Genomic DNA, 58,490 nt, shown 5'->3' on the forward strand with positions numbered 1-58,490 from the left:
GTACTTTGAGCTCGAATCTCCAGTAAGTTTCTATCTGGGAGTGGAATCCAGAGAAACCTGACCTCAGTTGGCAGCTCCCCTGCACAGAGCTTCCTGCTTAAAATTGCAGAGACTGGCGTACGATGGGGACCCGGACCATGAAGCTGGGAGTGAGGGTCCTGTCAGCTGCTCAGGACGGTGGTTGGTTGGATTGGGTTGGGAGGCAGTGGGGCTGAACAGGCAGATTCTTAGGGCCAGACCCATACGTGGTTTAGATGCCTTAATCCTGGGTGTTTTAGGCAGATTACTTCATGAGACTTAGGTCGTCTTTACAAAGGGGGAGATGACCCCCACCTAATAGTTGCGTGGTGGGGACTCGGCAGTGGTGGGTGCGCAGCCCCGCCTTGGGCACGGCGGCCAGGAGGCACTCAGAAAGTGCCGGTCTGCGCCGCGGGGCGCGCAACCAGGTAGCGAGCTGGCCTCGTGGGTGGTGAGCTGTGGGATCGGACAGGGCTTCAGCTGGCCTAAGTGCTCTGAAGGTGCCATCTTGACATTTGAACACGGGGACCTGCTTTTACATTTTGCCCACAAATTATTATCCATGCCTGCCTCTACAGTTGTGCTTTTGTACTTGATTTGCTCATTTTAGTTTGTCATTTCCTTGTTATGTCTCAGTTGTGTGGAGTGGAAGACAGGAATCCTTGTACCAGGGAACTGAGAGAGGGGCAAAATTTAAAGAAGTAAAAGGAGAAGGGGGCAGGGGAGGATGTTGGCTTGAGTTACAGCAGATTGCAGTGCGTGCATGTGTGCATCATAAATTTTTTTTCTGTCTATCTTTTCATTTGCAATCAGCTGTTCATCCATACGTTCTGTGAAATTATATCTGCAAAATCAACTGTATTTCGTACCGTGTCACATGTGAAAACTAAAGTAGGTGTGAAACACGTGGATTCTGTTCTCTGGCCCCTCTTACTCTGGGAATTGTGTTGGGTAGCAAACAGATAATTCTAAAACTTATTTCTCCACGATGCCATCTATTATGTTGAATCAATCCTTGGAGGTTGTAGATGAGACAATAGAGAATCATAAATAGTCTGCACCTCATGGAAGGTTGACCTTGAGGCAGTGATGTGTGAGGATGGAACTGAGAGCTGTGGAGGGTCTTGGCTGAAGTAGGCGGGTGGTGAGAATTCCACAGAGAAGAAAGCGAATAGATGAAAGTCCGGGGTTGGGAGGTTGCTGGCTGCTGAGTGCCGCGTGGGCTCTGGCCGCCCTGGGATCTGGGCTGGGCTGGCTTCCCTGCGGCCCACGCCGCCTCATTCAGGCAGTGCAGGGCGGGGCACACGCGAGTAGTTGATGTTAGGTGGGGGATAACAGAGTCAGAGAGAACAGATTCACAGAACGTGACACACGGAATCCCACAGGAGAGGGAACCACTTCTCTCCGCAAGCACTCCTGCCTATCGAGGGCCAAACAGAGGCCAGGCGTCCTGACCGTGGTTCCAGCCAGAAGCGGGTCTGTCTGTGATCTGCAGTCATTGCAGAGAGGGTTGCAGCTCATGTTTGAATGAACCCCCACGTTTATATTGGTGATGTCCATCTGAGTTCAGATTCTCGGTTTCTGGTATGTTCAGGAGCCCTCATGGAACCAGTTTAAATTCTGCAATGCGTGTCGTCTGGTGTTGGACAAAGAGTGTGTTCAGAGGCCCAGTTTCTTACCTGGGCGGCGGCTCAGGCCGTGCTGATCAGGCAGGTGAGGTCCCGTTGTGTGGCAGACACGATGCCAGCGTGGGATGTGTTTGCTGGGACAGATCAACAGCACTTTGTTGTAAATGCGGTCACGAGTACGGGGTGGCAGCTATGACCAGCCTCCTTCAACCCCACCTCACTAAATTGTACGAAAATTAGGAGAGGCTGCAGAGCAACGAGCACCACGTACCAGTAATGAGGGGCAGACGTGAGTCTCCAAGTGAAGGTCAGGAGGGACGCTGCCAGGGCTGCGGCAGCCCCTGTGCCTTCCACCCGCACAGCGCGATCCGCCGCCTGATGCGCGACGGCCGCGGGGGTCAAGTGGGACTGCGCCTTCCTCTTGCTACAAACTGGAAGTTTGAGTACGTACTGTCTCCTGTCGAGCTTCCCGTACTAGAGTAACCCTGCACGCATACTCACAGGGTTCTTGTTTGTTTATTCCCCGCCACGCTGGGAGACTGATCTGTACGACGGCAGGAGTCTCACTTTGTGACTTTCCTGCCATGTGAAACTCCGCTGCATCGAGCGCCCGGCCGTCATGCTTGGCGAGACCGTTCTCTGTGACTCTGTTCAGTGTGCACGACCCCGTCACCGGTATTCCCGCGCGTGTGTATCACGGTCATGCACACGTTTCCTTCTAGGCTGTAAACCTGCAGGTCGGGGCTGTTAACTGATCCTTGTTACTTGCTCTCCAAATTGACCGGCCACTGTGTAGTTCTGCCCGCAAGCTGCTGTTGCTCAGAGCGCTCAGGGTTTTCTCCCGCGATTGGTATTTCCGCCGTTCCCTCTCTTGCCTCTCTTGTGGATGTGCTAGAATTTTGGCATCATGATTGCACTGACGCTGTGGTATAACTCTGACGTGGAAATGATCTTGGCCTTCAAGTAGCAGGAAACATCCACGCACAATGAGGTAACCAGGGAGGTGGGCGGCATCTGGGTCAGACACCCTTATTCAGGAAGAGCAACTCCATCCTTTACTTCCCAGCCGCCCCTTCAGGGAATTCACATGAGCACCTTGAGGCTGGCCGTGGAGACGGTATTTACACTACAGAGACAACTGCTACAAATCTGCACTTTTTAAAAAGTTGTATATTCTTGAAGCCTGTTTATCAGCACACCACCTGGCAGTCATTTCAAACACCAGGGTCTTCCTTCAGTCTGATGCTGCTTCTGGAGACCCTATCCCAGGTGTCATCTGGTGAGGAAAGAAGGACTGAAGGGTCCACAGAGGGTTTCAGGGAACAGTTCTGGATTTATGTGCCCCAACTGGACCCTACTATCATCCATTCATTCAGCTGCTTAAACCGTATTGTTTCTGAGCGATGGGATGGAGGTCAATAGCACACACCAGTGAATGTGGGCATTAAAAATAAAGCAAAATATATTACACGAAAGTGGACCAGGACCCGCAGGTGTGTAAGGTGCGGACACAGCCCTGCCGTGTGGCATGTGCCCCACGGCACAGGGGGCGAGGAGCTGGGGCAGTGAGGGAGAGTCACAGCGGCGGGGAGGGGAAGCACCGCGGTTTATGAGAGGAGGGTCCTCCCCAGGACTCCCCCGCCCCTCTCCTGCACCCACACCGCGTCTCTCCCTCCACGGTCTCGGCAGGCAGTTCACGCATCGTCCCTGCAGACTCTCTTCCAGGACCTCCTGGGCACGTGAGACCATTTCGAGGCTCTACCGCGCTGGACGGTGCGTCGTTCCCTCTGTGTTTACCTCCTGGCCGCGTTGGGCTCTTCCAAGGTCGTGTCGAGCCTGAAACAGCAGGATCCCGAGGCCCACCAGGATCAAGGCAGCCACACCCATGCGGATGAGATTCCCCACTGTGTAGTCCTGGGAGCGTGAGCCTAGGGATTGTGCACAAAGAAGCCACTGAGGTCAGAGCAGATCAGAATCACCCCACCATCCTGGATGTCCACCCAGGGCACCCGCCTCCCCTTGCCAGGACGTGACCCTCGGAGCCCAGCCCCGTAGCTGAGAATTTCTCTGCTCACCACTTGTGGGGTCTGACATGTTTTGTGATGGGTGGGTGGTGTCAGCTGCTCCTGAGAATCGCACAGTGGGGGTGAGTGAGGAGTCGGGGAGACACAGCCCTTGTCCTGGGGTCTGTGTTGTCGGTGCCCCCAGTTCTCACAGCACAACTTTCACACGGCCCTGTAACGCGCCCTGTCTCTGCCCGGCCAGGCTCCCTCTGTGCTCCTTTCATCCATTTATTCTTTTATTAAATTATTCTTCATGCAGTTAGATATATTAGAGTGAGACATACACACACTCTTGCAAATACCTATTTTCTACAAGTGGTGTAACAGCAACAGGTACTAAAAGGCTTATTCCTGCCTTCTCGGGGGGTGAAATACATGGGAGACCACAACCAACATGGCAACATACGAGATGGAAGATACAGAGTTTTGGACAAATATCTGTAAATGTTCAAGTGGAGGAATAAGTGTGGTGTTTATATATGAGGTATATACTTACCTGTAGATAAAAGATACATATTTACGTGCATTTTTATTAAAATGTGTTACGTTGTATATATTACATGCAACACATAAGTACACATGTATCCATGAAACACTGAAGTTACACGTCAACGTGTGCATCTGTATTAAGCTCTGGACCCACGTATAGACTACATACGTGTGTGTGTCTCTATATGGGCAGACACGCAGGTGAGACAGGGAGGAAACTAATGCGTATAGAGCTGGGCGGGTCAATTCCTTGAAATAAACAGGTGGTAAGGAGGCAGGTCTCCAGAAAGGTCTCAGTCTGCTCTTCAGTAAGGAACCAGGCCACGCCTGTGGGGTTTAGAGAGGGGGACAGAGGAGAAGGGGGCTGACATTCGGGACTGAGCGCATTTGAGACACAACAGCGTTTACAGGACAGAGGAGGGAGGCCCCCATCATCGTCTTTCTCTGTCTTTTTGCACAGATTTGTTTATTTATATCAGCAAGCATTGCCGAAAAGTTCTCAAAAGAGGAGAGAGCAGTAAAAGTGCGCGCACAGGAGCAGAGCAGACAGGAGCGCACACAGACGTGCTGTGCCGTCCCCCCCGCGTCCCCCCAGCGACCCTGCCCGGGCCCTGCTGAGTCTCCGAGCGCCAGGAGCGGAGCGGCAGGAAGGCCCCCGGGCGGGCGCAGGAGGGCCGTGCAGAGCAGAGCCCGCACACAGGACGCTTCTCTATAGGACAGTGTCCGGGGAGCTGGGACCACAGAGGCTCGGGGTCTGAGATGGAGTCGTGGGCAGAGGGGCTGTGTCCCCCTAGCCTCTGTGCTGGCCCCGTGGAGGCCGCTCACCTGGCCCAGGGCGGGGTCGGCCTGAGAGAGCCCAGCCTGGGGCTGCCTGGCAGGAAGCTGGGGGAGGGCCTGACCCCCGGCCGTGAACAAAGCGTATCTTTTGTAGCCAACATCAGAGCAACACTGGAGGGTCAGGCTCTGTCCAGAGGTCACTAGAGATCCCTGCGGGGTGAGGAGGGAGGGCTTCCCAGACACACCTGGGGGAAAGACCAGCCCTGGATTGTAGGGGCTGGTCCCTCCCATAAAGCCTCTCCTCCCTTCCTGGCCCCCAGGTCTCACTGTCTCTCACACTCTGTGTCTCTGGTCCAGTAGCCCCCACCGTCTCACGTGGGGCTTCATCTGAGCAGGGACCCCAATAACCAGTCTGAAGCCTCAAAAGAAATATGGGGCCAGGATGGGACTTCCTCACCTGAGACCAGGAGCTCCAGGGGGCCGCTGGGGGCCGAGCACACCTGGGGTTTGCTCCTGTAGCAGCCATAGCATCTGAACGTCCACCTGGGGCTGGGGGGCACGGGGCCCACAGGGAACGGGGCCTGGGTCTGCCCGCTGGGCTGTGGCTGTGCGTCCAGGGCCCCGGAGGGCTTGTCTTCCCCTTCCTTAGTCAGGATGAACCTGTCAAATCCCTGCCATGAGCCACACCGGAGGGTCACGTTCCCTCCTGAGGTCACCATGGGGCTCGGCAGGGCTGAGAGGCTGGGTTTGCTGTAGGCTCCTAGAGAGAAGGGGCCGCTTGTTCAGTGGGGCTCACGGCTCCCTCACCTCCCCCAGGGCTGGGCTGTGAGAGGGACACGGCCCTGGGAGCAGCCCCCCTTCCTGAGGGCAGAGCCTGAGGCTGGGACCCCTGAGTGTCCTCTCACCTGTCATCACCAGCTCCAGGGGGTCACTGTCCTGTGACCAGCCAGTGCTGCTGTAATGGTAACAGTGGTATCTCCCTGCGTACCCCTCTGTCACGTGTGGGATGGAGAACTTGGCCTTGTCCCCGGGCTCCAGTGGGGGCTGTCTCCCCCAGGGGCTTTGGCTTCCCTCTTTATCCAGACGGAACTCCCGGGCCCCCAGGGTCCCCTGACACCAGATGGTCACAGGGCTATTCCAGGGGATCACAGAGCCTGGCTCAGCCCAGATGGTAGGTTTGGGGCGGGTCCCTGGAAGGAAATCAAAGACCTGGGTCACAAGACATTCCCACCCCCATCCCCCACTCTCAGCCCCACAGCTCCCAGCCTCCCCTTCCTTCAGCCCAGAGCTGCTGTTCCCCATCCCCATTGCCCGGGGAGGGGCTGCCCCGTCCCCACAATGAGGAGGGGGGAGCGGGGACACCTGGGCACAGACTCACCTGCCTGCACCTGGGTCCTCACGCCCACACTCAGCCCTGGAAGAGAGGTCCCTGTGAGAGATTCACCCCTGAACCCTGAGCAGAACCTCCCCTCCCCTGAGCGTCCTGAGCCCCGGGGTCTCCTGACAGAGCAGGCCTGGCTCCCAGACCAGGACCGCCCTCCCCTCCTCAATCTCACCGAGACACAGCAGGGCCGTGAGGGTGGGGGTCATGGCGCCTCCTCACTGTGGTCCAGGCTGTGCAGATGGAGGAGATAAAGTGCCCTCAGCACACAGACCCACAGGGTGTGTCCGCTCAGAGGCTGGTCCTCCCCATCACGGGGCTGTCACGTCAGCAGCCCCACGGGAAGGGGAACTGCCCCTTCTTGAGAGCCTGGCTCTCGTTTCCGTGACAGATCAGCAAAGAGACCCGGTGTCTTCCTGAGGCGCCCCTTGCAGGTGAGGGTGCCCAGGCCACGCCCTTCCCTCTCAGAGCCTCCGTGTGGGGCCTCCTTCGTCCTCAGCCGTCCATCAGCACAGTCCTGCGGGGTCCTCACCATGGACTAGGCTCACCTTCACATCTTCAGGGCAGATGCAGGTTCCTGCTGGTCTGCAGAGTTCAGATCAGCAGAGACGCACGTCGAACGTCTAAGTACAGTTCAGTGGAGGTCAAGGGGGCAATGAGCACAGAGGAGAAGCACCGGGAAATAAGGGCAGGAACCACGACTCCTCTCCTGTCCCCGGAGTGTGGGTTCATTTCCGTCACAGTCCACATCACTACTTCTCTTTTTCTTGCAGCAGCGTCCACCCCACCTCCTGGGAACAAGTCACTGAGTCCTCCCTGCCTCCTCGGTGCCCCGTTTTCCTGAGACAGCCTCCTCATCCTGCCGTTTTATCCTAAAACTTGTGAAACGGTGATTTGAGTCGCAGCTCTGGCTTGTTGAAGAAAATTGATTTTTGTTTAAATATTTGTCTCCCACCTGTATGAATTGAGCAATAATATCATAATTAGATTTTCTCCCATTAAAAAAATTTGTTTTGCATCCAAGTTTATTTGGGAGACTGAAGTGTGATTTTTCCTCTCTTGAAATTCCTTGTCAGGTTGTCATGGTGGCCTGTGAAAATGTGTGGTAATGTGTTTGCTCTAGAAAATTCTCCGTAAGACAAGCTTTTGATCTTCTGTGTTTGGAAGAGCTCACCAGGGAAACCTGCCAGAGCCGGAAAGAGTTTTTTTTTAATACTTTCATTGTCCTTTAATGCATTTCTCCATCCAGACACAGACACACACAAAAAAATTACATGAAAATATTTTTTTTCTGTGTTTTGATTTCTTGCCAGAGCATTGATTGACTCTTGGTAGGTTGGGATTTCTGTTTTTTTTTTTTTTCAGCATTTTGAAAATTGAGTTATAGTAGTTTACAATGTTGTGTCAGTTTCTGGTGTACAGCACAAGTTTTCAGTCATACATGAACATACATACATTCATCCTCATACTCTTTTTCACTGTAAGTTACTACAAGATCTTGAATATAGTTCCCTGTGCTATACAGTATAAACTAGTTTATCTATTTTATATGCACCTATCAGTATGTACAAATCTTGAATTCCCAGTTTATCCCTTCCCACCCCCTTCCTCCTGGCAACGACAAGTTTGTATTCTATGTCTATGAGTCTGTTTCTGCTTTATATATAGGTTCATTTGTCTTCTTTTTTTTTTTTTTTTAAGATTCCTCATATGAGTGATGTCACATGGTATTTTTCTTTCTCTTTCTGGCTTACTTCACTTAGAATGACTTTCTCCAGGGACATCCATGTTGCTGCAAATAGAATTATGTTGTCATTTTATGGCTGAGTAGTATTCCATTGTATAAATATACCACATCTTCTTTACCCAGTCATCTGTCGATGGACATTTAGGCTGTTTCCATGTCTTGGCTGTTGTAAATAGGGCTGCTGTGAACATTGGGCTGCAGGTGTCTTTCTGAATTAGAGTTTCCTCTGGATATATGCCCAGGAGTGGGATTCCTGGGTCATATGGTAAGTCTATTCCTAGTCTTTTGAGGAATCTCCATACTGTTTTCCACAATGGCTGCACCAAACTGCTTTCTGTGGGATGATGTTAATATTCAGATGTAATTTATTTAATACGTCAAAGACAGTTCAGGTTTTCTGTTTATTCCTGAGCTTGTTTTGGAAAAAAATTTGGGTGGACATTAGTTGAGTTCATCGAAATTGGGTAACGTTCTTCATAAGGTCCACTTACATCTATTGTGACACGATTTCAGTCTAAAATGGTACCAGAGGGTATGAAATGGAGAATCTTATACATTCATTGTTCAGAAGCAAACTTACGGACCGAGAGACTGATTTCCTATAAGTGCCTGACTTACAGAAAGCTGAAGCTTGTCCCTGGACCGGGGAATGTCCGGGAAGAGTCTTTCCCCGTCCCCAGCCAAGGAACTTGCTGCTGGGGCTGTAGCTGAGCTAGCCTCCTTTGCATTCCTTCCCCATAAGCACACTCCCCCCGAGCCGTCTCGGGATGCACCTGTAGCTTGCTACAGTTTGCACGTTTTGAATTGCAATTTGTCTACTATTCCTGAATAAACTAATTTTTGTGGGATTTTGAGCTTGTCTCAGTTTACCTCTCGTGTTTTGGGTGACGCTGTAAAAGTCTGTGGGATCCCTAGTGAGGCCCCATTTTTCGTTATTGATTTGGGTTACCTGGGCCTCACCTATCCTTCTTCAGTGTTGTTGGGACTTTGTACATTTTAAGAATATTTAATAATAAATATTTTTGCTCTGTTGATGTTGTGTACTGAATGCGTGTGTCCCCCAAATTAGTACATTAAAGCCCTAACCCCAGTGTGTCTGTATTTGGAAGTGAGGCTTCTAAGAAAGAAATAGAGATTTTAAAAGGTTGTAAGCGCCATCCTTGCTCAATAAGACTGTGTCCTTCCAAGAGGAGGAGGCAGCGGACTCGCTGTCTGTCTCCCTCCGCGGTCTCACACTGAGGAAGGCGTGTGAGCGACACAGGAAGAAGGGCCCCCATGACCCGGGGGGCCCCCACCTGTGCCGACCCTACTGGCACCTTGTGTGGGACTTCCAGTCTCCAGAACTATGAGAAAGGGAATTCCTGGGGCTTAAACCGCCCAGCCTGTGATGTTTCGTCACAGACGCCTGAGCAGACCGACACAGATTTTAGTCCCAGGAAGTGTGGTGCTGCCGTAACAGCTACCTGACATGTGGGAGCAGCTTTGGAACTGGTAGTGGCGGGGGGGGCGGTTTGAGGTGGGTGCTGGAAACATGAGTGGACCGTGGGTAGTCATATGGTCCTGAAAAGTGATGCTGGTGGGAGCTCAGACAGACGAGGAGGTGGGGAGAAAGCCTCCATCTTCTGAGAGAACACGTGTTAACCATGAGCAGAATGTTGGTAGAAATAAGGACGGTCAAGTCCCTCTGGCAGAGCCTCAGACAGAAACGGAGAGCAAGTTGCACTGCACGTTGGAGATAAGTGATCTTGTTAGAAAGCGGCCGAGGGCTTGGCTGAACTGTGCTCTCACGTTTGGAGAAGGTAGAACTTCCGAGCCATGAAATTGCATATTTAGCTGAAGAGGTTCCTACACAGAATGTTCATGTGTGGCCCAGGTCGTCCTGTGCTGATAGGGTTCCAAAGGGGAGAGGTGAATGGAAGGATGGCCTGTTAAGCAGATGGACCCAGAACTGAAAGATGGGTTGCAGTTTTCTCTGTGCTGGAACAAACACCAAAGTGTGCTTGCAGGAGAACGCCAGGCTGTGGATCGACTGCTAGTTGGTAGAGATTAAGGGGTCACAGGAGCAGAAACACTGCCAGTTTGCCGTGAAGGGGTGGGAAGGGGACAAAATGAGTGAAAACCATCAGACCCTTTGCAAGAAAAGGGAATGATGACCCAAAGGCAATTCAGAGATCACCAGGGCTGCCTCCTTGGTTTCAGCAGGGCACATGGCCTCTGCTCAAAGCCTTGGGAGGGGGCCCTCACAGAGAGACAAAGGGGCTGATCTGCCACACACCCCTCCCCGCCATCGAGCCACGGAGGTGATGCTGCTGCCCCAGAGGACCTGATGGGCAAAGCATCCAAGCAAAGAGGATTGTTCTGGAGCCTTAAGGTCCAATGGAAGTTGACTTGATAGATGGTGTGCGTGCTTGGAACCCTCTCTCTCCCTGTGGGCATGGGACTCTGTCTCCTAGGCCTGCCCCAGCATTGCATTTTGGAAGCACACAGTTTGCCTGGATCACCGGTTCACAGCTGCAGACGAATTCTGCCTCAGAGTGAATCTTACCCTGAGTCTCACCCATGTCTGGTGTGGCTGACTTGGAGATGTGACTTGGGATTTTAGATTTGATCGTTGGTGCCTCAATGAATGGAGATTTGGGGGACAGTGAGGATGGAATGAATGTGTATTTCGCATGGGAGAAAGTCATGAATTCAGAGGGCTTAGGGGTGGAATATTGTGGACTGATTGTTGGAGCCCCTTAAAAATTCTACTGAAGCCTTAACCAGCCTCCAGTGTGGCTAAATTTGGAGATGGGGCCTCTAAGAAAGTAATGAAGGGTAAATGATATCATAAGGGTGGAGCCCTGGTCAGATAGGGTTAGTGGCCTTGTAAGAAGAGACACCAGAGCTCTCTCTCTTCCTGCACATGCACGCGCGCGCACACGTGCACACACTCACTCCAAGCTAGGGTCGCGTGCACACAGCGAGAAGTCAGGCGTCCACACCCAAGGAAAAAGGAGCCACACATGAGGCGCCCTAGACTTGGTCTTCCAGCCTCCAGACTGTGAGAAGAAAAATTTCTATGCTTTTTTATTTTGTTCTAGCAGCCTGAGCAGATTAATAGAATTGATATTTCCCTCTTTTTTAGTTCTTTCCATGTAAATACACACTTTTCTTATTAGTATAGCCTTTTGCCCGTTGTCATGGGGCGAATTTGCTGTTTCTTTTCCTGACTTCTGTATATCTAGATCACCGGTTTTCTGGCTTTCTTCGTTTTTTAAGGTAATATTGTTTAGGCACTTAGTTTTCCCGATTGATCTTGACATACACCATTGGCATTATCACTTAAGTAACAGTCTGTGTCGCTGTGTAAGATTTGCATTACCAGTGACGTGAAAAAAGTTCTATCTTCAATTGCGGTTTTCTTCTCTCACCTATCGGTTATTTAGAAGTGTATTGCTTTGTTTCTAAAAATACAGAGTTAATGTTTATCTTGGTTTTCAGCACGGGGTGACTTCTAAAGCCCCAGGGTATCCTGCTTGCTTATGAAAGATCCCTGGGCTCAGGGCATTAGATGGGTGTCCATGGGGCAGCCCCCCTGCCTCCCGGGGTCCCTGCGGTCTCCCTCCTGGGAGTGGGGAGTCGGTGTCCTGTCCTGGGCTAGTGGATGGCGAGTGTGGCGTACATGCTGGGCTCTGTGGGGGGCTCCCCCGCCTGGGAGGGAGGGGGTGCGGTCGTCTCCCGTCTGAGGGTCGAGTGGGTCAGCTGGGCATAGGTCACATCCTGGGGGGCTTCAGACATGGCAGCCTGGGGGAGCAGGGAGGTGAGAGTCAGGTATGTGATTGAGGTAGGGGAAAAGCCAGGGCACCTGGAACAGAAAAAACCCACCCGACTGTCCATCTGCCTCTCCTCCCCCATTTGTCTGTCCTTTGTGTCCAGCAATTGCTCTGAACACGGGGGAGGAAGGGTGTCCACCCCGTGCTGGCGTCTTGAGTGGTTGACCTGGGCGTATGTCGCTCCCTGGGGATCTCCACCACCAGGGCTCTGCGGCGGGGAGATCGTGAGCGGGTGGAACTCCTCTCCTTGCCTCCGCTTTTGTCCCTCTTCAGTTAGGTTTCTGCCCTGAAGCCAGAGAGTTGACTTTAAAACATAAATCCAACCATATGACTCCCTTTCTCAGACACATTTTCATTCATGTTTATGTCACCCAGGCTAAGGCAGAGCCTTGCCAAATACAGATCCCTAACAAACACTTGTTCACTGACTGAATAAATGAATGAGCTCGTGCAGGGGAAACTAGGCGTCTTGAAGGACATTTGTTTGGTTTTGATTCATTCACTTCATCCATATACATACATACATACACACTAAATACCTAAATGTCTGGGCGTTGACGTGGGGACAAGAGAAAGAAAGAACTGAGTAAATACTGGGTTTTTTTTGGAGGTGGTGAGCATTGAGGGGAAATGGGAGATGTTACACCCAAGGCACACTGTTGTGCAGTTCCACTGCGTCTAAATCCATGAGACTGGAAAAAAGAGCAAACAGAGAAAAAGAAGGGCAGGGGTCCCAGTACAGGGACAGGCCAGTCTACAGGGGCCTTGGTGCGAGTGAGAAAAGGCGCACCTCTCAGACCCCACCCTTAGGATCTCAAACCCTGAACTCTACTGTGCTGCACACACACTGTACAACTGTCCCTGGGCGCAATACCATAGGGGATATGGACACACTAACCGTTACAAGGACCCAAGTAGGGGGACCAAGAAGGAGGGACCCACGTGGTGTCAGGAGAGCCCCACTGAGAAGTGGGGTCCCAGCAGCCCGAGGGTGTCACCTTTCAAGAGGAAGGCTGAGGTCAGATGCTGCTGAGAGTTGAGTGACGGGAGGAAGAAGCATCCGAGGATTTAGCTTATTTGGAAGACTGTGTGGGGGCCCTGGACAGGGCAGGGGGCTCACCCGATTCTCCACCTGCTTGTCCTCCTCAGTCAGGGTCTCTCTCATGGCAGCGTCTGGAGGATAAAATTCTGTCTCATGCGAAGATTCTTGAACTCCTGCAGCCCTGCACACCCCTCTCACCCTCAGGTGGGGAGCCTGAGACCCAGCGAGGGCCAGGGAGGTGCCTGGGCTCACAGAGACAGAGAAGTGTTCACGCCTCCTCATCCCGAAGCCCAGAGCCCTTCCCGCCCAGGCCCCTTGCCCCATCTCCCACCAGGACCTCCATCCTCTCCAATTACCCTGATTCTTCTCTTGGACATGAGTCATGGAGCTGGGGCTGAGTGGGGAGAAACAAGAACCTTAGGTGGAAGAGCTACAGGTGGAGCTGGCCAGTTGGGGGAAGTTCTTTGGGGAGAAATTACCTTTCCTGGGGGGCTCTGGTCTTAGCTTCAAGATCTGAAGCACCTACACAAAGTTAGAAATTATCTTCTAAACTACCCCAGAACCCAGCCTCCAGGGCTGCATTAAGAGACTTATACACAGATCCAATCCAAAAATGGGCAGATCTAGACAAGCATTTCTCCAATGAAGACTACAAATGGCCAATAGTTACATGAAAAAATGCTCAATATCACTAATTATCAGAGAAATGCACATCAAAACTACAATGACGTATCAGCTCACACAAGTCAGAATGGCCATCACTTAAAAGTTTATGAAGATAAATGGAGAGGGTGTGGAGAAAAGGGAACCCTCTTACACTGCTGGTCAGAATGTAGTTTGGTGTAACCATTATGGAAATTCCTCAAAACACTAAAAATAGATTTACCCTATGATCCAGCAATCCCACTTCTTGGTATAAATCTAGAGGGAACTCCAATGCGAAAAAAATACCTGCACCCCAGTATTCATAGCACCACTGTATACAATAGCCAACACATGGAAGCAACCTAAATGAAGCAACAGATGACTGGATAAAGAAGTTGTGGTATATTTATTCAATGGAATACTACTCTGCCATAAAAAGGATAAAATAATGCCATTTGCAGCAACATGAATGAACCTATAAATCATCATTCTAAGTGAAGTAAGCCAGAAAGAGAAAGAAAAATACCATATAGTATCACTCATGTGCAATCTAAAAAAAAAAAAAAAAAGACACTATGAACTCATCTACAAAACAGAAACAGACTTGCAGACATAGTAAACAATCTTATGGTTACCAGGGAAAGGGTGTGGGAAGGGATAAATTTGGGAGTTTGATATTTACAAATGTTAGCCACTATGTATAAAAATCGATTTAAAAAAAGAGAGAGACTTATACACAGAAAACTATAAACTATTGATGAAGGAAATTAAAGAAGACTTTAAAAAATGGAAAGATATCCCATGCTCCAGGATTGGAAGAATCAATATTGTTAAAATGATCACACTGCCCAAGGCAATCTACAGATTTAATGCAATCCCTATCAAATTACCCAGGACATATTTCACAGAACTAGAACAAATCATAATAAAATTTATATGGAACCACAAAAGACCTAGAATTGCCAAAGCATTACTGAAAAAAAAAAAGAAAAAGGCTGGAGGAATAACTCTCCTAGACTTCAGACAATACTGTTCAGCTATAGTAATCAAGACAGCATGGTATTGGTATAAAAACAGACATATAGACCAATGGAACAGAATAGAGAGCCCAGAAATGAACCCACAAACTTTTGGTCAACTAATCTTCGACAAAGGAGGCAAGAATATACAATGGAATAAAGACAGTCTCTTCAACAAATGGTGCTGGGAAAACTGGACAGCAGCATGTAAAGCAATGAAGCTAGAACACTCCCTTACACCATATACAAAAATAAACTCAAAATGGATCAAAGTCTTAAACATAAGACAAGATACAATAAACCTCCTAGAGAAAAGATAGGCAAAACATTATCTCACATACATCTCAAAAATGTTCTCCTAGGGCAGTCTACTCAAGCAATAGAAATAAAAGCAAAAATAAACAAATGGGACCTAATGAAACTTACAAGCTTCTGCGCAGCAAAGGAAACCATAAGTAAAACAAAAAGACAACCTATGGAATGGGAGAAAATTTTTGCAAACAATGAAACTGACAAAGGCTTGATCTCCAGAATATATAAGCAGCTCATACGACATAATAAGAAAAAAACAAGCAACCCAATCCAAAAATGGGCAGAAGAACTAAACAAGCAATTCTCCAAGGAAGACATACAAATGATCAATAGGCACATGAAAAAATGCTCAATATCACTAATTATCAGAGAAATGCAAATCAAAACTACAATGAGGTATCACCTCATACCAGTCAGAATGACCGTCATTCAAAAGTCCACAAATGACAACTGCTGGAGAGGCTGTGGAGAAAAGGGAACCCTCCTACACTGCTGGTGGGAATGCAGTTTGGTACAGCCACTGTGGAAAACAGTATGGAGATTCCTCAAGAGACTAGAAATAGACTTACCATATGAGCCAGGAATCCTGCTCCTGGGCATATATCCAGAAGGAACCCTTGTTCAAAAAGACACCTGCACCCCAATGTTCATAGCAGCACTATATACAATAGCCAAGACATGGAAACAGCCTAAATGTCCATCAACAGATGACTGGATAAAGAAGAAGTGGTATATTTATACAATGGAATACTATTCAGCCATAAAAATGACAACATAACGCCATTTGCAGCAACATGGATGTTCCTGGAGAATGTCATTCTAAGTGAAGTAAGCCAGAAAGAGAAAGAAAAGTACCATATGAGATCGCTCATATGTGGAATCTAAAAGAAAGAGAGAAAGAGAGGAAGGAAGGAAAGAAGGAAGGAAGGAAGGAAGGAAGGAAGGAAGGAAGGAAGGAAGGAAGGAAGGAAGGAAGGACATAAATACAAAACAGAAACAGACTCAGACATAGAATACAAACTTGTGGTTACCATGGTGGCAGGGGGTGGGAAGGGACAGACTGATATTTCAAAATGTAGAACAGATAAACAAGATTGTACTGTATGGCACAGGGAAATATATACAAGATCTTGTGGTAGCTCACAGTGAAAAAAAATGTGACAATGAATATATGTATGTTCATGTATAACTGAAAAATTGTGCTCTACACTGGAATATGACACAACATTGTAAAATGACTATAACTCAATAAAAAAAAGTAAAAAAAAAATCTCAGGGGATCTGAGCCCTCACAAGATCATACACCCCTCGCCCCAGCCCTGTCCATTTGGAAATTCAAGGTAAACAGGAGTAAACTGGAACACACATAACTTGCATGGATGATTTAAATAAGATTTATGAATCCAAAAGAACATTTTTCAAAATTCTAAGGCTGTTCTTATTAACTCTCCACATTCTAAATGATTTTATGCTAATTTTATTATTTTACAGGAAAAGTTTTAGGAATTGTTTTTCCCCACATCATCTTGACCTATATTCCTGATTTAGTAATACTTTACCAAAGTGACATAGAGATAGACATAAAAGTAGGTGTAATGATGGAGATGGAGATGCAGGTGTAGAATGACATGAGTGGATGGGGGATGGGGAGAGAGAGAGATCTGTTATGTATGTATCTATATACATACACATGAATGTAGGCAGATAGGTGGATACATAGATATATAGATAAGTAGGTAGGTAGGTAGATAGATAGATAGATCGTTTTTCTGATATAATGCGTCATTACCCTGAATACATCAGTGTGTGCCTCCCATAGACACAAACACTTGTCTGTATGACCCTAAACTCCCTGTTCGGTGGTCTACACTGATGCAACACTTTCCCGAAATCCTCACTCCCAATTCATTTTTGACCAACTGCCTGAGAGCCTCTTTTTTTCCCTTTGGTCCAGAATTTTACCCAGAAATCTATGTTGCCTGTGGTTGTCCTGTTTATTACTCTCCCGGAATCTGGAAGTCTCCTCAGTTTCTCTCTGTCCCTTGTGGCCTTGACCGCCTTCAAGGATACGGGATTCATGTTGTCTAGGGGGAGCCCCAACCTGGTTCCCTCCAAGGTCCACTGCCGACCAGACTCGGGCCATGCATTCTTGGATGAGCATCCCAGAAATGAGGCTGTGGTGGTCTCCATCCGTATCAGGAGCCTAGGACGCTCACCCTTCCCAGCCCTGGTGATGTGCCCTCTGACCATCTGGCCAAGCGAGTACCTGCCAGGCGTCGCCTTCAGCTTTCCCTTAAAGCTTGATTGGTTTGGGGATAGATGTTTGTGTCTTCGTCAGATGCCGTGGAACTGTTTGTTGCTCCTTCTGCAGTGACTAGTCGGCATTCTACTCTAAAGCTTTCTCCTCTTCCCCGTTTATTTGCTCACTTACGCCTTCGCTCACTTGCGTGTATCTCTGTGGACTGAAGGACTTCTGTTTCATTCAGTGCACTGTAATCCAGTTTTCTCATTTACCCGGATGCTCAGCTTATTCTTGATTTTCCCAGAGGGAGTTCCTTTCAGCTGGCTCCTGTGTCATTTTGACTTGTCTCCATCATTCTTTGGGAATTTTTGCACTTTCTGGCATGACAAGATGCTCGGTACTCCCCCCGTCCCAACATGGAATATAAAAGTCCTTGATGGGCCCTAATACCCTGTAACAGGGGATGGTATTTAGAAACCAAAATGGAAGGTAGGTTTGCTCATGGCTACTGGGCTGTCGTTGTGTCTGGGTCCTACTGGTGGACATAGCTGGGATGGATGTGGTCACACGGGCGTGCCCAGACTTGATAACACTTACACCCATAACTACTGCTATGCCTGTACTTTAAAAATGAGTTTATACTGACATTTCTAAATCCTGTAGAACACCTCAGGGTTTATTCTTGCCGACTGCCTTTGCATATATATAAATCCCTTCACAAAGCTGGAGCATCTTGGCTCCCATTATCCCCAATATATGTACATATTTTCTCAAAGCAACTAACCTCCCAACTGCTTCCACATCTTCCTCCACCCCTCACCACTGTGCCGACTCCCCACGGCTCTGGGCTCCTGGTTGACAATAACACCTTCTTGTGACTCCCCCCCCCCCCCCCATCTCCAGCATGGTCCCTCAGGTCCTGGGTACCCCCACCCCTGCTACCTCCAGGCAGGACCCCTCCCCTCCCAATCACTCTTCCCGGGAGCCCCAGATCACTGTCCAAGATTATGGAGTGGAAGTTGGGCGGGAAAGAACTTCCTACAAATTTTGGACTTTTTAATTTTAGAATTTTCAAAACTGAGCGTTTGGCCATGTTTTTGGTGCCACATTTTGGATGGTTCCCTACGAAGCCAGTTGAAAGATCTTTGGAGTAAGGGCTCCCCTCCCAGGTAGACCAGACCCTGCATCTTCTACCCACCTGACTTGCTGCGTTTGCTCTGCTGCCTGTGTCGGATGAGGAGGATGAGGGGGAGGGAGAGCAGCAAGACGAAGGTCACAGAGACCCCAATCAAAACTTTCTGGTACTTTCCAAGACCTTGGGCACAAAGGATGCAATGAATGAACCGATGATGCCATTTGACTGAGCACCTACTGTTTGTAGGCACGTGCTGGGGTCTGTGCATTCATCTCTAACTCTCACAACAAACCTACAACATGTGAATGTCCCTCCCAACACCACCCATTGTGCAGACATTTACACTGAGGCTCAGAGAGGTAAATCGAGTGTCCCAGGTCACCCAGCCCGGAAGTGGCAAGGCTGGTACCAGACCCTGGGACTGCAGGTGCCCTTGTGCTGTTCTCATGCTGCATTCCAGGCTGTCAGCCAGCTTTGGATTTGGGGTCTCCTTATTGATTGGAGTGGCCTGTCCCCTGGTCCTCATGTGTCGCAGCCTCTCTTGAGCTGTCACTCCCATTCTCCAACCATCAGAGGCTTCGGGGGACCAAAACAAGAGTGCTCAGAAGCGGGTCTGCTTAGAATGGACCCTGTGCCGTCCCCAGTCCCCAGTCCTGCCAAGAGCTGTCCTCCTCCCTGCAGACCCCACACCTCCAGGCAGGGCCTGCCTGGACTTAAGGGTGAGCGTCTGGGTGGGCCCGTCCCATGCAGAGGGCTGTCACTTCCATGGTCTCACCTAAATCTCTTAGCGAACCTCTGAGGGCCCTGCCCAGGAGAGCCCCAGGTAAGAGACATACTTCACAGACAAGGAACTCAGACAGGGAGCTCAGACAGGGAACGGACTTGCCCGCGCCCGCGGCTGGGAAGCGGCAGGGCTCAGGTTGCATTGCAGCCCCACCTCCCAGCCCTTGCTTCTTGTTGTTTGATTCTGATTTTTGTCACGAGAACACCTCCATAAGGTCAGGCTGAGTACCACGGGGTTGATGGAAAAGCACTATGACATCAGGGTTCTCAGCGCTCTGTTCTTCCCTGGGCCCTTGACAACCCAACCCTGTCTGCCCACCTCCTGCACCTGAGACAGTCACCTGCAGGGTCAGAACTAAGATGCCCCTCGAGAGCTGAGCCAGAATTCTCCTCGATTGCAAATGGAGAAGCTGGGGCCCAGATGGTCAGGGAGCTGCCCCAAACCAGCTTCTCAGAGAGCGCTGGGCATCCCCTCAGTGGGTTCCATGCACACTAGGCCAGGACAGGAGGTGAGGGCGGGGGTGCTTCTGCCCACGGCAGCCGGGCTGCTGCTCTTCCAGGCTGAGCCCCAACACCTCCCCCTCCATGAACCCCCACCCTTCAGCCAGGCAGCTTCGGAACCCCAGAGCCCTGTGGTCAATCTGGCATCTCTGCCCCAACTCCCAGCCCCCCGGGGACACAAGCCTGTGCTTGAGTAATGAGGGGGCATTAGATCCTCAGACACACTCTCAACCTGCCCCAGCGAGGCCCTTGAGTCACAGCTGTGAGATGGGCCAATACAGGTGGGACTGGGTCCCCCAGAGGGTCCTGGGAAGGGGACCAGAAGAGGGCGAGGGACAGGAGCTCCCCACAGAGACCCCGTGTTTGATCACACTCTCCTCCTGTACCTGCTGTGTCCACCCCTAACCCCAGTGCGGCCTTCCCTACACACCCTTGGCGAGCTCTGGGGAAGGGCACGAGGAAGGGGAGAGCTGGGAGGCCCCCCCCGGGAGGGCCCCCCTCACACCTCTGAGGGGTGCGTCTCCCTCTGCATGATCCTCCCGGGACCTGCCCTTGGAGCCCCCTTACTTCCATACCAGACAGGGGCTCTCCTGGGCCAGGCCCTGAACTGATCATGAGGACACAGAGGGGCCGGGATGGGACTTCCTCACCTGAGACCAGGAGCTCCAGGGGGCCGCTGGGGGCCGAGCACACCTGGGGTTTGCTCCTGTAGCAGCCATAGCATCTGAACGTCCACCTGGGGCTGGGGGGCACGGGGCCCACAGGGAACAGGGCCTGGGTCTGCCCGCTGGGCTGTGGCTGTGCGTCCAGGGCCCCGGAGGGCTTGTCTTCCCCTTCCTTAGTCAGGATGAACCTGTCAAATCCCTGCCATGAGCCACACCGGAGGGTCACGTTCCCTCCTGAGGTCACCATGGGGCTCGGCAGGGCTGAGAGGCTGGGTTTGCTGTAGGCTCCTAGAGAGAAGGGGCCGCTTGTTCAGTGGGGCTCACGGCTCCCTCACCTCCCCCAGGGCTGGGCTGTGAGAGGGACACGGCCCTGGGAGCAGCCCCCCTTCCTGAGGGCAGAGCCCGAGGCTGGGACCCCTGAGTGTCCTCTCACCTGTCATCACCAGCTCCAGGGGGTCACTGCGCTCTGACCAGCCAGTGGGGCTTAAATAGTCACAGTGGTGTCTCCCTGTGTAGTGCTCTGTCACGTGTGGGATGGAGAACTTGGCCTTGTCCCCTTGCTCCAGTGGGGGCTGTCTGTCCCAAGGCTCTGTGGTTCCCTCTGAATACAGTTGGAACACCTGGACCCCCAGGGTCCCCTGACACCAGATGGTCACAGGGCTATTCCAGGGGATCACAGAGCCTGGCTCAGCCCAGATGGTGGGTTTGGGGCGGGTCCCTGGAAGGAAATCAGAGGCCTGGGTCACAAGACATTCCCACCCCCATCCCCCAGCTCTCAGCCCCACAGCCCCCAGCCTCCCCTTCCTTCAGCCCAGAGCTGCTGTTGTCCCTCCCCATTGCCCGGGGAGGGGCTGCCCCGTCCCCACAATGAGGAGGGGGGAGCGGGGACACCTGGGCACAGACTCACCTGCCTGCACCTGGGTCCTCACGCCCACACTCAGCCCTGGAAGAGAGGTCCCTGTGAGAGAGTCGCCCTGAACCCTGAGCAGAACCTCCGCTCCCCCAAGCGTCCTGAGCCCTGGGGTCTTCTGACAGAGCAGGCCTGGCTCCCAGACCAGGACCGCCCTCCCCTCCTCAATCTCACCGAGACACAGCAGGGCCGTGAGGGTGGGGGTCATGGCGCCTCCTCACTGTGGTCCAGGCTGTGCAGATGGAGGAGACACGGTGCCCTCAGCACAGAGACCCACAGGGTGTGTCCGCTCAGAGGCTGGTCCTCCCCATCACGGGGCTGTCACGTCAGCAGCCCCACGGGAAGGGGAACTGCCCCTTCTTGAGAGCCTGGCTCTCGTTTCCGTGACAGATCAGCAAAGAGACCCGGTGTCTTCCTGAGGCGCCCCTTGCAGGTGAGGGTGCCCAGGCCACGCCCTTCCCTCTCAGAGCCTCCGTGTGGGGCCTCCTTCGTCCTCAGCCGTCCATCAGCACAGTCCTGCGGGGTCCTCACCATGGACTAGGCTCACCTTCACATCTTCAGGGCAGATGCAGGTTCCTGCTGGTCTGCAGAGCTCAGATCAGCAGAGACGCACGTTGAACGTCTAACTACAGCTCGGTGGAGGCCAAGGGGGCAATGAGCACAGAGGAGAAGCACCGGGAAACAAGGGCAGGAACCACGACTCCTCTCCTGGCCCCGGAGTGTGGGTTCATTTCCGTCACTGCCCCCATCACAGACTTCTCTCTTCTTTCTTGCAACAGCGTCCGCAACAGCGTCCACCACAGCTTCCTGGGAACAAGCCCCTGAGTCATTCTTGCCTCTTCAGTGCCCCTTCTTATTTGAACAGATCTCTCTTCCGCATCCTCTGGTCCTGCCTATAAACTTCAGGGGACAGTGATTTCGGCTGGACCTCTGATTTTGAAGAAAAAGATGACCTTTAAATACCCATCTGTCCTTGTCTGTGTGATCTGGGACAGGAACCTCCGACTTCCTGGTCTGTACCCTTGGTGATGTCATGTTGTCATGACCTGCCCTCCTCTGGGCAGTTGTAGGGTAAACAGATCCCAGTGCGTGGAGGGGTCAGTCACTGTTAATTGTCACACCAGGTTAAGACATGATGGATTTGGGACATGAGGGGACCATGGTGTCCACACTCAAGGTGCATGCTTTGTGCGCGCACTCAAGAGCTCTCGCTTGCTCCAAATACCAGTAAGCGCTACTTATAATATTTCTGAAATACGTATGAATAGTCATATTCAGAAAAAGAGACGTGGAGTTTTCTGAAAGAGACATGGAACCATGAGACAGAAAAGAGGACACAGCTGAGTGCCTGGGACCCGCAGTGAGTCACAGGGAGGTGGTTCCCACCTGTGTGGGCAGAAAAGGGCCCTCAGGTCCTCCCAGGTGGGAGGGGTCAGGGCTCCAGGTGAAGGCTGAAGCTGTGGCCCCCCTTCCCCCTGTTTCTGGGTGGACCCTGGGCTATCTCTGCTTACTGACCCAAGCCCCTGGTCAGCACTGAGCAATGTCACCTGTGTTGCAAGATACAGACTTAATCCAGTGTCGTCAGCCATGGGCGTCTGCCCCACGTGTGGGAGTGAGGCTCCCACTGGACCATCCCTGATGGCGCAAAGCTGAGCAGATGCTAAGTCTGAGACAGTGCACCCTGCCGGGCAGGAGGGGCCGCACCTGCCTGACTCCCAGGACAGCCCTGGGAGAGACCTCTATGAGAGGTCAGGTGTGTGAGGGGGGAACCTGCAGCAGGAGTGGGCGGCGCAGAGTGACCCTGTTAATGGCGGACCTTGCGACGGACAGCCATCTACAGGTGTACTTGTTGTGGTTTGCAGATACTGCATTTTATTTCATTTTATTTTATTACAGCTTAAAGGTTTATGGCAACCATGTGTAGAGAAGGTCTCTTGGCCACTTTTCCAGCAGCATTTGCTCACTTTATGTCTCTGGGTCATGGTTTGGTAATCCTTGCATATATTTGAAGCTTTTTCATTATGATGATATTTAGTATGGTGATCTGTGACCAGTGACCTTTGATGCTACTATTGCAGTTCTTTTGACATTTTTAAAACTAAAGGATTTCAAAATTAAGGTATGTAAATTGGGGGTTCTTTTAGACATAATGCCGTTGCACACTGAATAGGCTACAGTACAGTGTAAACATAACTTTGATATGCGCTGGGAAGCCAGAAAGCTTGTAGCGGTCCCTTTATTGTGATATTTGCTTCACTGCGGTGTCCTGAACCAAACTGGAAATATCTCTGCGATGTGACTTCCTATGGTCCCTTTCAGACAAAGTCTAGTGATGTCCTGTAGAACGTGTTCGTGGTACAGAGCTCACCAATGGAGGGAAGAGGTCTACCTGGGCTTAAAATGCAGTCTTCTGCATGCAAGCAATTAAAGAATATATGCCTCTAAAATATTCAACATTAAACGTATGCTAATTAAAAACTCACATTGATACATTCCATTTCGTATACATTTAAGGGCCACTGGATGAGATATACATCTCGGCACCCACCAGAGGGGCTGGGGCTGTCCGTGACCCCATGTTGAAATCACCCTCACACTCTCTCTATTTCCACACAGATGAGAGGAAGAGTGGGGAGATGGTGGTTGCTTGTGGACTTGGACACCCGTGCACTTCCGGTCAAAGCTGGACCAGGTTGGTGAGCGCGTCGTTCCTGAACTAGGGGAGGCGTCCCAACTCCTGGGTTCTGACGTGGAACCTTTGAGTTTTCTTCGCAGCAGCATTTTGGTGAACTCACTAGCCAGACACAGTGCTCAGCTCCCACTGGAAGCCTTCCTAGTGGGACTTTGGGTGACGTATTTCTCAGCAGTTACAGTGAAGGTCAGGAGACAATATTATCTTAAAGGAGGGCAATATAAAAACAGGATAATAAGAAAGCTACAGAAGAAAGATTGGACAAAACCCTGAAATAGGAGTAGGAGGAGGACAGCCAGGTTTAAAGTGTGTCAGGCTGCTGTCTGAGACAGCAGGAGAGGGCTACGTCCAGGCGGGAGGGAGCACTCACACTGGAAGCTGCCTCGTAGAGACCAGGCCAGGGACAGACAAGACGGCCCACGACAAGTTTTCTAGTGACTTAACTCTGTCTGCTTCACACACTTCAGTTCCTTTTCCAAATGTCCCCATCAGATTAACTGATTAAACCAATTAAACATGAAAGACTAAAACATGAACTTTTTATCAAAGTATTAAACCTATTCTTCTTTAGTGTTTAAATGTGTAGGATTCCAAGCACAACTTAAAAACACTGTGATGGACCTGATGTAGAAATCTGGATTAACATTCACTTGAGGGAAAAGCCTCAGGTCTGCCGTTTTTACGTATTGTTGTTGTTTAAATTGAAGTATAGCTGATTTACAATTTTATATTAGTTTCAGGTGTTCAAAATAGTGATTCGACCATTTTACGTATTATAGTCCACTGAACGTTATTAGAAAAGAATGGCTGTATTTCCCCGGACTGTGCGATTTATCCTTGTTGTGCATCTATTTCATACATAATAGTTTGTATCTCTTAGTCCCATAACCCTATCTTGTCCCTCCCGCCTTCCACCTCCCTACTGGTAACAACTAGTTTGTTCTCTCTGTGAGTGTGTTTTGTTATCTTAATTCATTTATTTTATTTTTTAGACTCCACATATAAGTGAGAACATGAGCATATTTGTCTTTCTCTGACCTATCTCACTAAGCATACAACCCTCCAGGTCCATTTGTGTTGTTGCAAATAGCAGAATATCATTCTTTTTATGGCTGAGTAATATTCCAGACTGTGTATGTATAGATATGTATCACATCTTCTGTATCCATTCATCTGTTGATGGATACTTGGGTTGTTTCCAAATCTTAGCTATTATAAATAGTGCTGCTATAAACATTTGAATTTGTGTTTTTTTTTTCCAACATATATAGCTAGGAGTGGAATTGCTGGATCATACAGTAGTTCTGTTGTTAGTTTTTTGAGGAATCTCCGTATTGTTCTCCATAGTGGCTGCACCAATTTATCTTCCCACCAACAGTGTACAAGGGTTCCCATTTCTCCACATCCTCACCAACGTTTATTATTTGTAGACCTTTTTGATAAGATTCTGACAGGTGTGAGATGATATCCCATTATTGTTTTAATTTCAGCTTCCCTAATAATTAGCCACGTTGAGCATCGTTTCGTGTGCCTGTGAGCCGCCTGCGTGTCTTCTTTGGAAACATGTCTGCTCAGGTGTTCCACCCACTTTTTAACTGGGTTGTTTGTGGTTTTTCTTTTTTACAATGAGTACCATGAGCTGATTGTATATTTTGGATATTAGCCCCTTGTCAGTCCTATCACTTGTAAATATGGTCTTCTGTTCAGTAGCTGGTCTTTCCATTTTGGTAATGGTTTCTTTTGCTGTGCAACATCTTTTGAGTTCGGTTAGGTCCCATTTGTTTCGTTTTGCTTTTATTTCTTTTGCTTTAGGAGATAGATCCAAATAATGCTGCTAGGATTTGTCAGAGTGATCTGCCTATGTTCTCTTCTGAGAGTTTTATGGTTTCAGGTTTTCATTTAGGTCCTTAGTCCACTTTGAGTTTATTTTCATATGTGGTATGGAAATGTTGTAAACTTTGGCATGGAGCTGTCCAGTTTTCCAAGCACCACTGATTGAGGAGATCGTCCTTCTCCACTGTACAGACTTGTCTCCTTTGTCATCGATTCATTGGTCAGAGGTATGTGGGCTCATTTCTGGGCTCTCTGTCCTGTTGCATTGACGTGCGTGTCTATTTTCATGGCACTACCGTGCTGTTTTGTTTATTGTGGCTTTGTAGTATAGTCTTAAGTCAGGGAGCATGATACCGCCAGCTGTGTTTTTTATTTTTAAGATCACTTTGGCAATTTGGGGTCTTTTGTGGTTCCATATAAATCTGAGGATTATTTGTTAGTTTCTGTGGAAAATGTCATAGATATTTTGATACGGATCGTATTGAATCCGTAGATTGCTTTGGGTAGTATTGCCATTTTAACAATATGAATCCTTCCAATCCAAGAACACAAAATATCTTTCTATTTCATCTTTAATTTCCTTCATGAATGTTTTATCATTTTCAGAATGTCAATCTTTACCTCCTTGGTTAAGTCTATTCTTAAGTAATTTATTCTTTTGATATACTTTTTGATATGCAGTTCTGTGATTTTGGGCAAATTGTTTGGACCCAGGTTCTCATCTGGGCAGTGGCTCATTGTGTGGCTGGATTCAGGAGATGCTGATGCGACAGTGTTGATCAAGTTTTGAGGGAACCCCCAATGCCAAAATGGGATGTACTTGCTATGACAGACCAGGAGCAATGCTTTTTGTCTGAGGAAGATCCACTTCATCCAGTGCCCACTGCAGGCTATGGCTTTCTCCACCCTTCTTCATGCCGTCTCACTATATTGTATGGAAAATAGACAGAAGTTATGAATAGAAGCATGTCATTTACCAAAAGCAGCGAGTGGACTTATGAGTCCACAAGTGGGAGTCAGTGAGAACAGTGCCCGTGTTCCACAGACCCTGTGGTTTCCATCCTCAGCGAAATGCCCACCGTCTCCTTACACATTCCCACCATAGTGGGTACGAGAGAAACGTTTCCTTTCTCCTTATTTATAAAGCTAAAATTAGTGACGCCCCCTGAAGAATACGTGTTTTCTCCTCTTGAAAATTATGTGTGTGAAAGAATAATCTTAGACTCGTGCTTCTTACAATTTCCTTCATTTATTTAATCTCATGTTTGAAAAAAAATGATCTATATTCTTTTTGTAAATTCTACTTGTGCATCTTTACTCTCATAAAATATGTCACTGCATAGATGCATCACAAATATTAGTCGTTATGAGGGTGATGTCTGTCATATTGTCTAAAAAAAATGACACCTTTGTCAACATGCTCATGAAAGGACTGTCGCACACACACACATTTCCCTCTGGGGTGGCTAGCTGTGGGCCAGAGCTGGTGTCTCTTCCTTTTCACATGTGGTTCTGATCTGCTCCCCAGACTGACCGCAGCACTGTGTACTCCTACCAGGAACTGATGGGGCTTCTAGGCGTCGCCGTTTTCTTACAAAATTGATTTTGCCATTGTTTCCTCTCTTGCCTCTCTTGTGGAGGTGCTGGAATTTTGACATCACAACTGCACTGATGCTGTGGCAAGACATTGGGGTGGAAATTGCCATGACCTCCAAGGAGAGGAAGCTGTGCACATCATACTCATCAGGTGTGCTCCAGCTGGATCAGACACGTTTATCTGACAAAGACAGTTCAATCCATTACTTCCAGCTGTGCCTTCAGTACATGCACATGGCACCTGGAGGTTGGCCATGAAGAAAGTATGTACTGTAAAGAAAGACACAAATGCCACATGTCTAGGGGTTTTTTAAAAAATGATGCATCTTAAAGCCCGTTGCCAGCGTGCCACCTGGCTGTCACTTTAAATCCCTTGTGCTCATTCAGTCTGATGCTGCTTCTGGAGACTCTATCCCAGGTGTCATCTGATGAGGAAAGAAGGACTGAAGGGTCCACAGAGGGTTTCAGGGAACAGTTCTGGATTTATGTGCTATCATCCATTTATTCAGCTGCTTAAACCGTATTCTGTTTCTGAGCGATGGGATGGAGGTCAATAGCACACACCAGTGAATGTGGGCATTAAAAATAAAGCAAAATATATTACACGAAAGTGGACCAGGACCCGCAGGTGTGTAAGGTGCGAACACAGCCCTGCCGTGTGGCATGTGCCTCACAGCACAGGGGGCGAGGAGCCGGGGCAGTGAGGGAGAGTCACAGCGGCGGGGAGGGGAAGCACCGCGGTTTATGAGAGGAAGGTCCTCCCCAGGACTCCCCCGCCCCTCTCCTGCACCCACACCGCGTCTCTCCCTCCACGGTCTCGGCAGGCAGTTCGCGCATCGTCCCCTGCAGACTCTCTTCCAGGACCTCCTGGGCACGTGAGACCATTTTGAGGCTCTACCGCGCTGGATGGTGCGTCGTTCCCTCTGTGTTTACCTCCTGGCTGCATTGGGCTCTTCCAAGGTCGTGTCGAGCCTGAAACAGCAGGATCCCGAGGCCCACCAGGATCAAGGCAGCCACGCCCATTCGGATGAGATTCCCCACTGTGTAGTCCTGGGGGCGTGAGCCTAGGGATTGTGCACAAAGAGGCCACTGAGGTCAGAGCAGATCAGAATCACCCCACCATCCTGGATGTCCACCCAGGGCACCCGCCTCCCCTTGCCAGGACGTGACCCTCGGAGCCCAGCCCCGTAGCTGAGAATTTCTCTGCTCACCACTTGTGGGGGCTGACGTGTTTTGTGATGGGTGGGTGGTGTCAGCTGCTCCTGAGAATCGCACAGTGGGGGTGAGTGAGGAGTCGGGGAGACACAGCCCTTGTCCTGGGGTCTGTGTTGTCGGTGCCCCCAGTTCTCACAGCACAACTGTTACACGGCCCTGTAACGCGCCCTGTCTCTGCCCGGCCAGGCTCCCTCTGTGCTCCTTTCATCCATTTATTCTTTTATTAAATTATTCTTCATGCAGTTAGATATATTAGAGTGAGACGTACACACACTCTTGCAAATACCTATTTTCTACAAGTGGTGTAACAGCAACAGGTACTAAAAGGCTTATTCCTGCCTTCTCGGGGGGTGAAATACATGGGAGACCACAACCAACATGGCAACATACGAGATGGAAGATACAGAGTTTTGGACAAATATCTGTAAATGTTCAACTGGAGGAATAAGTGTGGTGTTTATATATGAGGTATATACTTACCTGTAGATAAAAGATACATATTTACGTGCATTTTTATTAAAATGTGTTACGTTGTATATATTACATGCAACACATAAGTACACATGTATCCATGAAACACTGAAGTTACACGTCAACGTGTGCATCTGTATTAAGCTCTGGACCCACGTATAGACTACATACGTGTGTGTGTCTCTATATGGGCAGACACGCAGGTGAGACAGGGAGGAAACTAATGCGTATAGAGCTGGGCGGGTCAATTCCTTGAAATAAACAGGTGGTAAGGAGGCAGGTCTCCAGAAAGGTCTCAGTCTGCTCTTCAGTAAGGAACCAGGCCTCGCCTGTGGGGTTTAGAGAGGGGGACAGAGGAGAAGGGGGCTGACATTCGGCACTGAGCGCATTTGAGACACAACAGGGTTTACAGGACAGAGGAGGGAGGCCCCCATCATCGTCTTTCTCTCTTTTTGCACAGATTTGTTTATTTATATCAGCAAGCATTGCCGAAAAGTTCTCAAAAGAGGAGAGAGCAGTAAAAGTGCGCGCACAGGAGCAGAGCAGACAGGAGCGCACACAGACGTGCTGTGCCGTCCGCCGTCCCCCCCCCCCCCCCCCCCCCCCCCCCCCCCCCCCCCCCCCGGCAACCCTGCCCGGGCCCTGCTGAGTCTCCGAGCGCCAGGAGCAGAGCGGCAGGAAGGCCCCCGGGCGGGCGCAGGAGGGCCGTGCAGAGCAGAGCCCGCACACGGGACGCTTCTCTATAGGACAGTGTCCGGGGAGCTGGGACCCCAGAGGCTCGGGGTCTGAGATGGAGTCGTGGGCAGGGGGGCTGTGTCCCCGTAGCCTCTGTGCTGGCCCCGTGGAGGCCGCTCACCTGGCCCGGGGCGGGGTCGGCCTGAGAGAGCCCAGCCTGGGGCTGCCTGGCAGGAAGCTGGGGGAGGGCCTGACCCCCGGCAGTGAACAAAGCGTATCTTTTGTAGCCAACATCAGAGCAACACTGGAGGGTCAGGCTCTGTCCAGAGGTCACTAGAGATCCCTGCGGGGTGAGGAGGGAGGGCTTCCCAGACACACCTGGGGGAAAGACCAGCCCTGGATTGTAGGGGCTGGTCCCTCCCATAAAGCCTCTCCTCCCTTCCTGGCCCCCAGGTCTCACTGTCTCTCACACTCTGTGTCTCTTACCAATGAGCCCCACAATGTGGCCAGACTGCACCCCTGCCTATGGGGCTCCCCTGGGAGCAAAGAGCCCAATAAATAGCCTAGAGCCTCAAGAAGTATAAGGGGCCAGGATGGGACTTCCTCACCTGAGACCTGGAGCTCCAGGGGGTCACTGCGCTCTGACCAGCCAGTGGGGCTAATATAGTAACAGCAATACCTCCCTGCATGCTCCTCTGTCATGTGTGGGATGGAGAACTTGGCCTTGTCCCCGGGCTCCAGTGGGCTTCCTCCATCCCTGAGGTCTGAGCTTCCCTCTTTATCCAGAATGAACCCCGTGGCCCCCAGGGTCCCCTGGCACCAGATGGTCACAGAGCTATTCCAGGGGATCACAGAGCCTGGCTCAGCCCAGATGGTGGGTTTCGGGGGGGTCCCTGGAAGGAAATCAGAGGCCTGGGTCACAAGACATTCCCACCCCCATCCCCCAGCTCTCAGCCCCACAGCCCCCAGCCTCCCCTTCCTTCAGCCCAGAGCTGCTGTTGTCCCTCCCCATTGCCCGGGGAGGGGCTGGCCCGTCCCCACAATGAGGAGGTGGGAGCAGGGACACCTGGGCACAGACTCACCTGCCTGCACCTGGGTCCTCACGCCCACACTCAGCCCTGGAAGAGAGGTCCCTGTGAGAGAGTCGCCCTGAACCCTGAGCAGAACCTCCCCTCCCCTGAGCGTCCTGAGCCCCGGGGTCTCCTGACAGAGCAGGCCTGGCTCCCAGACCAGGACCGCCCTCCCCTCCTCAATCTCACCGAGACAGAGCAGGGCCGTGAGGGTGGGGGTCATGGCGCCTCCTCCCTGTGGTCCAGGCTGTGCAGATGGAGGAGACACGGTGCCCTCAGCACAGAGACCCACAGGGTGTGTCCGCTCAGAGGCTGGTCCTCCCCGTCACGGGGCTGTCACGTCAGCAGCCCCACGGGAAGGGGAACTGCCCCTTCCTGAGAGCCTGGCTCTCGTTTCCATGACAGATCAGCAAAGAGACCCGGTGTCTTCCTGAGGCGCCCCTTGTAGGTGAGGGTGCCCAGGCCATGCCCTTCCCTCTCAGAGCCTCCGTGTGGGGCCTCCATCGTCCTCAGCCGTCCATCAGCTCAGCCCTGCGGGGTCCTCACCATGGACCCGGCTCACCTTCACATCTTCAGGGCAGATGCAGGTTCCTGCTGGTCTGCAGAGCTCAGATCAGCAGAGACGCACGTTGAACGTCTACCTACAGCTCGGTGGAGGCCAAGGGGGCAATGAGCACAGAGGAGAAGCACCGGGAAACAAGGGCAGGAACCACGACTCCTCTCCTGGCCCCGGAGTGTGGGTGTATTTCCGTCACAGTCCACATCACTTCTCTTTTTTCTTGCACAGCGTCCACCCCACCTCCTGGGATATAGCCCCAGAGTTGTTCCTGCCTCCTCGGTGCCCCTTTTTCCTGGACAGAGTCTCCTTCTCATCCTGTGGTTCTGTCTTCAGGTTGATGGGACAGGGTGTGGCTTAGTGCTCTGACCTGAGAGAACAGCCAATTCTTTTTTTAAAATAGACTTTGTTTTTTTAGAGCATTTCAGGTTGACAGCAGAACTGAGCAGAGTTCCCACGTAGCCCTCCCCACCCACACATATATCCTCCCCTCCCCTCAACACCCCTCATCAGCGTGACGTAGTTGGTGCATGGGTGAGCCGACATGGGCACCTTATCATGACTCAGAGTCCACGGTTCACATTAGGGCTCACTCTTGACGTGCACTCTGTGGGCTTTGACAGATGCTTAATGACGCGTAGCCACCACTATAGTGTCAGAAGGATTTCATTGCCCTAAAAATCCCTTGTGCTCCATCTGTTCATCCCTCCCTGCCTCCCTCGCCCCTAAGCCCCTGGAAACCCCTGGATCTTTTTATTGTTCCTGTAGCTGTGCCTTTCCCAGTTGTCATTTGGCTGGGATCGGACAGTTTGTAGCCTTTTCAGACTGGCTTCTTGCGTTTAGTAATGTGTCTTTTAAGTTTCTTCCATGTCTTTCATGGCTTGATAGCTCATGTTTTTTCACTGCACATTCATTTTTTAATTTACATATACGTACTGTTCATTGTTTCTAAGAACGTTTAGAGCTTCAGCTTTTTTAAAACGTTTTTTATTGATTTATAATCATTTTACCATGTTGTGTCAAATTCCAGAGCACAATTTTTCAGTCGTACATGAACATACATACATTCATTGTCACTTTTTTTCTCTGTGAGCTACCACAAGGTCTCGTATATATTTCCCTGTGCTATACAGTATAATCTTGTTTATCGGGTCTGCATTTTGAACTCCCCGTCTGTCCCTTCCCACCCTCCTCCCCTTTGGCAACCACAAGTTTGTATTCTGTGTCTATGAGTCTGTTTCTGTTTTGTATTTATGTTTTGTTTCCTTTTTTTTTTTTTTTTTTTTTTTTAGATCCCACATATGAGCGATCTCATATGGTATTTTTCTTTCTCTTTCTGGCTTACTTCACTTAGAATGACATTCCCCAGAAGCATCCAGAGCTTTAGCTTTTTAAACTTACATAGTTATCAAAGGAATAAAGCCAACCACAAAATAAGAATTAATTCAAAAAGATACAAACAGCCTGCTATTAGCGGCAACGTTATTTATAGCTGCCAAGATATGGAAGCAGCCTAAGTGCACACCAACAGTTGAACAGATAACGGGGACGCAGCACACGTGTATGTAATGGAGCACAACTCACCCGCAGGAAAGAAGGCTATTTTGCCATTTGCGACCCTTCATTCACTTTCTTTTACTCACTTCAAAAATGAGAATTTTATAAGCGGCATAAATATTTCCATTACATCAAAAATAACAAGACACCTGGAAATAAAAAACCAAGGAGGTTACCTATACTCCAAAAAGCGAAATGACACAAAGAAACGGAAAGATTTCTTGTGCTCTTGGACTGGAAGAATCAACGCTATCAAATTAGCCACACTTCCCACAGCAATCCACAGATGCAACGCAACCCCCATCAAAATAGTTGCCACGTTCCTCACAGAACTAGAACAAACAATTCCAAATTTATAAGGAACCACAGAAGACCCCGAGCAGCCAGAGCAATCTTTTGTAGGTCTTTCTTCTTTTTGTTCTCTTATGGTTTCATGACTAGAGAAGGTCCTTTCACATCTGTTGTAAAGCTGGTTTGGTGGTGCTGAGTTCTTTTAGCTTTTGTTTATCTGTGAAGCTTTTGATTTCTCCATCCAGTCTGAACAAGAGCCTTGCTGGACAGAGTGTTCTTGGTTGTAAGTTCCCCCGTGCATCACTTTAAGTATATCGTGCCGCTCCCTCCTGGCCTGTAGAGTTTCTGCTCAAAAATCAGCTGGTAACCTTATGGGAGTTTCCTTGTATGTTATTCGTTGCTTTTCTCTTGCTAATTTTAATATCTTCTCCTAGATTTTTGTCAATTTGATGCCTGTGTGCCTTGGTGTGCTCCTCTTTGGGTGGATCCTGTGTGGAACTCTCTGCGCTTCCTGGACTTGGGTGACTGTTCTCTTTCCCAAGTTGGGGACTTTTTCACTGATTATCGCTCCAAAAAATTTCTCAGGTCCTTTCTCCCTCTCTTCTCTTTCTGGGACCCCTATAATGTGAATGTTAGAGCGCTTCATGTTGTCCCAGAGTGCTCTTAAACCGTCCTCATTCCTTTTTATCCTTTTTTCTGTTCTGAAGTAGTGATTTCCAGTAATCTGTCTGCTAGCTCACCGATCTGTTCTCTTGCCTCATTTATTCCATTCTTGGTTCCTTCTGGTGCGTTACTCATTTCAGTGATTTTATTCTTCAACTCTGTTTACATATTCTTTATTTTTTCAAACTCTCTGCTAAAGACTTCACTCTGTGCATCTTTACTCCTCTTGAGTTCTGTAACTTCTTGGCCATCATTACCGTAAACTGTTTCTTGGATAAATTACCTATCTCCTCTCACCTCTTCTGGGTTTTATCTTGTGCCTTGGCCTGGGAGATATCCCTTTGCCTCCTCATATTGTCTGTCTTTCTATGCATGTGTGGATTCCTTCCACAGGCTTTGGGATTGTTGTTTTCTTATTTCTGGCATCTGCCCCTGGTGGATGAGGCCCGACTAAAGGCTCATGCAGGGTTCCTGGCAGGAGGAGCCGGGGCCTGCCCACTGCTGGGTGAAGCTCGGTCCTGGACCTCTGGTGGGTAGTGCTGTGTCTAGAGGCCTTTGTGGCTCAGGAAGTCTGCTGATGGGTGGGGCTGTGTTCCCACCCTGTATGTTATTTGACCTGAGGCTTCCTTAGGGCTAGGTCTTGGTGCTAATGATCCAATCAAGATGTCAGCCTCCAGGAAAGCTCCTGTAGATGAACATTCTCAGAATGCCCACCACCAGCTTTTGTGTCCCCTGGGTGAGCTGCAGCTGTCCCCCACGTCCCCAGGAGACCCTCCAAATCCAGCACGCAGGCCTGGCCCAGGTTCCTGTGAAATGACTGCCTCTGCCCTTGGACCTGGTGCACATGAGTTTCCGTGTAAGCTTCTGAAGCTAATGGAGTCTCTGTTTCCCCCAGGCCTGTGGGGCTCCTGGAGCCAAGCCCTGCTGGCCTTCCAAACCAGATGTCCCGGGGTCTCCTTCTCTTCCCAATGCCGGGACCTGGGCTGGGGAGCCTGACGTAGGGCTCAGAGCTCCCACTCCTGTGGGAGGGCCTCTGCGACTTAACTGTTCTTCAGCTTGTGGGTCACCCACTCCGGGGGTATGGGGCCCAATTATACCGCGAGCACGCCCCTCCTACCATCCTGCTGTGGTTCTCTCTATATGTTTCCAGTTGCAGAAGATCTTTGTTGCTAGGTTCCAGTCTTTTTTTCAATGGTTGTTTAGCATTCAGTTTTGGATTTGTTTTAGTCATGAGGAGAGGCAAGCTCGTGGTCCTACCACTCCACTATCTTGACCGGAAATCCAAGGAAAATCAGTTCTTATTTAAATATTCCTCCGTCATCCACTGCCCGTGTACCTGGAGCCCTGAAGTCCAGTCTCTGAGCCCCTTCCCCGCCTGCAGCAGGTTGTCTGAGCCTTGCTCCTCAGAGAGGTTGTGCCGGGACGTGGGCAGGACCCGGTGTTTGTTAGTTTCCCGACCTGATTCGGTCGTGTGAGGGCAGACGTTGAGGTCCAGGTGTCAGATGCCGCAGTCAAGGTGGACGATCGACGTGCCCGCTCAAGACCCCCATGAGCCCCTGACACTGCGCAGGGCTGGCCGTGTTTTATGAAGTGTGTAGGCACGGGTTATTGTAGGAAAAGAAAATGAAAGTTTCCAAAGTAGGAGGGAACCACAACAACAACAAAAAAAAGTGATAGCTAGTGACCACCAGTGCCTGAGTCCAGCAGGGGGTCATTAGAGTGGAGGTTTCCATCTCCATGTGGACAGGACAGCGACCCCAGGTCCTCACAGGCAGGGAAGAGGCAGGGCTCCAGGTAACGGCTGGAAGCAGTGCAGCCCCTCTCCCACGTTTGTGGACAAGCATTAGGGTGTCTCTGCCCACTGACCTAGCCCCAGGGTCTGCACCGAGCCGTGTCCCCTGTGTGTTTGTCAAATGAACTCAATTCATTGGAGTCCTGCACGGGTGTCTGTCCCACGTGTGAGTGTGAGGCTCACCTTGGGGCCATCCCTGTCGGCCAGTGCCCAGTCAGATGCTAAGTCTGGGAGAGCAGAGGCCCCAAGGCACGGCGGCTGCCATGGTTCACTCATTTCAGCTCTGAAAGTCAGGCAGATCTGGGAGAAACTCTCCATGGAAAATCAAGTATCAGGGAGCTGAACGTCCAGCAGGAATGTGCATCAAAGAGGAACCCTAGTAACGATGCACCGTGCTGTGAAAGGCCGTCTGCAGAGGCAGCCGTTCGCACCGTCACACCCCAGGAAACGGAATGCTAGGGATCTGTGAGCGTGTTCACTGAGGCATGCTTACACATCTGCAAATCAAAGAAGGAAAATGAAATCTTGAAACAATGAAAGTGATTATATTATAGAAGGATATAGAGTTTTAGCAATGAACTGGGCAAATGCTTTATAGCTTAAAAAATAATACTTCCATTAATACACTTAAAATACTTTTTTCATTAAGGAGAAGATACAGCTGAAGGGCCAGTGATGAACCTGGGATACGGCTTTGAGGGAATCGTGTAGGGGTGCAGTGTGGAGACTGGAATTAGAAAGTTAAGGCGCATGGGGAGTAGAAAGAGGGACCCACGAATACTGTGAGTTTCAGAAGGAAGGCAGTGAGGACACTGCCTGCGGCAGTCCCAGAGGCCAGTGTTTGGGTGTTTTGCAGAGACGGAGAGGGAACTTACAAGTGCTCAGGTGCATGAATATATGCATGAAATGTGTGTGTTGACATTTCACAGCAAAGGGCAGGAAGCTGAAGGGAGAAAATGCCAAGAGACACGGGACATGCACAGTCGGGGAGTTACCTGCGAGCAGCGAATCCGGTGCTCACCCACGCGAGCAGGGAGGGGCAGAGGTGGGACGGGCCGGCAGGGGGGCTCACGCAAGTGTGAGAGGCCTGGGCACGTCCGACCTGCCTGGGCGCGTGCCTCCCGTGGGAGCCCACGCCCTGCTTTAGGTGTCAGCTTTTCTCCCGCAGTCCTTTGTGCCACTGTTCTCTGTTCACCTCTGATGTCGACGTACTAGGACTGGGCCATCACAGTGTCACTGGAACTGTGGCATAAGCTGAGGTGGAAATTACCACGCCCCACACAACAGGAGGACCCAGGGTCATCTGTGCGATGCCGCAGCTGGCTCGTATTCATTTGCGAAAGACGATTCTATTCATTACATCCCAGCTGTGATGCAGTGCATCCTCACCGCCATCTCGAAGTTGGGCCACAAGGGAGTATTTAGCAAAGAAACAGACAATGTAAATAAATGAGAGCATTTGAAAAAGTGAATTTTTCATGGAGCCTGTTTGCCAGCGCACCAGCTGTCTGTCACTCCGAACACCATGTGCTCCACTCAAACTGATGGTCTTTCTGGAGAAACTGTTCCACGTGTCACCCTGGAGGAGAGAAAGGCTTGAGGGGTCCAGAGGGAGTTCGGGGGAGTGGTTTTGGATTTCTCTGTTCCAAACTACACCTGATCTTCACCCACGTATTCAGTTATTTAAACCGTATTCTGTTTCTGAGCGGAGGTCAGAGGTCAACAGCACACACCGGCGAAAGTGGAAATTAAAACTAAAGCAAAATGTATGACAAGAAAGTGGGTCAGAGCACGGAGGTGAGTTTAGGCGTGGGCTCAAACCTCTGATGCGGCTGCGGTCACGTGTCACAGGAGCGAGAAAAGGAGGGGACGAGTCAAGGACGGGCAGCAGTGGTGAGGAGGGAAGTCGCTGCCGTTTGCCTGCAGGAGCGGCCCCGCCGGCGGCGGCAGCCCGGCCGCTCCCAGCCTGCCGGCGTCCACTCCCCTTGAAACTCTCAACAGACAGTTCCCTCAATTTATGCTGCAGGTTTTCCTCCAGAACCTTCTAATCATGCAAGGATCTGCCTCACCAAATGGCGGGCTTGTTGTCTCTTGTGTTCACCTCCTGGCTGCATCTTGGGTCCTTCTCTGGCCGTGTCCCGCCTGAAATAGCGGACTCTAGAGGGCCAACAGCATCAAGCCAGCCACGCCCACCTGGATGAGAGTCTCCACCGTGCGGTCCTGGAGGTGTGAGTAGGGGTCGTGGTCGCAGGACTCAGAGGGGTCAGAGCAGACCCGGGTGGCCCGGGAGCCCCGCGTGCCCACCAGGCGCCTGCCTGCGGCTGGGCAGCTGTGCCCTCGGAGCCCAGCCCGCACCGAGCCTTCCTCCTGCCCGGCACCACCCCTGCAGTCGGACTTGTTTGTGACGGGCTGAGCTGTCAGTCACTGCTGAGGACAAACAAAGGCAGGTACAGGTGAGATGTAGAGATGCTTAGGTGACCTCTGGTCTCGAATGAGTCTCCAGAACTCGCTGTGCCAACCTGAGTCCTGGAGGGAGCACATCCGTTATCTCAGCTGCATCCAGTGAGGAGGCAAAGTTGAGCCGTGGGGTTTCAGTCTGTCCTGAGAACCAGGAACGCGAAGGGGCAGAGGCTGGGTCTGCCTTTCCGTTTCTCCATATCACCCAGCTCTTCTTTTTTTTTTCTTTTTGTATCTGACTCAGGATTTTCTATTTCCACGTTTTATATTTTCACTTTACTTTCTTCTATCTACAAATCCATTATTTTTAAGAATACATGGTGGCATATCTATAACACAATAAGGCAATGTTTCTAGGAGCAAGGATTACAATTACCATAACCTCTAATTTTTCATTTAGTTGTCATCTAGATAGTGGTATTGACTAGAAACAAGCAAAATGAGGTGCTCCGTACCCCTGAGGGAGGAGGTCGGGGCTGTGTTAAAGGGGGACTGTGACGGGAGAGGTCCCCCCGAGCCCACACTCTGCCCCCTCTGCCTGTGAGGAGGAGCCCACAGTGGGAGGGGCCGGGGCCCCTCCCTGTTACCTGTCACCGCCAGGGGCAGGGGGTCACTCCACCCTGACCAACCATCCCTGCTGTGATGTGCACACTGGTACAGCCCTGCAGTGCCTGAGTTCCTGGCTTTAAAGGGGGAACTGGCCTTGTTACTGCAGTCCTGTGAGGCCCCGTATCCATGGGTCCAGAGACCCTCCCTCACACAGACAGTACACATCAGCTTGCAGGGACCACTGACACCAGATCCCCTTGGTGACTGTGGGGCCTGGTTCAGCCCAGATGGAGGGTTTGGGGAGGACACCTGGAAAGGAGTCAGACCTGAAGTGTCAGGGGTGCCCTTCTGCCCTCAGTGTCCCCAGATGTCACTCCAAGGTCATCCCCAGACTGGCCATCGCCAGCTCAGACCTGCTGTGCCCCCCCCCCAGGTCATTGGGATGGGGGGGATCATAAGGCTGAATCAGGAGGACTGGGGAGAACTCAGCCTCCTGGACCTGGTTCCGCAGTCTCCGACACACCCCGGAAGTGTGCGTAGATACAATACATACAACAACTACAGCGTAACGCGGTGAGGGTAGAGGGAGGTGTGTGTTTGTAAGGTTTTTACATTTCCCTTGAAGGTATAAAATACTCCTCTCGCTTGACTGTCACGTCGGGTGTGCACATGATACTCTCTCGAACAGCCACTTAAACAGCGTCCGAGGAGGTACAGTGACAGCACCAATAGAGAAAGTAAAACGGAATGCTAAAAATATTTTTTAAATCCAAGAAAAGGCAGGGAAGGATAAATAGAAGAACAAACAAGTAGGGCAGGCAGACATAAAAAAATTAAAAAGCAAACCTAAATAACAATCTTATCAGTAAATATATGTAAGTGGACGAAACACAGCAGCTAAAAGACAGAGATTCTAGGATTGGTTTAAGAAAAAACAACCACAAGCAAGACCCAGCATCATGCAGTTCAGAAGAAATTCACCTCTAATACAATGATGTAGATAGCTTAAAAGAATGAACAATGTGGATGAACCTTGGAAACATCATTTGAAGTGAAATAAACCAGACAAAAAATGTCACATATTGTACGATTTCACTTACACAAACTGCCTAGAGTGGCCAGATCCCCACCAGCGGGGACTAGAGTGGAGGCGGCAGGGGCGGGGGAAGGGGGCACGGGGGCTGCTGTTTAATGGGGGCAGAGATTCTGTTTGTGATAATGAAACTGTTCCGGAAAATGGATAGTGGTCATGATTGCCCAACATGGTAAATGTACTTACGGCCACTGAATCCTACATTTTAATAATGTTTACATGGTGATAAGTGTTACGGGATGTATATTTTACCACATTAAATAAAGAGGAAGACTAAAAAATGAACCATACAAACACTAATCAAAAGAAAATTTAAGGGATTGTACTGGTTTCCAGTTACCACAAATTACCACAAATTCAGTGGATTAAAACAACACAAATTTAGTATCTTACAGTTCTGGGAGGTCAGGAGTATACAGTCAGGCTCACTGGTATGAAGTCAGGGAACAGCGAGATGTTCAGTTACTTCATCTCAGTCCAGAACCGAAAGTCTGAAATGCAATTCTATATATTGGCCATGTATCAGCGATGCTGGAAAATGCCTTTGTAATTTGATAGATAGAACATCTTACATTATTTTGGAATTTCTCTGCACACAACCGTGTAATCACTGACTGATTCAGCATTATTCTTACCCACTTCAGAGCTTACCGCTTTGCTTTACTGAATTGGTTGGGACCTCCAGGGCCGTGGTCACAGAAGGGGTCCCAGGGAACATACTTGCACCATTGCCAATTATAGAGGAAGGGTTTCAGGTTCTCACCTTTACTAACGATGTCCAGTGTTGATGGTCAAACATGCCCTCATCCAGTACAGGAAATGCCCTTCTGTTGCTGATAAGTTTTTATTTTCATTAGGAATTGCTGGTATGTTTTATCAAAAGACTCGTCTGCATCTGTGAGATGATTATTTTTTGCTTTTTAGAATAATGTGTTAAATTACATTGATAGATTTAAAAAAAAAACTTGAGCTACTGTGTCCTTCAAAAAAAAAAAGACCACAGTATAGTCATGAACTATGTCCTTTTTATAGTTCACTAAATCTTCTCTGTGAATACTTTGTTTAGAGATTTGCAGCAGAGCTCACATGAGAAATCTCCCCGTGACTTTCCCGTTTTCTCAATCCCTTGCCAGGTTTTGGTGTGAATATTTTCCTGGCCTGATAAAGTGTGTTGCCGTGTATTTCTTCTTTTTCTATTCTCAGGAGAAGTTTGTGCAGTTTTGGAGTGTGTGTGTGTGTATGTGGGTGTGCGCGCGCGCAGGCGGTGGGGTGTTTCGTAGGTGTACAAGTGTTTGGAAGCAACCACGGATGAAGCGTCCTGAACACGTTGCAAAACGATCAGCAGCGTAGCATCACTTAACACCTCCATCCCGTCACGTAGTTGCCATTTCTTTTTTGTGGTGAGAACATTTAGCGTCCACTCTCTTCACGACGCTCAAGAATAGGATACAGTGCTGTCAGCTCTAATCACCAGGCTGTACATTAGGTCCCCGACCTTACTTGTTTCGTAACTGGAACTTTGCACGCTCTGACCAACACCTCCCCTCCCCGCTTGCTGCAACCCTGGTAACCACCTCTCTAATCTCTCTTTCTCTCAGTTTGACTTTTTTAGATTTGACATAATTCAGTTGTGGGGCGATTTTTGATTACAGACTCAATGTATTTAAGGTGATACAGATTTTCCATTTATTCTTATGTCCATGTGGTAAATTGTACATTTGAAGACATCTGTTTCATCTACATTTTCTACATATTGACGTCACATTGTTGACAATGTTCTGTTACTGTTGTTACAAAGGACTTGTCGTGCTGTCTGCAGTTTCCTTCCTGGTCATAGAAATGTGTGTCTTCTCTCTTTTCCCTTGGCCGTTGTGGCTAGGATTTACAATGTTTTCAAGAATGAATTTTTTCCCCTTAATTGATTTTTCTCCACTTTTTTTGTCCTCATTCATCGCTAGACTTGTCATTATTAGTCCTCTCCTTCTACCTTCATTTAGAATTCGCTGTTTTTTCCCTAAATTCTTGGTATGAATCATTAGGTTATTGATTTTTTAGGCTTTTCTTATTTATTTATTCATGGTTCTTAATTTTCTCAGTTCATTGGTTTGTCGTGTAATATTTATGCTATCATTCATTGAAAACATGCTCCCTCCTTTCCTTTGGTTTTCAGTTCACACATTGATAACTGAGAAGTCTCTTGCATTATTTCCAAAATGTAGGGATGTTAGTTATCTTTGAAGGTAGAATCAGGTGACTCCCAAAGGGCCCCAGGTGCTCCTGCGGTCTGTGTTAGGAGTCCAGGTCAGCTGGTGGTCATCAGGTGGTGTCCACTGCGGGCAGCTCCTGTGCCTTCTGGCGTCCCAGCAGTCTCCCTTCGAGAGCACGGGCTCTGGGTCCCCTGGGCTAGTGGATGGCGAGTGTGGCGTACACGCTGGGCTCTGCGGGGGGCTCCCCCAACTGCGAGGCAGGGGGTGTGGTCGTCTCCCGTCTGAGGGTCGAGTGGTTCAGCTGGGCATAGGTCACATCCTGGGGGGCTTCAGATGTGGCAGCCTGTAGTTGGTGGGGGGACAGAAGCATGAGGTTGGGGGAAGCCCGGGGGCTGGAGAGGATGGGACCCACTTGACTGTCCGTCTGCGTGTCCTCTTCTGCTTGTCTGTCCTTTGTGTCCAGCAGTCCCCCTGACAGGGGAGAAAGAAGGTGGCAATTCCTCACCCTAGTCTTGATCTTGAGTGGTTCACCTGGGTATACGTCCCTCCCTGAGGGTACGTCCCACCCCGGGGGCCTCCATCCTGCCTGTTCTGCTGGAGGGAGACAGTGAGACAGGAGCAGCACCTCCTGGATCCACTGTGATCTCCTCCAGTGAGTTTTCCACTCTGTTGCCAGAGCAATGCTTTAAAACGTTAGATGAGATGAGGTCACTTTCCTGATGGAATCTCCAGGGGCTTCCTGACACCTTGGTGTCTCTGGCTGCTCTCTACGGTTCTGATTTCTGTATTAACATGTTATCTCTTGCTGATTTGGCTCCAACCACACAGCCCATGTTCCTGCAAAAGCATGTCCCTGCCTCAGGACCTTTGCACTTGCTGCCTCGCCCCTCCCCCCCATGCTCTCTGTCTCCTTCTCTTGCTTTACTTTCCCTATCAGGACCTTGTATTCTAGGACACTGCCTGCTTATTTGCATATAGTCTCTCTCACCCACCAGGTGAGCTCGAGGAGTGTGGGGACAGTGTGCTCACGGCTGCACCGGCAGCACCGCCAGGGAGCCGGGGGGCTGCTGCTCGCCCTGTGCACCTTTGCTGGGTGAATGAATGAAGGAGAGCCTAGGGGACCTGGGGAGGTGCACTTATTCATGCATCCTCTTGAGACCTGGGGCTACGCTCCAACAGCAGAAGGTCAGACAGAGGACGAGGAGCCAGGAGAGGGGACCCCGAAGGAGGGGCCATGAGGTCACGAGGAAAGTGGAGGGGTGGAGTCAGAGCAGAACATGACCAGGCAGCCCAGGAGAGGTCAGTGTGGGAGCCGCTGGGAGCTGGGATGTGAAGACAGAGGAGTGTCCGTGGGACTAAGTCTGGCAACAAGAAGGTCTCTGGTGGCCTGGACGGGAGCAGGGGTCTCACCTGATGGTCCAGCTGCACCCCCTCCGCAGGCTGTGTGTCGTTCACGACGGCATCTGCTGGGGCAGAACAGGGGGTGTGACGCTTGCCCGGATTCCCTGAGATCTCTGAGGGCTGGACCCCCGCCCTGCCCCCAGAAGGGCCACTGGGACCCAGGGCTGAGGTGATGTGGGATTTCAGTCCTCACCACCCATCCCTGAACCTTCCCAACCGACCCTCCCCCATTGCCTACAGAAATCTGTGTGCCCACCCCCCAGGGCCGCCCTCCTCTTCTCCTCACAGAGGTTCTGGTCCTGGGCGTCGGCAGCTGGGCTGGAGCTGGGGAGGAGACGGGAGTGTTAGGGGGCCCTGGGGGCTGCGGGTGGGGCGGGACTCTGGGGGTCGTCGGGGCAGGAGTTACCTGCTCTGCAGGCCTCTGTCCTTGGGCTCGGGGTCTGCAGCCCCTGCAGGGAGTTAGAAATCAGCCTCTGCCTGGGCTGGGTCAGGTGGGGCGGTCTCAGCCCCGAGAATGCCACGGTCCCCGCCCTCCGCGTGGGGGTCAAGAGGGAAGAAGGAAACCTTAACTCACACTTCCATGTGTGTTTCAGTGCTTCATGGGATTGAAAAGGATGGAAACCCTTACATTTGTGCAGGCGAGCTGCCGTTAGGTGCTTTCATTTTACGTGTTCACATTTCAGATTCTGCACTATCTTTTTTCTAAGCTGCCCTCACCCACCTCTGGTTCCACTTTGGCTGCTGCCCTAAGCCCGCCTCCTCCTGTGGCCTGGGTCCCCCGTTCCCTACTCACCCGACTTCCTGCGTCTGCTGTGACGGCAATGGATGAGGAGGAAGAGGAGGAGGAGGAGCAGCACGATGAAGGCCGCCGAGACCCAGATCAGAACGTTCAGGTACGATTTGAAACCTGGGGCACCAGGGACGTCATGAATGAGCCAGTGGTGCCATTTAATTGAGTACCTACTGTGTACTGGATGCGTGATGGGATCCATGCATTCATCTCCTCTAACCCTCAGAACAATCATGGAACCCCCCCTCCTTGTTCGATCATCATCGCCCCTACTCAACCCTTTTTGCAGACGAGAAAACTGAGGCATAGAGGGGAAAGTCATGAGCCCCAGGTCACCCAGCCTTGGTGTGGCAGCGCTGGCTGGATCCCAAGACTGTGGGTTCCCTGAACCCCCCTTGTGCTGTCCCCCAGGCAGACACCAGCTTCATTTCTGAGGACTCCTCATCAGTGGGGGGGCCTGGAGAGTCTCATCAGGAGCTGAGGGTCCTTCCTTGTTACCCGCCCCTCCCCCGCTGCAGCAGGGACTGGGGGAGGGCAGGCTGGGGGGGTGGACTCTGCGTCCCTCCCCAGGGTCCGACCCGCCCTATGGGGCCCTGACGCCCCTGGGAAGGTCTGTGCTGAGCTGGGGTCTGCCCTCCTGAGCTCTGGGAAACCCAGGCCGTCATTTCACCTCATGTCACAGCAGCCTGTGAGCACGGTGGGACCAGGGAGCCCACAGACCATGAACCTGAGACTCAGAAGCCACCTGCCCGGTTGCCACGGCAGGAGCAGCAGAGCTGGGACTGGACCCAGGGTCTGACTCCAGCCTGTTCTCCTTCCCCTCGGGCTGAGCTCCCTGAGCTGAAGGGAAAGGGCTGTCCTGCCCCTCCCCTCCCCCCAGTACAGTGTCAGCGTCACCGCTGCAGAGGGGACAGACCCGTCAGGTCACGTCCTGGGGCCTCCCTGTGAGGCCGCCTCTCCCGGGGGATCACAGCCAGAAGTGAGAGCTGAAGGAAATATAAGCCCTGGGCCAGATCTCACCTTTTACACTTGGGGAAACTGAGGCCCAGGCTGGGGAAGGGGGTTTCCAACTCTGTGTCTCCAGAGGTGCCTGAACTGAGGGCAAATTCAGCCCTGCCCCCCAAGTACCCACCACCACCTCCCACGGAGACCCTCACTTACGTGTCTGCGGGCCTGACTCCATGGGAGGGAGGAGCCGGTTCTCAGGGCCTCGTGGGGGTCAGGTCAGGGGTGAGGGACGGGGGCAACTTCTCCCCCAGGCTGGACCCAACATCTCCCTCTCCATGACCCCCACCCTTCATCCACCCGGCCTGAGAGCCCCAGAGACTGTGGTCCCCCCGCATCTCTGCCCGGCTCCCAGCCCCCCACCCTGGGGACACAAGCTGTGCTGAGACTGAGAGCAGGAGTCAGATCAGTGAGGACCTCGAGAGACAGGCCTGGAGCGAGGTGTCCACTCACTGGGCAGAGCCCAGGGACTCTCCAGTGTGCAGTTGTGCCCCTGGGTGGGGCTGGGGGTTCCCAGAGGATCCTGGGTAAAAGGCCTGTCCTTGAGTGAGGGGCTGGAGCTTCCCCAGGGACCCCATCTCTGCTCACACTCTTCTGCTGTACCTGCCCTGGGGCCGCCCCGGCTTCCTCCCTCCTCCCACCTGAGGCCTGGTGACAGGGACGTGGGAAGGGCAGGGTGGGAAGGCCCTGTTCCCCTCCGTCCCTCGGAAGGGCGAATCCCTCTTGGGTTGACCCTCCTTTGGAGCCCCCCTCACTCCCATCCTCGAAAGGGGGTCTCCTTCAGAGCTGACCATCAGCACACAGAGAGGACAAGGCTGGGGCCCCTCACCTGAGACCAGGAGCTCCAGGGGGTAACTGGGGAATGACAGCAGGTAGGGGTCACTGCTGAGTGAGCTGTAGCACCTGTAGGTCCCTCTGTGGGCTGCAGTCACAGGACTCAGGGAGAATTCGGCCTGGTACTGCCCACCTTGGAACTTTGATCTAAGACGCAGAGGGGGATGGGCTGCCCCCTCCTTGGACAGAAGGAAGGTGTCTCTGGAGAGCCTTGACTGACACAGCAGGGTCACACTCTCTCCTAAGGCCACCGTGGGGCCCGGCTGCACCGAGAGGGCGGGGGTGTCATGGAGCTGTCCTAGAGAGAAAGAGTGGGGTGAGGGGCTGCCGGCCCACCTGGTTCTGAGCTGAGAGTCAGTAGGGTCTCTCTGAGGACCCTCATCTCCTGCCCATCCCCTGTCTCTCCCTGTCTCTCCCTCCTCGGGGGTCCCACCCCCTGACCCAGCATCACCCCTCGGGCTCCCCCAGCAGGGCCTGTGCAGAGTCTGGGTCCCTCACTGACCCGCTGGCTCCTCACCTGCCACCAGGATGTCCAGGGGGTCGCTGGGGGCCGACCACTTGGAGGAGAGGTTGTGTCTCCCGTAGCATCTGTACCGGCCCCCATCAGAGCGAATCACCAGGCCCCGGGGGAAGTCGGCCTGAGAGAGCCCAGCCTGGGGCTGCCGGCCAGGGCGCTGGGGGAGGTCCTGTTCCCCCTCCTTGAACAAAGCGTATCTTTCGTAGCCGACATCAGAGTGACACTGGAGGGTCAGGTTCTGTCCCAAGGCCACGACAGGGCCCTGCGGGCTCAGGAGGGAGGGCTTCCCAGACACACCTGGGGGAAAGACCAGCCCTGGATTGTAGGGGCTGGTCCCTCCCATAAAGCCTCTCCTCCCTTCCTGGCCCCCAGGTCTCACTGTCTCTCACACTCTGTGTCTCTGGTCCAGGAGCCCCCACCGTCTCACGTGGGGCTTCATCTGAGCAGGGACCCCAATAACCAGTCTGAAGCCTCAAAAGAAATATGGGGCCAGGATGGGACTTCCTCACCTGAGACCAGGAGCTCCAGGGGGCCGCTGGGGGCCGAGCACACCTGGGGTTTGCTCCTGTAGCAGCCGTAGCATCTGAACGTCCACCTGGGGCTGGGGGGCACGGGGCCCACAGGGAACGGGGCCTGGGTCTGCCCGCTGGGCTGTGGCTGTGCGTCCAGGGCCCCGGAGGGCTTGTCTTCCCCTTCCTTAGTCAGGATGAACCTGTCAAATCCCTGCCATGAGCCACACCGGAGGGTCACGTTCCCTCCTGAGGTCACCACGGGGCTCGGCAGGGCTGAGAGGCTGGGTTTGCTGTAGGCTCCTAGAGAGAAGGGGCCGCTTGTTCAGTGGGGCTCACGGCTCCCTCACCTCCCCCAGGGCTGGGCTGTGAGAGGGACACGGCCCTGGGAGCAGCCCCCCTTCCTGAGGGCAGAGCCCGAGGCTGGGACCCCTGAGTGTCCTCTCACCTGTCATCACCAGCTCCAGGGGGTCACTGTCCTGTGACCAGCCAGTGCTGCTGTAATGGTAACAGTGGTATCTCCCTGCGTACCCCTCTGTCACGTGTGGGATGGAGAACTTGGCCTTGTCCCCGGGCTCCAGTGGGGGCTGTCTCCCCCAGGGGCTTTGGCTTCCCTCTTTATCCAGACGGAACTCCCGGGCCCCCAGGGTCCCCTGACACCAGATGGTCACAGGGCTATTCCAGGGGATCACAGAGCCTGGCTCAGCCCAGATGGTGGGTTTGGGGCGGGTCCCTGGAAGGAAATCAAAGGCCTGGGTCACAAGACATTCCCACCCCCATCCCCCACTCTCAGCCCCACAGCTCCCAGCCTCCCCTTCCTTCAGCCCAGAGCTGCTGTTCCCCACCCCCATTGCCTGGGGAGGGGCTGCCCCGTCCCCACAATGAGGAGGGGGGAGCGGGGACACCTGGGCACAGACTCACCTGCCTGCACCTGGGTCCTCACGCCCACACTCAGCCCTGGAAGAGAGGTCCCTGTGAGAGATTCACCCCTGAACCCTGAGCAGAACCTCCCCTCCCCTGAGCGTCCTGAGCCCCGGGGTCTCCTGACAGAGCAGGCCTGGCTCCCAGACCAGGACTGCCCTCCCCTCCTCAATCTCACCAAGACACAGCAGGGCCTTGAGGGTGGGGGTCATGGCGCCTCCTCCCTGTGGTCCAGGCTGTGCAGATGGAGGAGATAAAGTGCCCTCAGCACACAGACCCACAGGGTGTGTCCACTCAGAGGCTGGTCCTCCCCGTCACGGGGCTGTCACGTCAGCAGCCCCACGGGAAGGGGAACTGCCCCTCCCCGGGAGCCAAGCCCTCCTCTCCTCAGGGCTGGGGCGGGCAGTAGGCCTCTGCACATGTTCTGACCACATCTGAAGCCTCGCTTGACCCATCAGCTGCTGCCTTCCTGGCCTGAAGCCCTTTTACATCCAAGCATCAACACATACTTACTGGGAGTTTGCCGTCTGCCTGGAGGGACATCCCCGGACACGACAGATTCAAACCCTGCGCTTGCAGAGCTGACATTGGCAACAAACAGCTGAACGATGACCACCAAACCACACAGATATTCCGTGCATTTGCTTCCTGTCGTGCCAGAGCAGCCACTGCCAGCCAGTGGGTTAAAGCCATCCAGAGTTACTACCTCACAGTTCTGGAGGGCAGAAGTCCAAACTGGAAACCCTTGGATTAAAACCAACTTGTCAGGCTGTGTTCCTCCTGAGGGCTTCGGGGTGGAATCCGTTCCGTCGCCTTTTTCGCTTCCACAGGCTGCCATGTCCCGTGGCTTCTCCCCTGCTGTCTTCAGAGCCAGCCAGATACTCACATCTCTCCAACTTCTGCTTTCAAGTTTCATCTTCTTTTGCCTCCAGTTCCTCTGCCTCCCTCTTTCCCTCATAGGGACCTTTATGGTGACATGGGGACCCCTTAGATAATCCAGGACTGTCTCCCCATCTCTGCCTGTATGAAGACGAATTTGGGAGAATTTTAGAGACATTCAAGGCTCATTTGAAAAGTATAGAATGATGATAATAAAAATATGAGTCACTATCCTTCTCTGCGGAGTCAGGCAGAGCAGGGTGGTGAGGTTTGAAATCACGGTTACTTTATTGCGTCTCCCGGGCTGAGCAAAGGGACAGGAGGTAGCCTGGAAGGCCACGCTGACCAAGAGGACGCCGTGGGCAGGTGCCCATCACCCTCAGCGCGTGTTTCAACACTGACATTCTCACAGGAAGCAGAGCAGCACCTTCCCCACATGTCAGTCTCCGCTGCCGTCCCATAGAAGATGTGTGACTTCTGCTTTTTCAGAAAACAGTTCCTGCCTGTCATGAACCCCGGTTCTGTGCTCCACACTTTGTCCAAATGTGCCAACAAGTGAAGAGAGCCCGATGCTGGGTTTAGAGCTGGACGGTCAGAAGATTCACGATTTACGTTGTGGTCCAGCTTCTGGCACTTGGTGAGAAGTCCGTGGGGATGGACGGGAAGGCACGGTGTTCTGACACCTGCCAACGAGTCTGCCTACTGTTTGTCAGCATTAGCATTTATACTCAGTTATTTTAGAAGAGCTGCAGGTAAAGTAAACTAACAACACGAAAAAGAGGTTACCTACTGCAAGCTCAGCCCCTCTCCCACACGTCAGCGGTTTGTGTCCCTCTCCAGACCCTCCCGGGTCACGGAAGCCTGCTTGGATTAATGACAGTTACTGAGCGCAGGAACGGAGCCCCTGGGCGCCTTCCTTACAGCCTTGGTCACGCTGGTGATGAGAGCGGGGCCCGGGGGGGATGAGGGGGGGACTCCGGGGAGACAGAGAGCAGGACGCACCAGGAGGGAAGGTTTGCCCAAACCGCTTCCCAGTTATTTGGGGCGGATGCCCCTCCAGCCACACCGTCCCTGTTCCTCCTCGCTGGGGACCTGGGCTCCGGACTGGGCTGACTCGGCGGGCCCGGGGTTCTGCACGGTAAAGCTGTTATTTGCCCTTTGTAACTCGGCATCGGTTTGTGGGGAGAACTCGGAGCGCGTGCGCGTAGCATGTTCCTCGTGAAACTTCCACTGAACAATTTCAGCAGCTGCTGAGCCTGCGCGGTGGCCGCCGCCTCCCCGCTCCCAGGAGCGTCCGTTCGCAGGTGAGTCACAGGGTCCGCGACGCGCACCGCCCGGAGCCGTCTGCGAAGCGCGGCCGGTCCTCGCGCTTCTCCCGCCGCGCTCAGCAGCCGCGCGCGGGCTCCGTCTCCCCGGGCCCCCGAGGGCTCAGGGCGCGCTGGTCCCCGCCGCCCGCACAGCTCTGCTCCTGCGGGGTCTCCCTACTAGGCTCACGTCTTATTTCTCCGTGGGGAGCTCGTGTCAACTCGTCTAGTCCAAGGAGAAGAGCTGTGGGTGGACTCCGGGGACGGACGTGCGCCCACAGCGCCGCCTCGGGAGGGCTGCCGCGCTCACGAGGCTGAGCCCAAGCGCCGCCCACGGACACGGCAGGCCTCGACGCGCTCAGATCTACGTTTCGCAGCGTCCGGAAACGTCTGAGGGGTGCGCTCGCAGGGGTTGGGTTTTGCACGTTTCTCGCTACATTCATTCCGCCAGGTTGCTCTCTTGTCACTGTCGATATTCGAGCGCAGGTGGGGACTCGCTTGCGCCTCTGAAAGCGGTTGGTTCACGTAAATGGCTTTCATAGCAACTACTTAACCGATTTCTTTCCTGCTGAGTGACCCTCGTCCTGGAGTCTCTCGGGCTTCCCGGTCCGCCTCCCCCCGCGACGCCCACTCCCACCGCGCCCGTGTCGGCCCGGCTCCCCGAGGTCCGCGCACGCCCGTTCTCCCGGGGTCCCGGCCTCCAGAGAGCTGGCTCGGCCCGCCTTCCCGCGCTGCTTTCCTCTCAGCGCCCTGTCGGAGCAGGACAACCGCCATGCGTGTGAGGGCAGGGTCCTGCACTGCCAAAGCTCAGTAAAAGCAAAACCAGACAGACTGGCTCTGGTCCATTCTAAATCATAACATCCCACCCCTCCTTCTGGGGGCGGGGGGGGGGCAACTCCCTTGATCTCCTAACCCATAGAGAACAATGTTAATTTTGTGTAAATGCAAGAATTGTAAAGATATGTGTAATTTGGAGAGCCCATGACACTACAAAATGAGAATCTAAAAGCACACAACAGGCGGAAAACACAGTAGGAATAAATTCTTTCTCCGAGGCCAGGATTTCTGGAAGTTTCCTTAAGAGCTGATGGAACCAGTTGACATCTAGGGCCGGAGGCCCTTTGGTTGTTGCCCGTCTTTCTTTGGCCTTCCAGAGCATTCTTGCGTGTCTCCTCCTGTACCACAGCCACCTCCACTCCAGGCCCCTCTCCTCTGAGCTCTGCGGTCCCCGAGCAGGTGCAGAAAGGTGCAGGGAGCAGCGAGGGCCGTTTCTTTCGCCTCCTCCCTCGGGCAGCGGACGTCACACGCCGGCCGTGGGTTCCTTTGTTAGACAGCTGACGTGAGAAGTACGTCCAGGCTCCACGTGCAGCCAGAGTCCCAGCACTTCTAATAGGTGTGGCCTGAAGTGATCGGGACTGGTGGCCTGATGTAGGAGGTGACTAACCACTGTTCAGCGCTGACCTCCTTAAAAGGGTGAGAGGACCTTCTAACCTCAGAGCTGAAGCTCAGGATGGGCGGGGAGTGAGGAAGCGGGGACTGACGCGGATGTGAAGTTAGTTGTCTTCAGACCCTGGAGGCAAAGAAGCATCGGTTGTGTGCACATTCAACTTATTTTCCAAAGTGGACCTCCTCCAGCACTGTAAGAGATTCACTGTGCATCCTTGGTAATACTTAATTTTGTCAGGCTTATTAATTCTTGCTAATCTTAGTGGGCTTTAAGAATGATTTGTAGTTATAATTTGAGTTTCCAGTCTTTTTGCCCATTTTATCAGTTCATAGGAGTTCTTCACATCTTCTGGGTACCGATTCTTGTTGGTTAAATGCAAATATCTTCTTGCAGGATATGACGTGTCTTTTCCCATTCTCATTGGTACTTTTTGATGAATAAAAATTAACTTTACTGTGTTTAAAAAAAATAGGTGGGGAAACTTACTTGCTCATCTTCTGGTCCCACATGGCTGACAGTCCTCGGACTACACTTGTCTTCACCCAAACACTTAGGTTTCCCATACGCAGAAGGAGAAGCATCAAATTCTCCTGGACTGAGAGGTACAAGGCTCACTGGAAGGAACTCAGTCCGGGTCTCCCTCAGGCTCTCTGGGGCAGCTTGGCGCCCTGTCATGTGGGAGGCTTTGTCTCCGTGCCCCTCTGTATCCTGTGAGTCTGGGCTGTGCTCTGCATTCTCACCCCTGCCTCCCATCTGGCTCAGGTCATTTCTAAACCTAAAGTTCCCTGGTCTACCGATGTGCATGCAGTAAAGAAACAATGATGTCTGTGCAGACACTGGTGGTGGGGCTGCTTGCACTGTTGAGTGTGCAAAGAACCAGATGGGTCTGGGATGGTGACTGGATTCTTGTCTGGATCCTGATGGGACCCCTGGGACAGGTTCATTTATGGCACGGGACGTAGGCATGGAGACTGGGGAAGGGAGATCTTGCAACCCCCATCTCATGAGCCATATCATCATGACAGTCAGGGAAGGGGCTGGCCCTGTGAGGAGGAGACTTTTGAGGGAACTGGGACCTGGACAGAATGACCTGGACTTCTCAAGGTCACAGCCTGAGGGAATGGCTGGCTGAGCCCCCGGCACCAGGCAGGCTCACGGGCAGAGCTGGATTCTTCAGGAACGGACTTCCTCAGAGTCGTGGGGTCAGCAAGATGAGGTCTGATAGAGACGGAGGAGGGTCTGCAGCTGTCCTGTCCTCCTGGTACTTGGTGGGGCTCAGTATCTCCAAGGGCGCAGACCTGTGGCTGTCTCCAGGCCTTGCCCTCGAGCCCAGGGGGACACCCAGCCCCAGTGGTGGCTTTTATCCGAGGAGAAGGGAATCAGGCCCTTGGTGTGTGCAGCCCTTCTCGGTATCAAGGCCCACGTGCTTTGCGATTCTCAGCCTGAACCCCCACGTCTGCCCAGACTTCCCTTTCCCCGAGCCCAGCTGACCAGTGCCTCTGAGAAACAGACGGTCTAGCCCCGTGGGCTCTGCCCTGGGACAGAACCCAGGAAGGGCCCTGCAAGTCCGGGGGCAGTGCAAATGCCCCACATGCTGCTGGGAACCTGGGGTCTGCAGTGGGAGCCACTTTCCTCTGGAAAGCACTTCTCTTTCTACATGAGAAAATAACCACCCTTGTTTCTCCCCCTGAAAAACAGACGGAGAAGGCCAGCAAGAAGCTCTCTGTTGAAACTCAGCCCTACGCAGGCCCTCCGACGCGGCGACTCTGCAGCCCACCTCTCACCGCCTGCCGGACCCGCACTCATTTTCATATGACGTCGCCCCAGGTAGGAAGGGTGCTGGGCGAGGGGGCAGGGGGACGTTGTCGCACAAGCCCAAACCTTGACAGAGGGCTGTGCTCCGCAGGACGTGCCACAAACCTACGAGAACTGTCGTGGAAGCATGATGTGTGCAAGCGTGCCTTGGATGGGTTTTTAAGTGAAAAGGCAGTAAAAGCGGCCTCTCAATTATTTTTCTTGTTGGGAAAGAAAGCAATGATACATATGCTTGAAAAAAAACTGGGAGCAATAGTAACAGCGCGGATTTGTCTAGCTCTTTTTTCCCCTCTTTTTTGGCTAAATATTGTTTCCTTTACTCACTCTGTTGTCCAGATTCAGACTCAGAGAGTGACCCGACCTCATTCCCAGTCACCTTCCCTCCCCAGACCGTCTGTGTGGGTGGTGGTGTCCATGAGCTCAGACAACACGGTTTTTTACTCAGCAAGCCCTGATAGAATGTGGCATCATATTTGTTGTTCAAACCAGGCATCTTCTATTTGCGGTATTCAGGTTTTGAATAATTTGATTTTAAACTAGCCATTAATCACCAATTCTTTAAAAACATTTTTTTGACTGAAATATAATTGATTTACAATGTTGTATTAATTTCTGGTGTACAGCATAGTGATTCAGTAATATGTATATATATTCTTTTTCAGATTCTTTTCCATTAGAGGTTTTTTGTTTTAATTGAAGTACAGTTGGTTATTGAAATTGACAGATCTCTGGTGCATGGCACAATGTCCCAGTCATGCATATACATACATATATCCGTTTTCACATTCTTCCATTAGAAGTTATTACAAGATACGGAATATAGTTCCCTGTGTTATATGGTAGGACGTTGTTATTTATCTATTTTATCTTCTTTCTTTTTTCTGGCGGGGGAGGTAACTAGGTTTATTTATTTAATTATTATTTTTTTTAATGGAGGTTCTAGGGATTGAACCCAGGACCTCATGCATGCTAAGCACGTGCTCTACCACTGAGCTGTCCCCTCCCCCCATTTGCCTATTTTAGATACAGTAGTGTTTACCTGTCAACCCCAAACTCCTGCTTTACCCCTCCTTCCTCCTAGTCACTAACTCTTTATCAAGAAGCTCCACATTTGGGTAAGAAGTTCTGTTAGTGAGTGCTGGGCCCAGCTTGATAGCATCAGGACGAAGTGCACACTCATCTGAAACAGACATTTTACACTATTTTATATTGTTGTTGAGTTTTTTATAATTCACAGAAATCATTCACTTTGATCTTTTTTTAAAATATGTATTTTTTAATTGAAGTGTAGTCAGTTTACAATGTTGGGTCAGTTTCTGGTGTACAACAGAATGCTGCAGTCACACGTGAACATACATACATTCATTTTCATATTCCTTTTTACCATCAGTTACTACAAGATATTGAATATAGTTCCCTGTGCTACATGTTGGTCATTTTATCTTCTATCATGTTATGAAACAACACACCACTTTTTGGAATCAGTGATTTCCCATTGACAAGACCCTGCTTTGTGTTATCACAACACCATTAAAAGCCGTACAGGGTGTATGTCATTCCTCAGGAAATTAAAACATGCAGAAGTTAGAAAGTCCTGCATGTAAGTGAGTGTGCTGTCATTGGTATGTGTTAGGTTTGTGCGAATGTGAGTATGTGCGCAAGTACGTGTGCATGTGTGTGCATGTGCATTTTGTGCACGTGTGTATACACATACATAGGTGTGTGTGTGTGTGTGTGTGTGTGTGTAGCAGGTCGTGAGCCAGTGCAGTTCAGCAGAAGAAATCAAATGTCTTTCTCTAGCATTGATCTGATCTCACTCAGGAGCTGCCCCAGCTTAATGATAAGCCACACACTCTCTCTATCTTTTTCCCTCTCCCTCTCCTTCTCTCTCAGTGTTTAATACTTAGTCCCTCCCAATCATTATAAACATACTCTATAGCATTTGTTTTTTTGAAGCACTGTCAATCACACCGTGTCAGTTTCTGGTGCACAGCACAATGTCCCAGTCATGCATATATATATGTACATATATTCACTTTCATATTTTTTTCATTAAAGGTTATTATAAGATATTGAACATAGTTCCCTGTGCTGTATAGCAGAAACTTTTTAAAATCTATTTTTATATATAGTGGCTAACATTGTAAATCTCAGACTCCCTTATTTATCCCTCCCCACCCCTTTCCCTGGTAACCATAAGGTTGCTTACTATGTCTGTGAGTCTTTCTGTTTTGTAGATGAGTTCATTATAGCATTTATTCAGTCTGTGTTCCTCTCTCCGCGATCCATCCCAGGATGGTGTCCAGGAGGGCGGGACCAACTGTCCAATGTCACTGTTGGCCCTGCTGGCTCTGGGTCTGAGCTGACTGGGTCTGCGGGGTTTGCTCTCCCCGTTGCTGGAGGCCTCGCTGAAGTCTGTGCCCAGGGGTCAGGGTCCATTCTCTCTCTGCTCCCTGAGGGGCCCTTTAGGTCATCCCAGTGTCCACTTTGTCCAGGGGGTTCAGTGGGCATGTCTGAGCATCTGCTTCTGACCCATCTGGTCCAGGTGGGTCTCTCCTCCCAGCACGACTGACCCCCCTGGTGTTTACCCACCTGGACACACCTCAGGGGAACTGGGGGGCTCCAAGTGCAAGGCAGACCCTGCCTGGCCACACAGCACCACCAGGGGCGCTAAATGTAGCTGGTCCTCCAGGTGACCTTGGCGACCACAGAGCAGGAGGGGACGTCCTTCCACGCAGGAAAGCCCCTGCACCCCAGGGCCCTGAGTCTTGGCTTCCATATCTGGCAAGCCAGAGGGTCGAGAAGAAATTAGTCCTGACGTCCGGTTTTCTGATCTCTCCTTGGCCCTCCTCCCCTTCCCACCAATCCCGAGAAGGAAAGGTTTTTCTTTTCTGTTTGTTTTAATTTCCTCTAAGCCCGGTCTGCCCCCACTGTGGCCTCACCGCCTGGACGCGCAGGAATCCTCCGCAGCGGAGCAGACGCTGGACCTGGTCGGCTGCCTGTGCTCTGCGGGTAGAATATTTAGGAATCCTCTGTAGGAGTGCCAGCTCTCCACACTTCCCTTGCTAAGTGCCCACCTGTCCGCCTGTCTACCTGGGTCAGAGTCAGAAAAGCCAGATTTGAGGGGAAATGCACCATTCTAACTGTGATGGTTGATTTCTGTGTCGACCTGCCTGGGCTAAGGGACACCCTGAGAACTGGTGAAACACTACTTCTGAAAGAAAAATAAAGAGAGGAAGGCAGGGAGGGAGAAAGGGAGGGAAAGAGAGAGAGAAAGAGAGAAAGAAAGGAAAGGAAAGGAAAGGAAAGGAAAGGAAAGGAAAGGAAAGGAAAGGAAAGAAAGGAAAGGAAAGGAAAGGAAAGGAAAGGAAAGGAAAGGAAAGGAAAGGAAAGGAAAGGAAAGGAAAGGAAAGGAAAGGAAAGGAAAGGAAAGGAAAGGAAAGGAAAGGAAAGGAAAGGAAAGGAAAGGGAAAGGGAAAGGAAAGGAAAGAAAGAGAGGAAGGAAGGAAGGAAAGAGACAGAAAGTAGTAAGAACGAGACGCTGGCGCCCCCTAGCTGTTCTCAGGGTAATACTCTGTTTTAATTTGACTGGGGACCTCAGGTTGACCCCATAAGGGGGAGGGGTCACCTGCACGTCCGACCCACGGCAGGCTTGGAGCCCTCGGGCGGGGGGTCCCGGAGACCCCACATCCTTGGTGGCACAGCTGGTCCCGCTCGGGGGACGTGGTCGTACAACTTCCACGTGTTTCTCTGTTGAGACAGTAAGGGGCGGCCTGGTTTAGAAGCCCTGTAATATCGGCAACAACGCTATTAATCACGTGCGCAATTGCGGACGGACCTAAATCTGTGTGAACTGACGCGAGGAAATAAGACAGCGACCTGGGAAGTAAGCAAGCTGCCTGGTAGACCTACCGCCAGACCGTCGGTCTGTGAGAGCTCCCAGGCTTCCTAGCTCTGTTTTAAACGAAGTTTCCCTTTGTTACTTTTCACACCAGCATAGGCATGTAGGACACGCGCTGCAGCATCCCCCTAACGGAAGCCTGAAACATGGCTAACACGAGGGGTACAGCAGGCTCTACTCCACAGAGCCATCCTGGGACCAGGCGCCACACCCAGCGTACGGTTCCAAGGTCGCCCGGGGCATCCGTAGCCACCAGCAGAAGGGAAGAGCAGGGAGTGTCTTGTGTGGGACGTCCGGATGCTCCATGCGTCCTGCTCACACGCCACCAGCTAAACTTCATCCCCAGACACACCTAACTGCAAGGGAGGATGGAGAGAGCACCTCGTCTCGCTGGGAGCCCAGAAAGGGAGGACACGGGGGTGGTGAGCAGTCACCGTCCTGTCGCACGGGGACCACCTGCCATTTTGGGCACCTGGGGCTCACAGCGGTGGGGGTGCCATTCCCAGTCTCCACTTATGCAGAGGCTCTAGGCACGCAGACATTAGTCAGACTCTCATTCATCATCTCACAAACTGGTGGGACAAGGAGACGTTCCTGCAAGGAGATACTTGGAACTCAGCGTGTAGCATTCAAGGCCAGAGGAATCCATGAACAGAAGTGGTGCTGAGGACCGACACCCCTCAGGTAGGCAGAATAACACCCCCAAAGATGTCCACGTCCTAGTCCCTGGAACCAGCTGGTGCGTCACCTTAGGTGGAGACAGGGTCTTTGCAGGCGTGACTGAGTTAAGGGCCTTACGAGGGGGAGAGGAGCCTGGCTATTCCCAGTGGACCCAGTGTCACCACAAGGGTCCTTATAAGATGGGGGCAGGAAGGTCAGAGAGACGGAAGGAGGGGTGACCACAGGCGTCCTAGTCGGAGGGAGGATCTGAAGACGCCACAGCGCTCCTTGAAGACAGGAAGGGGCCACGGACAAGGAGCGCACATGGCCCTCAGACGCCGCGCAAGGTAGTGAGATGGCTTCTCCCCTGGAGCCCCAGGAGGAATGCAGTCCTGCTGGCCCCTGATTTCAGCCCACTCTAATGGATTTCAGATCTCTGACATCCTGAGCTGTACAATAAGTTGTGTTGTTTGGCGCCACTAAGTGAGTGGTGGTTTGTTTCAGCAGCAATTGCAAAAACAGCTTCCAACCCCAAACCTGAAGGGCATTAGCCGGGGGTGGGGGGCTGAAGGTGAGATGGAGGTCAGTGTTTTACAGCTCATGGGTCCTCTTGTGTGG

The 58,490-nt window shown here is 51.7% G+C and overlaps 4 protein-coding genes across 9 annotated transcripts; all 4 read right to left on the reverse strand.

The window, feature by feature from the left end:
• Positions 1-3,259: 3,259 nt before the first annotated feature.
• On the reverse strand, positions 3,260-11,024 carry LOC141578560 (leukocyte immunoglobulin-like receptor subfamily A member 5). 2 transcript variants are annotated; one of them, XM_074369112.1, is made up of 5 exons: positions 6,532-11,024; positions 6,354-6,389; positions 5,881-6,165; positions 5,433-5,735; positions 3,260-3,574 (listed from the first exon to the last, which is right to left on the reverse strand). In XM_074369112.1, exons 1-5 carry the CDS (start codon positions 6,563-6,565, stop codon positions 3,405-3,407), a joined length of 828 nt encoding a protein of 275 aa, XP_074225213.1. In that variant the 5' UTR covers positions 6,566-11,024; the 3' UTR covers positions 3,260-3,404. The 2 variants fall into 2 exon arrangements, with proteins under 2 accessions (XP_074225213.1, XP_074225212.1); XM_074369111.1 differs by lacking the exon at positions 3,260-3,574 and adding an exon at positions 3,640-5,220.
• LOC141578562 (leukocyte immunoglobulin-like receptor subfamily A member 6) lies at positions 3,569-31,464 on the reverse strand. Its single transcript, XM_074369130.1, has 4 exons — positions 30,914-31,464; positions 30,737-30,772; positions 30,263-30,547; positions 3,569-3,772 (listed from the first exon to the last, which is right to left on the reverse strand). Exons 1-4 carry the CDS (start codon positions 30,945-30,947, stop codon positions 3,606-3,608), a joined length of 522 nt encoding a protein of 173 aa, XP_074225231.1. The 5' UTR covers positions 30,948-31,464; the 3' UTR covers positions 3,569-3,605.
• On the reverse strand, positions 11,146-22,414 carry LOC105074344 (leukocyte immunoglobulin-like receptor subfamily A member 5). Of its 3 annotated transcripts, none has more exons than XM_074369108.1 (9): positions 21,347-22,414; positions 21,170-21,205; positions 20,696-20,980; positions 20,248-20,550; positions 18,728-18,889; positions 18,377-18,493; positions 13,039-13,091; positions 11,971-12,204; positions 11,146-11,889 (listed from the first exon to the last, which is right to left on the reverse strand). In XM_074369108.1, exons 1-9 carry the CDS (start codon positions 21,378-21,380, stop codon positions 11,743-11,745), a joined length of 1,371 nt encoding a protein of 456 aa, XP_074225209.1. In that variant the 5' UTR covers positions 21,381-22,414; the 3' UTR covers positions 11,146-11,742. The 3 variants fall into 3 exon arrangements, with proteins under 3 accessions (XP_074225209.1, XP_074225210.1, XP_045377802.2); XM_074369109.1 differs by having other exon boundaries at positions 12,085-12,204; positions 21,347-22,407; XM_045521846.2 differs by lacking the exon at positions 18,728-18,889 and having other exon boundaries at positions 21,347-22,406.
• Positions 31,465-39,710: 8,246 nt separating the features above from the next.
• On the reverse strand, positions 39,711-49,392 carry LOC105074345 (leukocyte immunoglobulin-like receptor subfamily B member 3). 3 transcript variants are annotated; one of them, XM_074369088.1, is made up of 11 exons: positions 48,380-49,392; positions 47,867-47,902; positions 47,394-47,678; positions 46,946-47,248; positions 46,437-46,733; positions 45,915-46,217; positions 44,084-44,197; positions 43,697-43,739; positions 43,547-43,614; positions 43,300-43,352; positions 39,711-42,232 (listed from the first exon to the last, which is right to left on the reverse strand). In XM_074369088.1, the coding sequence occupies exons 1-11, from the start codon at positions 48,921-48,923 to the stop codon at positions 42,086-42,088; spliced, it is 2,193 nt and encodes a 730-aa protein (XP_074225189.1). In that variant the 5' UTR covers positions 48,924-49,392; the 3' UTR covers positions 39,711-42,085. The 3 variants fall into 3 exon arrangements, with proteins under 3 accessions (XP_074225189.1, XP_045377783.2, XP_074225190.1); XM_045521827.2 differs by having other exon boundaries at positions 39,712-42,232; positions 43,577-43,614; positions 48,380-49,342; XM_074369089.1 differs by lacking the exon at positions 48,380-49,392 and adding an exon at positions 48,045-48,361 and having other exon boundaries at positions 39,713-42,232.
• Between the last annotated feature and the right edge of the window lie 9,098 nt (positions 49,393-58,490).

This window comes from Camelus bactrianus, chromosome 9, assembly GCF_048773025.1.
Source record: "Camelus bactrianus isolate YW-2024 breed Bactrian camel chromosome 9, ASM4877302v1, whole genome shotgun sequence".
Classification (NCBI taxonomy): domain Eukaryota; kingdom Metazoa; phylum Chordata; class Mammalia; order Artiodactyla; family Camelidae; genus Camelus; species Camelus bactrianus.

What these genes read in the sequence shown, in the direction of transcription:
- LOC105074344 (XM_074369108.1), bottom strand. Translation starts at nt 21,380, where the DNA reads ATGACCCCCACCCTCACGGCCCTGCTGTGTCTCG. An exon ending in AGGGCACCTGCAGTCCCAGG is followed by an intron (nt 18,494 to 18,727) that starts GTCTGGTACCAG and finishes TTTGTGCCCAAG; the next exon opens with GTCTTGGAAAGTACCAGAAA. An exon ending in ACAAGCAGGTGGAGAATCGG is followed by an intron (nt 12,205 to 13,038) that starts GTGAGCCCCCTG and finishes CTCTGGCTTCAG; the next exon opens with GGCAGAAACCTAACTGAAGA.
- LOC141578560 (XM_074369111.1), bottom strand. Translation starts at nt 6,565, where the DNA reads ATGACCCCCACCCTCACGGCCCTGCTGTGTCTCG. An exon ending in CCTGGAGCTGGTGATGACAG is followed by an intron (nt 5,736 to 5,880) that starts GTGAGAGGACAC and finishes CCTTCTCTCTAG; the next exon opens with GAGCCTACAGCAAACCCAGC. An exon ending in CCTGGAGCTCCTGGTCTCAG is followed by an intron (nt 5,221 to 5,432) that starts GTGAGGAAGTCC and finishes TCTTTCCCCCAG; the next exon opens with GTGTGTCTGGGAAGCCCTCC.
- LOC141578562 (XM_074369130.1), bottom strand. Translation starts at nt 30,947, where the DNA reads ATGACCCCCACCCTCACGGCCCTGCTCTGTCTCG. An exon ending in CACGGCCCTGCTCTGTCTCG is followed by an intron (nt 30,773 to 30,913) that starts GTGAGATTGAGG and finishes CCTCTCTTCCAG; the next exon opens with GGCTGAGTGTGGGCGTGAGG. An exon ending in CCTGGAGCTCCAGGTCTCAG is followed by an intron (nt 3,773 to 30,262) that starts GTGAGGAAGTCC and finishes TGCGATTCTCAG; the next exon opens with GAGCAGCTGACACCACCCAC.
- LOC105074345 (XM_074369088.1), bottom strand. Translation starts at nt 48,923, where the DNA reads ATGTCTCTAAAATTCTCCCAAATTCGTCTTCATACAGGCAGAGATGGG. An exon ending in AGGCAGACGGCAAACTCCCA is followed by an intron (nt 47,903 to 48,379) that starts GTAAGTATGTGT and finishes CCTCTCTTCCAG; the next exon opens with GGCTGAGTGTGGGCGTGAGG. An exon ending in GGGTGCAGCTGGACCATCAG is followed by an intron (nt 42,233 to 43,299) that starts GTGAGACCCCTG and finishes CACCAACTACAG; the next exon opens with GCTGCCACATCTGAAGCCCC.